At 38.6% G+C, this 55,467-nt stretch overlaps 1 long non-coding RNA gene across 2 annotated transcripts; it reads right to left on the reverse strand.

Annotated features, from left to right (window-relative positions):
• Positions 1-22,084: 22,084 nt before the first annotated feature.
• Positions 22,085-33,894, reverse strand: LOC146404782 (uncharacterized). Of its 2 annotated transcripts, XR_014839747.1 has the most exons (3): positions 26,137-26,824; positions 24,355-24,413; positions 22,701-22,906 (listed from the first exon to the last, which is right to left on the reverse strand). It is a non-coding gene; the product is annotated as an uncharacterized LOC146404782 (long non-coding RNA). The 2 variants fall into 2 exon arrangements; XR_014839748.1 differs by lacking the exon at positions 24,355-24,413 and having other exon boundaries at positions 22,085-22,906; positions 26,137-33,894.
• Between the last annotated feature and the right edge of the window lie 21,573 nt (positions 33,895-55,467).

Genomic DNA, 55,467 nt, shown 5'->3' on the forward strand with positions numbered 1-55,467 from the left:
CCAAAGATCTGCTTTTTGTTTGTTTAGGAGGCATTTAGGTTGGTAGGATTCAACCCCCAAAATCCTATCTCTTGGGTTACAGGTCAAATCTCAGTTTGGTTCTTTAATATTTTGCTATACTTTATTCTTTCCATATGTGTTTCAGAGTAAAGCCAGAAATTTGGGCAGAATTTCTTTGTCTCCCTTCTTTCCAAGAAGGACTCCTACTTCCCAGTCGCTGCATTTGCCTAAAACTCTTTCCTCTGTCCCTTTATGTCAGAAAGCCTGTAGGTCTTCTATCAGAGTTTTAAGTACCTTACTCAGTGCAGCTGTGGATTGCCCCTACTCTAAAAGCCATCAAAATTTTGGCAAATCAGCCTGCCTTTTGCTTTTCATAATGTATTTCCCTCTAGTATCCACCTGCTCTGTTCAATCTCCAGTCATTAACTCATTGTCGATTTTGTCCTTAGTTTATAGATGTTATCTGTGAGAGGGTCAACCAGTAAAAGTTTATTCAGCCATATCAGAAATGTAAACAAGTCTGAACTTTTGACTACAAGAAAAGGGTAACCCACTTATTGGAGAATAAGTAGTAGCCTCTGCCCACGATGGCCTTCCCTATGTTTGTGCTTCTCTTATAGGATGCACTTTACTTTTGTATGATACTCAATTTTCCAAAGAAATTTAGCATTGAGTACTTTATGATGAGACAGAAGGCTTGATTTGTCATGTATGTGTTTCCTAAATTTGGAAATTAATTATTTTTAAATAAAATTTTTAAGAGTTTTATCATGCATATTGCAGTAGGGTAGCCTAGGAAATGCAGTTTCTTTCTATATCACAATGGTTTAACTGTTCAGATTGAATTTACTAGTTGGTATTCAGTCTCAAAGCCAACCTTAAGCATAACCAGAGATTAATGACCAAGATTCTTGATGTTGTTAACATTGAAGTGAATAAACAGGCTAGGAGCAAATATTAGCTCTTCCACTTAATGGTTTATTGTTAATGGTAGTACATCAAACAAATCAGCCATACAGCACTAACTGCCTACCATGTATTGAGTTCTGTGTTATGTAGGATCTAAACGTCTATGTTACTATGTGGTAATTCAGAAAGAATCTACATTCTTTAAGAAATTGACAATATGTTTCCATTTTTAACTTGCAACCACAGAGAGACTATGTTATTATAAATTTCAATTTTCAGGACCAAAACCAAGTACAATCTAGTACTTGCTATGATACTTATATATACCAAAGAATTAATTCTTACCTCCCTCCCTCTCTCCCTTCCTTCAACCCTCTTCCTCCCTTCCTTCTTTCTTTCCTTCCTTCCTTCCTTTTCTTTGATACAGGAGTTGCAGGAGGTAGGCAGGTGGAAGTATAAAGCTTATTTTCATGAGAGCTATGACTATGAGAGATAAAAATAATATAAACTGCTTCCTGGTTTAATGTTTTTATTTTACTATAGATTTATGATCCCCATCTCTTTCTTGGTGGAACCGTTCCAAAGTATGGAAAATTGAAGTGAAAATCACTAATGTTATGTCAGAGAAAAATAGCAGCATACCATGAGAGAATAAATGCTAAAACACAGGTATTATTAAAATGTAGAATGAATAATACATCTATGTTTTTTAAATGCTTTTAATCCAATGATAATCTAATGTTAGGAACTGGAAGGATGTATGGTACTATACAGTACTCAGAAATCTATAAGCTCAGTAAGAAATGCATGAATAACTAAATGTATAAGTGGGAGTGTGAAAACCTTAAATGGTAAAAACAGTATCCATTTTCAGAGAGAAATAGGATCTACTGCACTCAACTATAGACTTTTTGGGGCCTTAGTCAAGAAATAAGGTATTCTACTTAGGATTTTAAAACAGATTTTTCAAAGAAGTTTTAAAAATAAGTAGCATGTAACAAAAAAAAGAGAGATTTATTATGTATTCATGATTTGAAAATACATCTTGACTTTGTAACATCAGTGATCACAATCCTAAGTCTAGACAGCAGAGTGGTTAAGAACCAGGATATTAGATTTTCTTCTGCCAATTATGAGCTCTGTTATTTGGGGAAAATTACTTACAAACTTAGTGCCTTAGGGTTTTTTCCTCTGTAAAATGGGTTTAATAAGTCCATTACATTGCGTTGCTATAAGAAGTAAATTATTTAATAAATATAAAGAAGTGAGAACATATTTAGACATAATGAAGGCTGTTTCAATGTTAACAACTATTACTATTCCAATAAATGATACTGAAGCTGGGCATTTGGGATATTTTTATTTTAATATCCTGAAACCATTTTAAAACCTTCTTTCACTAATGTCAGTTAATATATGTAGTATGTGCTTTATGTACAGCAGATTATAGGCCATTTATCTGCTAGAAGCATCAGTTCTAATTTTCTCTCCATCATTGATTGGCTATATTCTGTGGACAAGACCCTTTTCATCACATGAGGCATATCAGTTTTCTCATTTGAAAAATATTGAACTTATATTACTAACATGTAGGGTTTATGTTTTGTTCGCCAGGTCTAGCACTGTGCCTGAAATATAGTGGTAGTTGAAGTCAAGAATAAGAACATTTTACCTGCATGACTCTGAGACAACGAAATACTCTCTTGAGAGTCCTTACAATTTCAAGATTTGTGACTACTTAGCAGACATTTCTAATGAATAGAAATTAAATTTTACTGTTTCATTTTAAATAATGATGGTTTTCAAAACATAATGTGTTAGCCTTATCGACCAACCATCAGTTGATGATGAGCATTAAATTATTTTCTGGTACAAGAGATGAGTCTCAAATGATATACAATCTCTTTTCTGGTCCTCTTTGTTTCAAAGAGCATGTCTAGATATAAAGGTGTATTTTCTGGTCAAGAAATAGGGCCTTTTCTTTTGAAGATCTAATAAGTCCATGTAAGATTTTAATGCCATCTCATGTTTAATCTTCTGAGCATGACATGCTGGTCCCTGGCATAGGAATACTGACCTTTTAGCCATTACTGACTATCAAAAAGAAATAGTTCTCCTGTGCTTAGGTCAAGTATGAACTCCATGTAGGAAGTGCTGAAGTCAGTCTGGATGATGTGGATGACCTGTGAACATGTGTGTGTGCAAACACATCCATGCATTGCTAGTCAATGTGTAAAAAGAAGTGCAAGAGGATTCACTCTCCTACCTAGAAAAAATATAAAATTATTTATTCTCAAAAACTGATGATCCTTTAAATGATACTGGGACCTGAGAGAAACCTGAGAGGCAGCAATATAGCTACTCTTTATACAATAAGATGCTTTAAATTCTATAGTTTTTATCCTTTGGCACCCCACTAGGTCATGTTGATGATTGGAAGCCTTAAGGGTCTGAGGAGCAACTTTACCTCCAAACACATGAAGGGGAGTTGGGGAGGTGAAGGATAAAGAGTAACTTGTAGCAGTTTTCTTGCTGATATGACCAAACATTTGTTTATCATTTATTTATATATTCAGTACTTCATGATTTACTCAACATTCTGCCCATCCATTGCCTCAAAATATGAGGTGGATATAGCATTACTCTTTCCTCAGGCTTTTAAGAATTTTCCATAATATTAGGAAAGTGAAGCTGGATGATGTTTGTGTGATTTTCTTGAAGTTTCAGTGAGTACTTTTAGCTAAAGCCTAGATGTTTGTTCTGTGTAGCCATTCAAAAGTATGATCTCTCTTAAACACTGGAAAGATATTATTAACACACAGTAAATAAAATATATGTAATAGTCAATTTTCTATATGGTTACAGGACATATTTTTTCTTAAAAATTTTTAGGAAATACTTTGCTCATCTGTGTTTTGACAATTAATAATTTTAAACAATACCTTAATTTTAAAAGTAATTTCCATTCAAGACAGAGCTGTAATTTCATGCTTCAACATATAGCCTCTAATTTAAGTGCATTAATTAATTAATTAATTAATAATAAGTAAGAAAATCTTAAACTTCCCAGAAAGATAAGACATGTTACCCAAAAGAGATGACAGCTTTTTGACAGCAAGTTTTTATCAGCCAGAATATAGAGGCCAGAATATAGTGAATTATTATATTTCATTGAGTTTATAGAATTCAACTGTTAACTTCAAAATTTTATGCCTAGCTATAGTATCTTTCAAAAATAAGGGCAAAATAAATACATTCTTAGACATGAAAACTAAACGTGAAGAGCACAGAGGCTGATTGAAGTTACAAGATAATTTAAGTCTATATCAATTGCTTTCTTAAATGCTCATTTTTATGTTAATATAAGTAAAATTAGGACTCTAGGCAATAAAATTAAGAAAAGTGCAATGCTTAATGGGCAGCTAAATTGTACTAAAATTATTTCAGTATTGAGAACAAAAATTTTTAAATTGAGTTGGTATAGATATATTTTTAAAATTACAGTCATGAAAGTATGTTTAAAAATTAATGGCACTCATTAAGTGAACTGAAAGGCAATGAGTATATTCCAGACCACCATAGGAAAAAAAGTGCGTGGTGAGGATTGGAGAAGAGTATAAAGTACTTCTTTAATCTGAAAGAAGGTTAAAATGAAGAAAAGGAAAACGATGGTAAATAGTAAGCACAATATATAATGGTATAAATAACCCAAAGCATACAATAGTCACAGTAATACAAATGGTATGTGCAAACACATAGTAAGTACCTAAACTCCTACATTGTGAGCTAGAGATTCTCAGAGTAGGTTAAACAGGTGAAATTATATGTTCCTTGAAAGAGATCTTCCAAACCAGCTACAATAAAAGGTTAAAGCCAAAAGGGAGGGGGAAAAAGATACACAGTGTAAATAGTAACCAAAGAAGGGTGGTAGCAATATTATCTGACAAAATAAAATTTAAGGGAGAAAAGCCCTATTGGGTTTAAGAAGACTACCTATTAAAAATGAGCAGTCCACCCAAAATATACAACTATGCAGCCTATTCACCTAACAACAAAGCTAAGAGGTCTGCAAAAGAAAAAAATACCAAAGTTGCAGACACAGAACATTGTCTTTTGTCCTGCCAGGCTCATGGCCAGTGCTGGGTGATCCCAGCTTGCAGCCGCCTTCAACCTGTGGCTGGATATTGAGGTTGGAAGGAGAGAAAATATTTTCAGCCTGATTCTTATGGGTAAAATCTATTCTCTAATATAGGTTAGGGATGGGGTGAAACAGTGGAAAGGAAGAGAGAAAGAGGAAAAAGAGTGGAGGGAGGGCAGAGGAAAGGGGAGGCAGGTCATGCAAACAGATGAAAATAAACTTTTCACCAAGCTTCTCAAACATGCTGCTAAAACCCCAAGCTAATGTGTCCTGCTATAAAGATGAATTTATCCCTGCTGAAGAGAACAGCTGATAGCTAGGTGATATCTGGCTTGGGAAAGCATGAAATATTTAATCAGGACATGCTTAGTACTGGATACAACTCATGGCACTCTTGGCCTGGCCAGATGTTCATTTTCCTCCCCTTGCCCTTCTCTCCATCTGAGCCGCACTCAGTTAAAGGTGTCTTTGGAATGCAGGCTCTGAGGCATTGGCTACAGGCTGTCATTTTTGGTGAAATACATGCAGAATGTATGATTGGCTTCTTCCATTGAAGTTCAAGGCCCCTGCTAAAACAACACTACTCAGACCAATTTCAGAGTCCCTTCAAGTTTGCTTTATAAACTATCACATCAAAGAAAAATGGACAACTCAGATGAAAAAGAAATCAAAGCTGGCCTGGAACATAGATATGGACTTAGAAGGTCAAGTTGATATTAAGCCAGCAGATGAGGTTGGTTTCCAGAGAGCAGAGGTGGGTATCACTGTGTTTTGGGAATTGAGTATATGTATTCAGAATACACAGCTCTTTTCTCCCAACTATCTTGACATGTCCAGACATGCACATATATGCTGTGGGAAACCCCAAACACATTCAGAAGATACTGGAGTAATACCACTGTGGAGAAATGGAGCCCACAAACATTTGGAAGGGCCTGGCCTGACCACTTCAGGGAGGAAAATAATTTTAGCTGATGGTTCACTTAATAGATAAGGAAACAGAACCAAGAAACGTTCAGTGACTTGTTCAAAAATGCTCAAGCTGGTTGGTTAGTAATAGACCTAGGACTAGGCTGAGAGCTGATGGCATCTCCTAACAGGAGTGGCCAATGGGGGAGAAATCATTATAATGCAGCTTTGCTAATTTTCCTGATCCTCAGAAAGACATTCAGGACATTTAGGTAATGATTGGACTAGACTCATTTGATGCACACACTCGTTCACATTCTTGCCTTGCGTGCCTGGTGACAAAGCAAGGAGGGAGTGCAGGCTGGGGTTAAGCGCTCCATCTGAATGTGATTCATTATGTCAATAAGGCAGTTGGCTAATGGTTTTCATTTTGAAATGAAGTCTTTGGAGTTTTACAGCCAGCTTCAGCGACTGATTCAAAAGACCCTTGATAGTGTTTAAGAGTTAAACCATACTTCAAAAGTCCTTAATGTTCAACTGGAAATACAGCACAGGCATGGGGACATTCTGATTCTGGGTTGGGTTCCTTGGGAAAAGGGAGATGTTTAGCAAGAAAGTCCTTAAATGCTTATAGGCTTTGCATTCACTATTGAAATGCAAGCCAGACATAGAGCCAAGTCAGCAAAATAATGATTACTGCAAATGGGTGTGCTAAGTTGGGTTGTTAGCAATTTATCCAAATTAAGAGTTGGGGCTTTATCATAATCACTTGAGAAGTATGCCATTCACAACATCATTTATTTTCACATGTGATGCTCATCCTAATTTCTAAGTTTACTACCATCCCCTTTCAAAATATAAACATATAGTCTACTCAGAGCTCCCTTAAAAGAGTTCCCTCAAGTTAGAAGGTAAATCTTAGGCGCATTTTTTTCTTTCAGGAAGCCCTCCAAATTTTGAGTTTTTATTGAGATTTTAAGAGTCTTAAGGCATTTGTTCCTTCCCATTATTTTGTTATTATACTTGGTGTCCATTAAAGTCAGTGACAGCACACTCAAAAAGGATAATTCAAGTAAATTTAATAAAGAGACAATTAAATTCAAGGATATGGGAAATCTAAAGATTATGTAATACTTTGGGGCTGACAGTGGTTGAGATTAATTACTAGTCCTAAGCCTAAATGGACAAAGGAAGGAAGTGGTGATGGAACCCTGGGAGGCTGGCCACGGCTGGGGAGAAGGCTGTCAAATAGGAGCTGTGGTCTCTAGTAGTGAAACACAGTCAATAACACAGTCATCTCATGGCAACCCAGGAGAAAGGGAGCTGAAGAATCAAATACCCACCCAACTCCTGTCTTGCCTTTAGATCTCTGGCTGGCACTTCCCCCTAGCCAGAAGCATCTATAAGCTTGAGAGAAAGGAGTATGGGAACTAGTCCATTATATTTCCCAGAGCAACATGGAGAAGGATAGAGAATATCAAGGCAGGGCTGGAGAGTAGGGGCAAGGGTTTGGAATGGGAAATACATAAATGCTGATTTTTTGGTGTGGGATGCTGATAATGGAGGCAGCTGTGTATATGTGAGGCAGGGGGTCTATGGGAACTTCCTATACCTTCCTCTCAATTTCGCTATGAAGGTAAAACTGCTGTGAAAATAAAGGTTATTAACTTTTAAAAAGAAATTTGATTTCAGTAGAGCCAGGACAACTCTTCTTTACCAGAATCCCTTTCCCAAAAGATACACAGATCCAGCAATGCTAAATAAGAGTAGTAAAGTCAAAATAAACTGCCCCTCTTTTGAGAGGTTCCTCTAGGAATTTCAGGGAACTGGTTCAAAGTCACTTATGTATTACTGTGTGGATACTTCTGCTTTCCAAAAGGAGAGTGAGTCATGGTTGATGGTACAAGAAGTGTTCCTTCTGAAGTGTTTTCTAAGGATTTGACCTGAATAATCAGTTCTATATTATGAGAGAAAGGCTGTGAAATAAGAAGAAAAAAGTATTCTCCTGAGTTTTAGGTGAAGAAATTTGCTATGGGCTGGAGGAAGAAAGCCCAACTCTGGAAGTTCCTGGTTTATCAGGTTAAGGACCCGACTTTGTGAAGATACAGGTTTAATCCCTGGCCTCACTCAGTGTCTTAAGGAATTGGTGTTGCTGCAAGGTTTGGCATTGGTTGCAGATGTGGCTCAGATCCAGTGTTGTAGTGGCTGGCTGTGGTATAGGCTGGCAGCTGTGGCTTCTATTCAACCCCTAGCCCAGAAACTTCCATATGCCACAGGTGTAGTCATAAAAAAATTTAGAAAAAAGTCCAAGTCAACTGGGGCAACAGTATTGCATGTAATGGAATAAACATAGAATTTTTGTCAGAGAAAATTCTTTTGGTCAGCTTCAAAGCTGGAGGTCAGGAGTCAATTTATAAAGAAAAATATTTGAAAAGAAGGCATTTGTAAGAATAGTTCTTTTGATGTTATTTGGGTAAATATGAGTGAGGTAAATATACTTTCAAATCCCAAGTCCACCATTTCCCAGCTCTGTAAACTTGGCCAAATTGCTTAAAATTTTAAAAATTCAGATTTCTCAGCTCTAAAGTGAGGGCAAAAATACCTAACTTAGATCACTTTTTGAGAAATGAATGAAAAATGTTTGCCAGCTCTTCAGCTGGTAGGTTGATTGGTAAATCATAATTTACCAATTATTATTATTATATTTATAATTATAAAATCCATATTATAGCACTTAATGATGATAATGATATTGTTTTTTTATTATTATCATGGTAAAAAATTATCTAACCCCAATCTTTTAAATCAACAAGTGTGTATTAAAATCCTACCATGCACTTAATGCTTTCATACCAACTTGATAGAACAAGTCTAAGATTGGGTCCATCCATGAGGAAATTGTGATTTAGTCGGGGAGATTAGATGCACAGGCAGGAACCAGAACAGAAACTGTGAGACAACATAATTAGGCCAATCATGCAGTCCCTTCCATAAATGCTAAAGAGGTTCAGAGAAGAATAATATCAAAAGCACTGAAGTTTCAGTATTCATTTCGTGGAGGAAGGACCCTCAAGTTAGGTGCAGTTTAGTAAGGCTAAGGGGGGCGGGGGGGATAGTCCCTGTGGTAACATCAACTGCAAGACAGGCACCGAGGTAGGTAAGCACAACTCTTAAACATAAGTCTGCCCAAGGGAGCTGTGGAAGGTATGCTAGGGAGGTAGGGTGGGGCAGCAGTACCTACATAAAGAAAGGAAGTGGGTTTAGGCTTCATGGACTAGTGATTGGGTGGCTATTGGAAGTTATTTAGCAGCTGAGTGACTTAAGTTTAACACTTAAGAAAGGTCAGTCTAACTAACCAAGTACATGGTGGAAAGTACAAGGGCTAACGTTCAGAAGATCAACTGAGGAGTTCTGTTACCCCCCAGTTTTTTTTATTTTGGAACTTTTTGTAAATTTGAAATTTTAAAAGGTAAACATGTATTGTTTCTTTTTTTAGGAAAATTACTTTTAAAGGCAACAAACTATTGAAAGAAGAGTAGAGTATTAGTAAATACGTTTGTCTCGTAAAAAATGTTGAATTAATCAGATAAAGCAGTATATTTTAGTTTCTCTTTTTACCCTAACTTTAGGATCCTCAAAATTATTTTAATGCAAATCTAGTGACTTTCTTAAAAATAGAGACTTTCGATGTTGTGCTTCCTCTTAGTAGCTCCAAGCAAGATAAAGGGAAAACCATAAAATCTCTTGGCTAGCACCCTGCTACTCACAGCTTCCATCGCAGTACCTGGAAATTTACTTTTACCTCCAGGAAATAAGCTATTAACCAAAAAGAATACAGTCACTCCTGTGTCTCCCAGAATGAGCTACTATGTGACTGAGGTCACAAACAAAGCTAAAGGAAGGCTACACTGTTTAGGGGAGTGGTAGGTCAACCTTTGTCTGAAACCAAAGAAGTATTCCAGAGAGAAATGTTGGCAGAGCCCACTTAAGCAGAGGGAAAGAATCAACATATGATAATGCTACAATAACATCATAATATTACCAACTTTTTAGTGTTTACCATGAGCCAAACTCCATGCTAAGGGCTTTAATTGCATAATTCATTTAATCTTCAACCCAAGAAGATAGGCATGATTATTACTCCCACTGTAATGCTCAGAGAAACAGGGGCTTAAAGATTTGAAGAGCCATGTTAAAAGTTGTGTAGCTGGTAAACCTGCAAAGCCAAGGCAATATGGCTTAGCAGCAGTTTATACTAGTGCTCCAGGGTCAGTCTGTGTGGATTGAGATCTCTGCTCTCCTATATGTAGGCTGCATGGCATTGGATGGGCAATTTGAACACTTGATAATTCTCAATCTACTAATCAGTACAGTGCAAATACTGATATTAGGATGGCATGAAATAATTTGTGTAATGGGTGGGGCATTCACAGACAGAGTGATTTTGGTCAAAAATGCAGAAAAGCAGGCATAGGTGATGGTGGAATTGCAGGTGTCACAGTAAATGTTTATATCATCTCCTAATTCTCTTTTATCTGATTCCATGGTTAACAATCAATCTTCTAACAACGCAGCTTCTTTTCTGATAGAAGATGCTGGCAAGACCCTGCCTCTGCCCCATTTGCCTGATAGATTGTTTGCTAGAGAGTTATATTAATAAATCAGCCTTCTAATTTTATTTAGCACTCACTGACCTTTATTAGCACAAATGGACACCCCTGAGTCAGATACCATCAAGGTCTGCTTTCTGAGCCTCAAAGTCTAAAGATGAGACCATGGCAATAGGGTAATTCACCAAAGGAAACCTGCTTTGAGGGGTTGTATGAAGACTGCAGCCAGGCCTTCTTTGGGAGGGCCCCTCTCTCTTACTGTGAGATTCCTTTAAACATCCACAAAAGGCTACAGTATTACAGGTGGACAGAACACCTGTATTTATCAGGATACTACAGGAGTATGGAAAACTAAGTCCTGTGTCACAAAACCAATTTCTTTCTATATAGCAGGACCAAGGTGACCCCGTCAGAACCCCCTTTGGATGTCCAGAGCCAATGCCAAGCTGAGTGTCTGTTCTCCTCAGCATTCACTCCATTCAGAGAAGAGCTGGGGTAGCCCAGCGTTCAATAATTGGGACATGTGGGGATTCCAGCTCCCTAGCCTAATTTCACATATTAAAACAACCGTTTTTCCTTTTTAAAAAATTCCCCTGTTTGCGGCTTCTCTCCTCCCTCCAGTCCTTTATTTATTCATTTTTTAATTGTCTAAGGCTACCAAAGAGTCCTGAGCCCTCTGCAGTAAGATCTGAATTTTCTAACTGATGCATATAAAGTCTTAGGTTCTGGGATTCTGTGCCACACTGCACACTGTGGGGATCAGGAAACAAAGGGGTGAAGGACAGTGGCTGCCTGGTGTCTTAATAAGATGCAGATCAGCCGAAGAGCATCAGACCATCAAATCCAGGGTCTGCAGCAACCACACACCTTTCGTCAGGCTTGGAATGGGCCGAGATGGATTCAGGGCTTTATTGAAAGATCATACAGGATGACTGCAAAATCCCATTACTTGTTGATTAAGTATTGATTGCCTCAGTATTAACAAGCCAGCTAATATGAAGTGACCTCTGAGGCCAGTGGTGTGGGGGGGAGGGGAAGACAATTTACTAAAACAGGCAGGCAGATGAATAAGAGGGCTAGATTTGCTCTTGGCTTTTAGCTTCGGTTAAAATGTCACACTCGATAGTGCAGATCAATGCCCACTTTATTTCCTCACAGCCGTCTTATTACCATCATGAGGCTGCCTCCTTTGATGCTTTCTAATGACCCTCTGAACCGCCTGCTCAGCTCACCCTCTGCTTTCAAGTGAAAGGAGAGCCCTCTCTGCCCCCTTGCTGCTGATGGAGCGGCCATGGATATGAGGCTGGGCCACGAGGACCAGCAGAGCCTTGTCCAGGGTCAGCAGTGCTACACTCACTGCGCTTTTCCCCTTGTCCTTTGCTTTCCTTTGAGCATCTTCAACATCAAAGCTTGTCTCCTCTTTCCACAATTCCGAATAAAGTCCGAGGCAGTGAAACAAGAGGCTGTGCTCCAAACTCCCACCCAAGGCCACCATCTGGGTCAGGGGCTGTATGACTTCATTCTCTAGGAAGGAAACTCTTGTCTAGTATTCAAAAAGTCTCTCTCCCATTCAGAAATGGATGTCTTTCTTAATGGCAAAAATAAGTAAGTAAATAAATAACTCCCTAAACCAAAATTCTCCTTAACTCCCCACAAGCAAATTGTGATTTAAGAAGACTCATTGCGTGTGCCAGCCAAAGGAAGAATAAGAAGCAATTCTCTGCTATAGAAATCATAGTTTACTGCTGAGTTTATAAAGAGGAGCTTTTGTGAACATGCTCTGTTCTTTTAGCGAGGTGTTTGGCTTCTACACTGCAAAATACTCTGCTGACTACTTAGTCTGGCTTTCTCTGAGTATAAATATTTCATGTGCTGGCCAGGGTAGGGATTTGCCAAGGCCCTCCTATTGGCCAGAGGTCTGGCTCCAACTTTCTGCGTCAGAAAGAAAATAGAGAAGTAAATCTAGTGAAAAACTTTCTCCTTGGCAAACATGCTCAATTGGTCTCTGAAATAAAAAGATTTCTAACACTGGATGGCTAGAGGGAGGAACGGGAGTACAGAGAGGAAACTTCAAACTCTCTAAGGCTGGTATTCAAAGCCAATGTCGACCTGAAGATGAAAACCATAATCATTTCTCTGGGGCTTTAAGAAACTGCCTCAGTAAGTTTTGTTGCTGAAAAATTCATAATTTAAAGCCTCTTCCCATCTATTCCAGCCTAAATTGGGTGAATAAAGATCATTTCTCCCTTTATTTAACTATATCAATCTTTTTTCCTAGGGTCTTATCAGGGTTCCATATAAAGTCCTATAATGCAGAACCACTCAAAGTCCACCACAATCAAAATCATTTCGCTTTCCCCTTTTCCCCTGTCTATTATTTTCTGCTCTTATAGGAAAATCCACTAATCCCTCCCCCACTTCCTCTGCTTCTCAACTGCAATCACTAAATATTTATTTAATGCAAAACATGTGTATATTTACAGCATTAAGTTGGCATTCAAAGGTTTGTTGAATGAATAAACTCATTGTTTTGAATTGTTTTTCATTGAATTCATGAATTTTCTGTGTGGTTCTGTGATGTATAGAGACTAATTCTCTCTACTCTATAAAAATTTAGGAATCATAATGAAAAACCTGGCCTGCATTCTTTCCTCAATCTCATGACCCCCAATGAATTTGCTTGAAAACCTCTACAATATTGAGCTCTATGATGAAAGAAACTTTTGGAAGAAAACATAAAAATCTCAGCAGAGAACATTCCATATTTTCTATATCCAGGAACCCCTGCATGGAATGATATTCTATTTAATATTTCTGCAAAACTATTCTTGCCTCAGAAAAATGTTTTAGCTTATAAAAGATCTTAACCTAAGATATAGTATAGGGATAAACAATTACTAGTCTTAGGAAAACTTTACATAAAGTTATGAAAAATGGAGGCTTTAAATTATGATTTTCTCATATGAGCAGTTTTTGGCTGCTCCTATGGCATGTGGAAGTTCCTGGCCCAGGGTTTGAACCCACATCACAGTGGTGACACGGGCTGCTGCAGTGACAATATCTGATCTTTAACCCTCTGAGCTACCATGGAACTCTAAAAACACTCTTGAGTTTCTGAGTTTAGTGTCATATTATGCTTTCATACCCAACCCTGCACCTTCATATAACCCACTTACTGGACTGGAGACAGAATGCTGGATTGGGTAAATTTTAGACTCTTTCTCAGGGTGGCAGTTCTTATGGTTTAGCCATTTCCTAGAAAGCTGAGTAACTAGGATACTGCAGAAGATGCACAGTACTTATCACAATAAGATCGGGGTTTCAACCCTCTATACAATCTCCTGTTGTGAAGGACAAGGATTCTCTTTTGTCCTTATTAATTTTGACCTTGGGTGTTCCAGGCTGTGTGGCTTTCTCAGCCCCTTTCTGTTAAGTTTATGTATACAAAAGTTCCTAACATTCTGATGGGCAGTTGATATATCCCAGTTGCAAGACAACCTAGTCATTAGCAAGTGATGGTATAAAACACTAGGAACACAAGCTTGGACTTCTGCTCAGTACAGGTTAGCAAATGGGTTTCATCCCCTTCCAACATCAGTGGATGGATGGGGCTTCTTGGATCATGATGTCAAACAAACAAACACCAAAAAAACAGGTAGCCTTGGAGCACAGAGAGAATAATGCAGTGGTTATATTAGCTACATATTTTGTATATCGAATTACCTCAAATTTTTAAGATATGAAAACAAGGAACATCTATCTCAGAGTTTCTGTGGGTTAGGAATTTGGAAATAGCTTAGTTGAGTGATTCTAGCTCACAAGGTTGCAGGCAAGATGTTAGCCAAAGGCTGCAGTCATCTGAAGCTTGACTAGGGATGAAGGATCCACATGTATGGTGGCTCACTCTGCATGGCTGTTAGCAGCTAGTTCCTTGCCAGGCCTGTTGGACAAAACTTTATTTCCTTTCCATGTGGGCTTCTCCTTACGGATGCCAGTTGGCTTTCCCTCTTCTTATGTTCAAAGATATCAGTATAAGTATAGGTGTAGGAATAGGCATATGGCTATCTGTCTATCTATCTACTACCTATCTGGAATGATAACTCTGAAAACCTGGTCTCAGAAGCGATTTGCCATCACTTCCGCTATATTCTCTTGTTCTCACAGGCCAACCATGATGAGAGCCAGCTGGAAGGCTGCCTTCTATAGAGCTCAACTAGCTACATTTTCAGTGGATGAAAAAGCTACAGAATAATTGCATACCTTGTTGCTGAGTGTCCTAGAGGTCAGCATGGTTACTTGATGCATAGTTTCTAGAATTTCATGCAAACATTAAATCTTCACTTTGTTCTATTGACAATAAATTTGGAGAATAATTTCTCTGAAAAAAATATTAAGAATGTATACTGTGGCTCCCTATTAATTCAGATACACTTTATTCATCTCTTTAGGAAATATTTATTAAACGATGACTGCTTAACACCAAGTCCTCTATTGGGCACTTTAAAAACATACCTGAACAGATGCATGGAACGTGAGCTGAGGAGCTACATCTAAAAGAAACTAAAAGAATCATAGGAACATAGTCATATAACTTATCTAAAGATAATTAAGACTCTAAAAATTAATGACCAAATGATTCTATTCTGAGTGCTGTATAAATTCAACTGGTGTCTCTTCTTTAACTGAATATTTAATATTCATTAATTAGATTTACTCTGAAACCAAAGGTGGCATCATGAACTTTCATGACTCAGTGACCAATGAGGCAAGAGTCAAAGAGGCATTTTTTTTTTGGTATAACTTGGATGAATTTTAGGTATTTCAGTTGCCACCATATATTAATAGTATCTGTGCATATCTACAAGTTTATTTTCATGGCCTCAAATAATTTAGGGACCAAGGCTTTGAATTATATTTTTTCTCAGAATGTTGATTTATAAAAATCTTTATTATCTACCTGATCTTCCTCAGCAATCTCATTTGATTTACTCCCATAGCTCCCCATCCCTACCACATGCTTGGAAAACACTGAAACACTGGGTCCTTTTCTCCAACCCTGCCCCAATCCTTTGTTTCCCATTTCCTTGTGCCTCTTCACACACTGTTCTCATGCCTGGGGTATATTTCTCCCTCTTTCCTTCCCAAAAATAATCTCATCTATAAATATTCACTCCCCCCCTCCCCGAAAGAATGTATTCATTAAAAAAAAAAAGCCTTTATATTTGAATATCATGTTTTCTAGATAATCTGCTAGGTATAAAATTGAATAAAAAATCATCCCAGGCTTAAGGACTCACACAGGAAAGAAAATATGTAAACAAATGATTATGATACAATGTGATAATAAACATAACAGAATACATGAAAGGTTACTATTAGTACAAAAGAGGTAGTGCTTCTTTCTGGAAGGACATTTAAATACAAGATATAACACAGGATGAGTAGAGTTTAAAAATTTAAAGTGGAGTGGCATTTGGACTAGAGGAAATAGGGAACAGCAGAGAAACGTGGAATTGTCTGGTGTCCTGAACCTACTTTCATTGTCTTTATCATGTCTCATTTTTACTCCCAATTTAACTGTCTCTTCCTGCTTGACAGTTAACTGCACAAAATCAGGTCCTAGTCCTCATTATCTCATTGTCTCTTAGTACTCAAAATACTTTTGAATGAATGATTTCATAAAATTCCCTCCAGTGTTTCACAATATATCACTGAAAAGATAAGCATTTTTTTTAATTCTTTTTTTTGTCTTTTTGTCTTTTTGCTATTTCTTTGGGCCGTTCCCGCGGCATATGGAGGTTCCCAGGCTAGGGATCGAATCGGAGCTGTAGCCACCAGCCTATGCCAGAGCCACAGCAACGCGGGATCCGAGCCACGTCTGCAACCTACACCACAGCTCACGGCAACGCCGGATGGTTAACCCACTGAGCAAGGGCAGGGACCAAACCCGCAACCTCATGGTTCCTAGTCGGATTCGTTAACCACTGCGCCACGACAGGAACTCCAAGATAAGCATTTTTATATTTTAAAAGCTCCTCAGTATCAATCAGGTGTGCAGCACAAGAAGACACACCTAAAATGAAATTTAAATAGGTCACATACCTCTCCTTCAACAAGTGTACCATATATACTAAAGGTCTGTAGTTGGGCATATATGTAGCAATAGTGGGGGTGGGATGGGTGGGTTTGATATGGTTGGTGATGTGTTAGAATTGGAAACCAGCATTTGGACTTTTAAATTAAAAGCCACAGTTTGTCACTGGCATCAGCACATGGCCTGGATGAAGCAGGTCAGTGGTATGAGGAGAAAGGCAGAACAGGCTCAGTGGGGTGGTAGAGAACTAAGGAGATGGTTATGGAAGGGAAAAAAAAAAAAAAAAAAAAAAAAAAAACAGGAGTGAACCATGTTCTCCAACAATAATCTTATGTAAAGGGTCATTCCTTTGTGGCAGTGAAATTCAGGGTCTGGCTATGTTAGAAGGTGGCTGAAAGGGAATTAGGGGAAGAAAAGTTGAGGTGATTTGTGTTTGTAAGGTCAAAGAATATTACCTTTTCAAATACAGAGTGGCTTTAAAGAATTAAACTGGAAACAGAAAATATGAGAACAAGTTTTTTTGCATGGCATTCCCAGGAAGGAATAATACTCTTGTTATGCATTACAGTCTGTGCTCAAAATGCTATTTCAGCATTCTGGGTATTAAAAAAGGAACCTTATGTGGTCTTGTGGTGAACGACTGTGAAGGATTATTTAAAGTAAACTGTAGGGAAATATAAAACAAACCCAGCTAATTTATCACAACAGTGAAGATGCATAAATAAGATGTTTATGAATAACAAGGACAGCTTACCTATTATTTCAAAAAAATCATTTTTTTGTAGAAAATATGCCACATTTTATTTAAAGGAGAATGACCCCTGTTTTTTTTTTTTTTTTTTCCCCATAGCTCTATAGCCTCTGGTAGAATCTTATTATTACTATGACTGTAACATGATGACTGTTTTGGAAAAGTTTTAATTACATGATGAGAGCCTGTGGGAATCTTGGCTTGAGAGCTATATATCTTCACACTCAAGACCAATATTGCCTTGAGCCTGGGAGCTCAAGAACTCAGCAAATGTGTTGCCAATCAATGGCCAATTAAAGAGACAACAGATGATCAGAGTGAAGATATGCCTGTGTACCTTGTGATTCTTTCATTAATATCATAGTACCATGTGGAAGGAAACCTCATTGTATCTCTCTGACCAAGTGGTTTGATGTGTAACATTGGAAACACTTTTTCATAGAAGGCACCATGGATAGGCTTGGATTTTTAGCTGAGTCCTTGATTTTTCCATTCTAGTTCTGAAATTGGCATGCCAGTTCACTAGTACTGATTGCCAGTTGTCCAACAAATACTTTCTTCTTTCCGTCTGGTCACACAATCAGACTGCCTTTCTCAGCCTTGCCGTTAGAGATGTAACCATCATTATGAACCGATCTCTAGTAAATCCTCAGCTCATAAACACTCTCCAAGTGATCCTCATCCCGCCTCTTTCCCTATGTCAGTTGAATAGATCTCCAGGGTTGTAGAAGGTGGTGGGGCCACAATGTGGAAGGAACCTGGATCCTGAATGAATACAAAGAACTTTTCACCTTTACATTTTCAAAAGCCATATCTATTGTGTAAAGTTGCTCAAATTTGAGGTCGTCTCTTATAGTGGTTAGCCTGTAATTCAATCAAATATAAAATATTGGAGTTCCTGCCATGGTGCAGTGGGTTGAGAATTCCACTGTGGTGGCTTGGGTCGCTGCAGATAGAAGTGTTCAATCCCTGCCCAGCACAGTGTGTTAAAAGATCCAGCGTCGCTGCAGCTGGGGCTCTGGTCACAGCTGTGGTTTGAATTTAATCCCTGGCCTGGGAACTTCCATATGCCACAGGTGCAACCTTAAAAAAATAAATAAAATAAAATATTCCCCGTGTCTTTTTCACAAGTTTCTGTTTCTTAACCAGATTTCAACCAAATATATGCTAGGCAAAAATAAATGTTTTAATTTTTGAGAAATTTAAGACAAGATGAGTAGCTAAATCACATGAACACCCTTTCAAGGACAGTATTAAATATAACCAAATCATAAATGCCTTCATCATGTTTAGAAAAGAATAGTTGAGAAAAAATAACATATTAAACAACTCACATTTGAAAAAGCAAAACTTCTGATATGCTCAAACATACTTCAGGTATAAAAATGTGCCACACGTGACCTCCATTATGGAGCATGAATCCATGTCTCCTTGTGCCAAGCAAGAGACAACCAAGATTATTATTATTATTATTATTTTTTTTTTTGCTTTTTAGAGCTGTACCCATGGCATATGGAGGTTCCCAGGCTATGAGCTGCATCAGAGCTACAGCTGCTGGCCTATACCACAGCCACAGCAATGGAGGATCCCAGCCACTTCTGCGACTAACACCACAGCTCACAGCAGTGCCAGATCCTTAACCCCCTGAGTGAGGCCAGGGATCAAATCCACAACCTTATGGTTCCTAGTCAGATTCATTTCCGCTGAGCCACAATGAGAACACCAACCAAGATTTTTTAAACTCTCTTTGGAAACTCTTGTCATCATGAAAACAGGTTCATGCTTCTTGGAGCAGGTTTGTTTATCCTAGCTGTACCATCTTGAAAACTCCAGGTAGGTTTTGGGTACTTGGAAACATTGAGTCTTTTAGAAATTTGAGATGCCAACACACTCCAAGGATCTCTCAAGTAAATGCCACAGTGGTGCAGAATTAGATGTGGCAGAAAAAAAGACGTTTGTTGAGTACTCTCATTAGTCACCTTCTACTGGAAAGTCACATATATGAAAACCCTACACCTCATTCCCCAACACATCTATTAAAAATCTATCAGGTTACGGAAGAGAAACTTCACCAGTTAAAGAGACTGCACGTGAAAATTCATAGAAAGGACAGATTTCAATACATTGTCTTCAAGAAGTGATACTCTCAGAGGTTTGCACCACTGCTCTTTTACAAAATCTTTGATTTGCTTTTGATATGCATTTTCACCCTTTCAGATACAACCAGATCTCAGTACATATCACATTTTTAATGAGAAGAAACAAACAGGTGTTGATGTGTTATATACAACTGCTACAGTTCCAACTACATTTGTCTAATGGGTATGAATATCACTTTTCAACAATACACTAAGGAAAATGAAAAGAATAGAAACCCATTCCTGTATTTGGCTTCTACAGAGGACACATTTTAGTGGCTGCTTTCATATATTTTGGGAGACCATTGAAAATTAACAACACTTAGGGATTACTGAGAAGATACAAATGTGAATCAAGCTCACATTATTAATAATTTTCATATTACTTAATAACCCATATTTATGTCCTGAAAACATCTGAGTATGAAATATTTATTCCCTGACATACATCACGGGTTGGCACCTCTGTTACTGAAGTACGTACTATCAAAGTGATGAGTCTTTACCACTGATGCTTCAATAGCCATTCCGATCGAAACATCCTTAATTAAACTATATGTACTTTTAAACCATGGAGGGGATGATATACAATGTGGTTGTAGTCTTTGCTCACAATGATCTAAAATTCTAACTTGTATGATGCTATTGGCTGTAACAAATTACATCAACACTGCCATCATAAACAACAAAGCGTTTATTAAGTATGCAGCACCTATAAATACAATGTTTGGGAATAGAGGTACAGGAGTTGTGTAATGTGATCCATACATGCAAAGAAATTACAGATTATTGGAAAATATAAGAAATTAACATGAGGGTAATAACCACTAGTATAGGGAGTTTTAAAAATAATTAGTGCCATAGATTTACTAACTAGAGTTCATTGACACCAAGTCTGAGTGGACCAGATAAAGTCATTCCTCACACAAGAATGGGGCCCACACTGGGAAAGTGCACATATCAGGCAACAGAAAATGATCAAAGAAGATAAGTTACTGGCTCTATGAAAGTCTGGGTGTTTGCAAATAGGACCTAGTCATGTAGGTTTTTTGAAATGTGCCCTTTCTTAGTTTGAGGAAATTCCTTTCTATTCCTAGTTTGCTCACTATATCATGAATGGATGTTGAATTTTTTAACTTTTTCTGTATCTGTTATGATTATCACTCACACACACATATTACACATAAACAGCAATAACTTAGCTTGTTCCTTCTGGAAGTATGGTAATTTTGTATTGATTGGTGAATGTTCAAGTAGCCTGCACTTTGGGAAGAAAGCCCACGTGGTCATCATGTATATATACACATTTGATATAACTGCTGGATTTGATTTGCTAACATTTTGCTCGGTTTTGCATCTATGCTCTTGAGGGATATTCCTCTATACATTTTTTTCCTACAATGTCTTTGTCTAGTTTTGGTGTTATGGTAATAATGGCTTCATAAATTGTGCTGGAAAATGTTCTCTCCTCTAATATCTGAAAGAGTTTGTGTAGAATTGGTATCATTTTTTCTTAAATGATTGACATAATACAGCAGTGAAGCTATCTGGGCTAGGGATTTTTATTTTTGGAACATTTAAAAATTACCAATTCAATTTGTTTAACACATATATTGCTATTTATATTTTCTATTTATTCTAGTGTCTGTTTCAGTAATTTCTGTCAAACAACTTATTTCACTTAAGATGTCAACTTTATTGGGTTAGTGTTTTTTATGATATTGTCTTAATATACACTTAATGAATTCAGGGTTTTCGGTGATTTTCAAATCACCTCTTTGTTTCCTGATGCTGGCTTTCACTCCAGTCTGGCTGGTGCAAAGGTGCATGTCTTCCAGCCTTGTGAACTCTGGGAGTTGTGCAGCTTGCCACAACCCAAAGTTTCTTTTTTGCTGAGCCTTATGGAGTTGCCCTGTGCGATTTCCAACCAGATACTCGTGACGAACCCTGAGTACTCTTTTTTTGTGTTGCTCTTCTAGACTGCTCCAGCCACCTCATCTTCCCTGTTTCCTCATAGCAGTGGTGTGACTCTCCATCTTTGATTTCCCTCCTTTGGTGCATTATTTGCCTCCAGGCTAAAAGCCAAGGTGATTGTAAGGCTTACCTCTCTGGTTCCCCTTTTCAAGGGGATCGATCTTGCACAGCCTGTTGTCCAACATCTGAAAACAGTTATTTCATATATTTCATTCAGCATACCAGTTGTTTGGAGTTATAGTAAGTCTGGTATCAGTTAATCTTCCATGGCCAGAAACATTAGTGTTTTAAGGTGGGAGATGCAGATATTTATCTTTTTCAGTGTATACACAACTAATGCATATTATTAAAGCCCCCAGCTATACATTTTCCACTCTGTCAGGCTGCCTCTCACCTTATTCAGCAGATGTTCATGGGACACGCAGATAGAATTTTGCTAGATTTAAGAGAATCCCTCAAAGTTATCTAATTGGAATAAAATGATATATTCACATGAAACAATGTAAAACAGTGAATTATACAATCTGTGCTAGCAAAGTTTAAAGAAGATGGGAGACAATATGTTCTGCAAAGTTGTTTTAATAGAGGAAAATTATTACATGTAATAGAAGTACAAGTAAAACAAAGACAATATAATACTGAGAAAATGTCATCCAATTCAATGGTTGACATTGGTGAGAACTTTCTGATTTTAATACATCTTGATGTCAACCATACTGGTCTCATTGGGGCCAAGAAAATCATTTTTATCTTTTTTATCTTCTCTGAGACCCCTTAAAAGAAGTCTATTTGACAATGATTTAATATCTCCATTATAAGGCAGAGATCCTAAAAGCTCATTTATTTTAATCAGATTAGAGGCCTTAATAGCAAAAAATAAAATAAAATAAAATAAACACGTTTTAGCTTTAGTGTATGACTTAAAAAGTTTTAAAGTAACAGATTCCACAGAAAACAATTAATAAGAGCAACTAAAAATTTCTATGTAATTGAATTAGTTATTTAAGATTTGGTTTACTTAAGGATTTATTTCATAACTTAAGATATCTGTATATAAGGAATAGATTTATTAAAACAGCCAGAAAACAGACAAATCACAATAGAGTTTACCTATGAGATTTATTATTGCTATGTACACCTCATTGTACAAGCAAATGACATGCCTGTTACACAGCAGAGTTCCATGAGTTTGAGGCTTTCACATAAATATTAACATCCCATATATTGGTGATTGCAGTGAAATACACAGAAGTGGGAGCTTCTTGGCTATTTCTCAGGTCTGTTTCACATTTCCTGAATTAACAGATGTAGTAGGTGTTACATGTAGACTTTTTTTCCCAGCTCTCTAGTTGTTGCTAGGTGTTGGTAGTCACTTGATTGTAACTAAAAAAAGAAAGTACTTTGTTGATCTTCAGGCACACAGACACACAGAATTATTGATGACTTCTTAGGATTATTATGCACATAGGATGAGAAAGAATTCCAGAGTGAGAGCAGACAGAAGTAAGTAAAATTAGTACTTAAAAATGGTTGCACGAACAGATATGTTGAGCACGTTTTTGCCTCTAAGCCTAAATGTTTGAAAAAGCGTCTCTCACTGAATCATAATCTCTACATTAAAATTAGAGAAAAACTGTTGTGGGTCACCTCCATCCTGACCCATATGATAGTGTGTGATGCCTTATGGTTCATTGCTATCACTTTTCCCGAAAGTGCTAATTAAGCATCTTGATATGTAGAGAGAAAAACAGACACTCTGGTCCTGATGGTCCAGGGTGGACGGTCACCAGCACACACAGAAATCAGACACATGTTTTCAAATGCCTATGACTAGAGTTGAATAAAAATTCTGCTCTGTATATGTATAGTTCAGGATTCTCCTGATGGCAACCTGGAAGAATGCCTCACTTGAAATTTACTCCACATAAAGGGCACTTTTGGCTTAGGTGGCTGGGGAGGTCCAGAGGTTAACTCACAGTATTGTGTGTCTCAGGGGCCAGCATTAGAATAGTTTCTTTACTTCCTTCTTCTGTCTGCCAGGACTTGGGAATTTGAATGACCTAAAATTGGATTCTTCAAACTCAGTACTGTTCACATTTTGGGCCAGATCATTCTTTCTTCTGGGGAGCTGTTCTGTGTATTGTAAGGCGTTTAGTCCTTAGCCTCTACCCTAAAGGTACAAGTATTGCCTCCTGCCCAAATTCTGACAACCACAGATGTCTCAAGTTTTTGCCAATTGAGAACCATGAATCTAGAAACAAAAAAACCTAAATTGCATAGATTCAAATTCTGTCTCTAGCTGTGTAAACCTGGGCAAATTACTTCATCTCTCTGTGCCTGCACATCCTTTTCTTTCTAATGATGATTACAGCATTACCTACAAGATAAGGGTGTTCTTAGGATTAAGAGAGATCAAAAAATAAAATTCTTATAACACAGTTTTTGCACCTAGTCAGCCTTCAAATGGTGATAGCTCTTAATACTAACAGCAAAGTTACCTTCATTAGGTAAAGAAATGGCTTCTGGAAGCACCAGAATAAACAGAACTAGCTTAATGACCTCAAAGAAATCAAAAGCTTTTTTTTCTCCCAGTATATCAACTGGCCAAGTTTGGGTCATACAACTATGTTTTGGACCAAGCACAGCAGTCAAGGGGATGGGGTACTGTGAATAGCCAGGCTTGGGTCAAACACTAATCTTATAACTAAAAAGAAGAAACTTTACTCAAAGAAGTGAGGTAGAAAAGTGTAATAGATGTGCAAAATCATAAGCCACCAGAGTCCACTTCAGAGTATTAAAAAAAAAAAAATGGTGCAAAGTAGGTTTCCTACCTTAGCAGCTGATTCACAGGTCGTGAAAATGCAACTCTAGTCACATTTTGGTGAATCATCTGCAGCAAAAGGATCAGCAAATTATCAGACCAGACAGTGTCAAGATGTGCCAAGAAAATGACCATCTGAGAAGGTTATCAGATACAGATCTGCTATTTGAAAACTATAGACAGAGCGAGCCCACTTGCAGAAGAAAAAATGGACATCGCTGTTCTCTGCCAGCTTTGTAATGAGAAAGAAAAACCTGGAAGAGTACTGATCAAAGCTGCCATTTATTGAGTTCTTCCCAGGTGATAGATGCTATATTGTGTTCTCAAGTAATACAACATCTCTGCATGGTCATTGACATGATTCCCATTTTTAAAGTGAGGAGACTGAGCATTTTTTAGAAAGGATGGCTACATTTGGCTAAGGTTCACAACCACCAAGGAATGGAGCCAGAATTCAAGCCAAAGCTTGTCTGACTTCACAGCTCCTACTCTTTATCCCCATACTGACATCCCAGAGTCCAGCCAAGATGCACAGGAAAGCTAAGCTGCCAGATTTTTTGGTGGGGTGGGTGGGGGGTGGTTCATACTAACTGAAGAAGACAGGGCATCAGTTAGGGCTTTTCTGTCTTTTTTATTATTATTATTACTATTTCTTGGGCCGCTCCCGCGGCATATGGAGGTTCCCAGGCTAGGGGTTGAATCGGAGCTGTAGCTGACAGCCTGCACCAGAGCCACAGCAATGCTGGATCCGAGCCGTGTCTGCAACCTACACCACAGCTCACGGCAACACCGGATCCTTAACCCACTGAGCAAGGCCAGGGATCAAACCCGCAACCTCATGGTTCCTAGTCAGATTCGTTAACCGCTGCGCTACAATAGGAACTCCCCAGTTAGGGCTTTTCTGATTGGCAGATGAACGCAGCAAGCCCTGCTGTGTGAACTCCCCAAATTTCATGACAGGATGAGTCCTCCCTGCCTCATAGCTGTCTTGAGTATTTGCACTTTCAGAAGTTGCTTTTTGTTTAACACCTCGTTCAATTCAGCTTCTATCCAAGGCTAGACTGAGATAAGTGGTCACCATGGATAAACAAAGCATTTCAAATGATAAAATTTGCACACTTTTTTTTTTTGTACATTCATTACATAAGTTGCATGTGACATAACATTTCACTTTCTTTGGAATTCCTTTTCACATCATAGTTTCCTCCGTGTTTGTGATGGGATAGCACTATTTACTCCTACTTGGTAAAGTCTTGATCCAGGTCAATTGCATATTGACCCGTATTGTAACAGTGCAGTTAACGTGGGACTGCAGATATCTCTATGAGGTCCTGATTTCAATCCCCTTAGATATCTATGCAGAAGTGGGATTGCTGAATCATATGATATTGAACAAGTTTCTTAATTTCACTGGTCTTTAGCTTCCTCATCTGTAAAGAGGGTTAATAGAAATACCTTCCTACTAGGATCCTGAGGCTCTTATAAAATGATTTTGTAAATAAGGCTTGACCACACTCAGTGTACATGAGTTTTCTTTCCTTTCCCACCTCTTGCTGTGAGATCTTCCTATATTCTCTAGACCAAGTAAAGTAGAATAGTTAACTGAATAGGCTATTGGAATTATGTGCTATCACTTAACTGCCCTGGGACCTGGACAAGTTACTTTATCTTATCTTTAAAATGTGAATTAATAATTGAACCCAATTCACAGGGTTATAAAATGAATGAAATGAGGTAATTATACAAAATGCTTATCCCGAGACTTTTTCAAATAATGTCTGAAAGTACTCACATTCTTGCCATACCATGCCTTTGCCATCTGTGGCCTTCTCCAGCCTGACCTGAGCAGGGCAGGGATGTTTCCCATGGACAGGCTCCATCTCCTAACCAGTTCCAGAGCCAGTCTGGATCAAAACAAAAAGAGTATTATCAGCCTCATGCCACAAGCTGTGTGATCTAGAATTAGCCTGTGATAGGATTTTTGTAGCTAGCACTTTGCATTTTAATTCTCCCCTTAAAAATGTGTTTCCTTTTTACAGTCTTTTTTCCTTCTAGACTGTGCCCTGTGGGGCAGTGCCCCAAGGCAGGAAATTGAGACTTCTTGACCCTTTAGCAAGATATAATATTGAAAGAACTAGACCTAATGGTTTAAGTTAAGGAAACCATAGAGAAAGGAAGAGGCCAGCACTGGGGTCAGGGAGCCCACCTTTTCTTTTCCTGGATAATGGTGGAAATACAAAAATTGAAATGTATGGAAAAAGCAAGCTGCTAGATGTCCTGGGTCTTGATACCCCTCTTTGGGTTGCAGTTTGGATGTGATAGAGAAGTATAGGAATAAATGTAAGGAAAGGGGAATTCTGACCATATTCCAACTAGAACTCTAGAAAATCTTTGGCTATTCTCTTCCATCCACATCCTTCTCTTTTAACCAAGGTCTACCTTACCAACCTCTAATGCATTTATATGACAGTAAGTTTGGCTTCCCAGCCTGGTTAGGCAGAAAGAAATCCTTCAATTTCTCATTCATAGGCCGGTCTCATTATCCTGGGTGGCATGGAAGAAGGGATATAGAAGACAGTTGACTTGATATTTAGTAGAATTGCAATAGCACAACTTGTGCCAATAGACAGGGTAGCCTTCAGCAGAGGCTGGGGTAAGGTAATCTGGTCTTGGGTGGATGGAAGGTGTATCAGATCAAAGGTAAAGTTAGGCCAACAGGAAGAGCTGCAAGATGCTGATAAAGCCAAGAGAAGGCAGGTCATGAGTAACCCTGGACATAGATGTCATCTATAACCACCAAGGGCAAGAAGTGTTTCTGTATATCCCCATCCCCACCACCATGTGATTTTAATTTTTAAGAAAGTTGTAAGATAGGGCTAGCCTACATTCAGAATAGGCTGGGGCCCTACAGTTAGGACTGAAACTGTTTGCCTAATGAAGATGAAAAGGTACAGGAAATCAACCCTGTCATCCAATTTATGATAGCCACAACCACTCACTGTTGGCTAGACTTAGGGAATTTGAGCTGGCTGCCCTTTGCATGTCAGTCAGAAGAGCTGGCCAAAAGAGGGCATGGATAGTACAATGACCAAGCCCATAGCCTGGACTCGCGCATAGCCCTAGCAAATTGGCCGAGGGACATCAGCAATTGAGGCAGCTTAATCTGATTTATGGGAATTTTATTTCCCTCAAAAAATAACAAAAACAAAAAAGAGAGAGCCACTGCAAATATCCTCCCTTATACCCATTCATGCCTTGAGGCTAAATTTCAGCTCTGTGCTGATATGAGCATTCTTAGTTTCTTTTTAGTTGTGCTGTAAAAATGTATTTGCATATTGCAAAATACTCCACAGGCATAAACTTAAGTTCTGGTCCTTATACATAAAATATCCAAAATAAATTATGTCAAAAAATGAAACTGACAAATATTTACAGTTAGTTAGGCACCGTGAGAAACAGAAATAAGGAAAGGCATGAAGCTGACAATCAAGTGACAGTGACAGACATTAAGCATGAGAATCTCACAGCTGCCCATGGCAAGAAGAGCTAGATTCACACTGAACACAGTCAATGACCAAGAAACAGAGAAGGAAGAGAGCACCTAAGCTTATGTTGGTTGGTGGGCTTGACCCTGGAGGCAAAGCCAGATAAAGATGGTACTGGGCAGTTATGGGGGCAGGTCAATTTACAAAGGATGCTTAAATCAGAAATACAGTGCAATTTAGCCCAGGCTAATACTCCTTGCATAATTTTCACACTGTAAAGTGGCCCAGTGACCACCAAAGCAGCCAGCACTGTAGTGGAGAAAGTGACAAACCCACCTCCCTGGCATTACTGGCTTAGGAGATTTTTCCAAGTTGGGAGGTACAACCTAGGACAGCCTCCAATCCAAGGAGCAGCTTGATGTTGTCATTTGATATCATAGTACTTGGAAGCTGAAATTCTGTAGTTACTCACAATAGCCAAGATATGGAAACAACCAAAGTGTTCGTCAATGTATGAATGCAAAAAGATGATGTGGTACACACACACACACACACAAATATTATTCAGCTATGACAAAAAAGAAAATCCTACTGTTTGTGATAACAGATGGATCTTTTTTTTTTTTTTTGGTTTTTTTTTAAGGAAGTTAGATGAATCTTGAGAGTATTATGCTAAGTGAAATAAGTCAGGTAGAAAAAGATAAATACTGTATGGTCTCATTTATATGTTGAATCTAAGAAAAGACAAACCGAAAGAAACAGAGAGTAGAAGGATGGTTACCATGAATTAGAGACTAAGGTAAATGCGGAAATGTTGATCAAACTTCCATTTATAATAAGACTAACATAATTGGACGTCTGATGTACAGCATGGTGATTATAGCTAAAAATGTTGTATCATAATCTTAAATGTTGCTAAGAGAGTAGATCTTAAATATTCTCCCTACAAAGCAAAGAAATGGTAACTATGTGACAGGATAGAGGTGGTAGCCAAGGCTGTTGTGGTAATGATTTTGCAGCATATAAATGCATCAAATCAACACTTTTTACTTCTTAAACTAACACAATGTTATGTGTCAATTATATCTCAATAAAACTGGAAATGTGTGAAAAACAGAAACTTAAGGTCATACAACTAGAAACAGTAGAAGTGGTTTTGAACTTTCACTATTTGCAGAAAATCTAGACTTTCCATACTAGAGAGCCTTTTGAGGACAAACATTGAACCAACCTGCATTGCTATATGGGGTATAAACATATGCTCCGTGTACAGAGTAGTGTATAGCACCTTTTATTCCATCAAAAGAATGATTTGATAAAGCAATGAAAATAAGCTCTGCAAGGTCTCCTAACTTGAGAGTTCTTAGTTTTGTTTGCTATAATCTTGGTTTTCCTAAATCTCTCCAAAAATGTATATAATGTGTCAAAAACACATGTGGCCTGTGACTCCTGGCTAAAAGTCCAGAAAAATCAGGATTTCCATGTTGAATAGAAGAAGCATCCAAATGTATTTTCTGAATGCATACTATAAAACAGAGAAGAAAGAACAAAGAAGTGGCCACTCCCTTCTTTTGTGCAAGCAGCACCCATTGTAAAGAGTTTGGGCTTCACAAAGAGGACTGGAAATTGTAATTCATTAGGTGCCCAGGCAGAGAGGGCTGAGAACATGAGGAAATGGAAGGTCAAGTCTGGGTGGGGGTGCCACAGGCAGAGTAAAAATTGCCGTTCCATTTGTGTATGTTGGCCTGGCTGTGCAGAAAAGAGAGCTCCTTCCAATTCCCGTGGGACAGATGTCAACAAGCCCCACATGATAGATGGAGTTGGGATTTATCCTTCGCCTGTTCTGAGAAAACAGTTCCAGCGTATGTGTGAATGTTGGTACCGTAGAAACACAATAAGTATCTTGAGAACAGAGACTGTCTTCTTCCTCTTCATTCCCAGAAAATGACTTTGCTTATTTTCCCCTGCTTTGCCTTATTGCCTCCTAAACCAGGGGATGTCGATTTGGGTTCTCATCTCACCTGCTTATAGGTTTTTCAGTAGGGCCCTTTAAAGCCTGTAGATACTTCTCTGTACTCTCGCTTTGGCATTTTTTTCCCAGTGTGTATGTGTGCCAGTGGCGTGTGGAAGTTCCCAGGCCAGAATTCAAATTCACACCCTAGCAGTGACCCACGCCACTGCAGTAACAACAACCAGATCCTTAACCTGCTCTGCCATAACGGAACTCCTCAGTATATTTTGACTTGACAAAACCAAATGGTCCTGATATATCCATATGCACCACTCTCTGCCACACAGGAGTGAGGAAATGGAGAAGGAAGATAGAAAAAGAATGATGGCAAAAGAAGGTGGGAAAATAAGAGTAAACAGTCAAAGAAATCTTAAATGATTAAATCTTAAAATCTCTGAGAAATACAGACATTACTAAAACCTTCCAGAAAATAAAGTATTCTAACCCTTAAAATGATGGACAGAATGTGGGAGAGTATTGCAGTTTATGAAAACCCAAAGAAATTAAGTACAACACCCGGAAGTTAGGGTGGGGAGAGACGAAAAAAAATCAAATAGTGGAAGAGTATTCTTTCAAAAGAGAAAAGGAAAATTAGCATGATATGATCAGGGAGAATAGATTAAGCTTGAAGATGATGGGGTTGAGCCTGAGTTGCTGAGAGATGAAAATAGTTTAGAAGAAAAAGACCCAGTCCCTCTGAAGCTGCTGTTTCCTGACTGGGACATTTCCCTTCCCATGACTCAGACCCACTGAAACACCAGTTCTCAGTGATAGAATTGGGGTTCAACTTTGGGAGCTGTCATCACTGTATCCTAGAAGGTGTGCTTAGAGTGCCCTGATTATGCAGTGCTTAATCAGACTAGCCTTTGACATTTTAGGATTGAGGTCAAAGATACATATATCATAGATCTAAATAGCAAATTACATCAAGCTAACAACCATTTTAAAAAATATTCTACCTCCCTACCTTGGTGAATAAACATTTATAATAACCTGGAAAATCAACTTCTAAAATTTAAACTTTTGGAGACCTTGGGATATTGTACTGGAAGTTGGAGGTACAGAGAAAGAGGGTCTCCGGTCCCCAGTCTTGCACTTCCCAGACCTAGCACCCTCATTTCCCACACAGGCTTCTCTTGTACCACATATATATGGACAACCTCACCTCCATATCCGAATCCAAATTTTCTCACATCTTATCCCGGCAGACAGCCACTCTTTGGCTTACCTTGACTGTTCCTGAGGCCTACACCTGAAATTCCAGCAGTGTAGACCTCTGACAGGAAGGTGGAGGTCGGGGTGTGTGTGGGGAGGGTGGTTGCACTGGCCTGCGAGGTAGGCTTGGGTCATGTAGAGCACAGTCTAGAAGTGAGGGCTTTGTCTCTGCTTGGGATCATTCCCACAAGCCTGTATACTCTTCGCCTTGTGGGGAGAACAGTCAGAGGAGGACCAGAGAGAAGCCTTCAAAAGCCTGATGCACAAGACCTGTCTTGGAGCACAGCCCTCTTGTCATTAGTTGGTGCTTCCTGGGTATTAACCTGTGTGAATCACTAAACCACGCTGAAAAATGTGGATAGCAGTGAAAGGGGAGACAGTTAAAGGGATAAACAATAAGAATAGTTAAAAGGTCATATAAAAAAAAGTAGCTAATCAACTCCATACCTCACAAAACTCTACCAGCTTCCTGGTCTCAATAAATGGCTTTACCACATCCAACCACAACCCCCGGAAACCTGGACTCATTCCTGAATTTATTCTACTCCCCTGCCACCATATTATGCTTCATCCATTCCATTCGCCACATGCCTTCACACAGTTCGCTGAGTGCAAGGCCAGTAGCTGATATACCTTGTGCAGGCTGATGTGGTGATGGGGCAGGGGACTGGGGTTGCTGACCGCCACATTAAGCCCCTTATTAGGAACTTCTTAAGTGACTGGTTCTTAAAAAACAGATTCATGTTGGCTAATAGAGGTAAGGCCATTCTGAACTAGTGTGACCTTGTGCTGGAACCTATAACAGGAAAAAAGGAATCAGGTTTTCATTTCTTTTATTTTTAGGACAGTTCATCCCTAAAATTAAAGACCCACTCTTCAATAGCAACATACTGGTATGCTTTTGTAAGGGCAGAGAAAAGCTGCTTTTTATTTCTGCCTTTGTACTTTCTCGTTTCACCTGTCCAAATCCTTGACTGTTTGGCCAGTTGGATTATCTTTGAGAATCTTTCACCTTCCAGGAACTCTTATGAATACCATATGCAGCTGTGCCTATAGTCCAGAACACACACAGCTCTGCACAAGCTTGGAGGAGCAGGCTTCTATCTTTGCTGAACAGAAGTGTGAGAACCTGAGAGTAATGTCAGTCTACCACATGGACAATTTTAAGTCAGCCCCAATGAGTACTCAACTAGCCAGCTCTAAGTGAAGTCTTGTGGACAACATGGAACCTCAGATGCTTTATAATCATCCTCCCAAACTTCCAAGCATTTGGTCCAGATGAGCCAATGAAATATGACACACACACACACACACACACACACACACACACACATAAATTTTATGTTCCTCATGTCCATGCAATTGGAATAAACTGTAAATTAGGTGTTATAGTGCTGTAGTTTGGTTAGATGCAGTGGTTTAGAAATGTAGCTTTAGTTTGTTATGAGATAATAGCTGCTTTGCTTTGTTGTGACAGTAGCCATAAAGTAAAGTTACTACAATGTAAAATGTGGTAACCAACCCAAACTACTGAAACAAAACCACAAATCAGAGGCAGCCCAACTCTGAGAACTTTATGTGCAGAAGTTGCAATGGGATCCCATCTCTGAACAAGTAGCATAGGAAACCCTGTCATAGCTATCATATGGGTCATATTTGCTATGGGTCAAATTATATTCCCCCAAACTATGGAGTAAAATTCTATTGGGGTATAGAAGTATTTCATGCCATTCACATCACATAGAAGGGATACATCATTGAGCCTGGTATTCAGATGTGCCTGGACCAGGATGAAGAACTGGCATATTGTTCAAAGTTTCAGGGAATCAATTTCCTGAGATAATTGGCTGGGAAAATGCTCTTTTGCACAGATGCCTGGGAGAAAGCCTGAGTTGGAGAGGAAAGTATGGTATTTATGTTAGATATAGGTTCTTATTTTTACACATGCATGCCAGTACCTTGTGGAGGACACTATAGCCAAAAGTTGAGGGTTTTTTGTTTGTTTTGTTTTTTAAGGAACTGTAAGCCAAGGGGCTACCACCTTAACTGTTTTAACGTCCTGGTGTTAAAATGTACCATGGAGTAAGAGGAAAGACACATTTTCACTGAGGGCTTCTAAGTAGTGAGGACTGTAGGGGGCTTGTTGACAATTTTGGATGCAGCAGGAGGAAAGCAGGCCCTTGGCACTGGCCTCAACTTTCTTATCAATCTTGGCTGCAGCTATAGTGGCAAAGCACCACCATCAGGGGCTGTATGTTGAGCCAACATCAACAAGAAAAAGTAAGAGACAATTCATGAGCTCATGTGAAACAGGCCAGCAATGCCAATAAGTGTTGGTGGGGGCTGGGTGGAAAGGGACATAAGTGTGCCTCTTGCAAAGTTCCCAGAGGTTAGGCAAATGCCAGCAAAATTTGGGCCATTACTGTGATTATGACCCTGTTTGTACCGGAAGATGCAAAGCTACAATGACATGGGTTACAAGTGGTAAAGTCTTTGGTGTGATACTAATAGCTAGTATTTATTGAGAATTTACCACATGCTAGAGGTTGTTTTATGCACTGTTCATGTATTATTTCATTTTTGCCGTAACCCTATAAAACAGCTCCCATTGTTAGCTCCATTTCTCAGATGAAAGATTTGTAGCATATTAGTCTTACCCATAAATACTGTCTCGCCAGAACTGAACTCAGAGTCTGACTCTCCAGCTGTCCTGACCATTATGTGATTTCCCCCTTATTCACACTATTCTGGGAACTACTTTTTGTATAGCATTTCAGAGTGATGTTTCTCTACCAGGTGCTTTCCCTGGGCCCTAAAATATCCAGGAACACGTCTGTATCATTAAATTCATATAGATATGGAATACCATGCAAAATATACAGCAACGTGAACCTCTTCAAACATACACACATCATAGGAAAACAATTTCCTTAGCCTATAATAGACTCAAATTTCTGTTAATTTGGTGGAAAGGGACAAACATTCTAAGAAACACCAACTAGAACCCAGAGGAAAAAAAGGTTACATTTTCTGCATAGTGACTCATTGTGAAGCCACCCAGTTTTCTTAGAATTCCATTTTAACTCAGGCCAAATGGGGCCTCCTGTATGGCTCTGGAAATAACTTTCGGATGTTCAGATACTTTACGTGTGAAAGGCGTGCAACCAGATACATAAAATTCATGGGCCTGGAGGAGAGGGCTCCACTTTGTTTATAGACTTTCTGATTTTTTTTTTTTTTTTTGGTTGGTTAAAAAGCTGACAGACTGTATTACAGCTAACATTCCCATATTGATTATACCATTTCTGAGGCTGGCCTCTCTGTGACAGGAGCAGCATAATTAGTTTTTTCCTTGTTAAATATTTGTAAATCATTCGTACTTTTATGGGGTACATAACCTGGCTGTTACCCTTCAGATAATCTTCTTGTTACTTGTTTAAACAAGAAATATCTCCTAGAGTGCAGTGTCACTTTTATCCTTAAATGAGGCTACAATATAAGGACTTCTCTTGCTTGTGAAATACAAAAGGGCATCCATGCCACAGTTACATAAAATAGGTCTGGAAGAGGACCTTTCCAAACAGACTCAAAAACATCCACTGCTGCATCTTGCTCTGCTTATACCACTGGGAAGCAGCGAGACTGGGAAAAATGTTTTATTTTTATTTTTTGCTTTTTGTTCATATATATTTGTTTTTAAACTATTAGGAGCCACCCTTGTCAATCTCAAACATTAAAAAGCTCTGATTTGGGGTTAACAGTGAAAAAACTCTTCATACCACCTATAGTTACATCATCATAGGGTGATCATAAAGCATGCGTTTCAAGATACAACTCTGAAGTGTGACTTTTTCTTAATTGTGTCCATTGAGAGTTACTACCTCCAAAATAGGCAGCCTAGGAGGCCACTCAAATGTTCCAACAATGCTGCAGTTACTAAAAGGCTCTGGGAAATCCTCTTTGGATGTGGACTTTCCAGTTTAATAGCATAGCCCTTTGAATAGTGTTAATGATCTTAAATCCTTGCCTTTTCTGTTAAAAACTGGAGGGAATGTGATTCTGATTAAAGAACAAAAGTCACTATAATATAAGTCTGATAAATAAATTCATTTAAAAATATGTCTATTGATACAGCAGTCTTATAATAGCAAGATATAAATCTAAAGTGAGAAGGATTGTGTCTGGTGACTGGTAAACAAGCCAAAGGTCTGTGCAAGAGCAGTGTCCCTGGAACAGGCACACACCTGAGCATGAGCTCCATGTTTGTAGGTGGCAGAAACCCACACAGACCAGTTTAAGTAAAAATTATAAGACTGTACAATAGTTCACAAAACCCTAGGTCAGGCAGTAATATTGGGCCCCACGAGAGAAGAGAATCATAAATGAGAAAGCCATGAGAAAGGAAGAGAACTTGTTAAATCTTCCTGAGACCCCTGGATCCCATCACTGCATGGCATGTGCTTCTTCAGTCTATCTCTGCAGAAGTGTTGGCTCCTTCCACAGGAACTCAATTCAAAGAGCTAGTCAAAGCTGAGCTAAGACTAGCACAACTAAGCAAGAAAGAGAAACCACTGGCTTCGTCAGGGCATGCTACAGGCTGGAGGTGGTGGGGTGTGGGATGCAGGCAGACACAGTGCAGTAGAGAGCAAAGAAAGCTAGGTGTTTGTGCCTGTTCCAAGGGGAACTGGATGACCTAAGACCATAGTTTGGTTACTTGTAAATACTGAAGAAGGCTTGCTTTAGAACCAGAATCTAGTGTTTAAATGTCCTTGAAGGAAAGACCATTTGGACCATATATTGAATGCTTTGCATCCAGATGATGGCTGCAGAGAAGCCAGTTCATCCATGTGTCTGCCCGATAGTTAAAGAAAGACTTCAGATAAGCAATGACTCCTTTGCTTGCTATGAGTCTGTAGTTCATTTTTTTTTTTAATGTAAAGGTCAAATTTTAAACTTCGCAATGGAAAAAAATGAACAATTTTAAAAGCTGGTTTATGCCATCCAGTCCCCTCAGTTTTTTTTGTATCCCAGGCAAATCAATGTGGCATTAGGCCGTATCAATTATTATTACAACTGCACCAACTGCTTTTCCTATGTGTAAACATACACACACATATTAGGACAATAAAAAGCTTACATTTGCATACATTTGGTAGTATTCCAAAATGCTTAAAAAAATTTATTTCATGCACTAGCAGTATAAGACAGAGTAGTATTTCGAACCATATAAAACTGTCATTTTTTTGTTGGTCAAAAGCAGGCAAATATTCACAGTTTCATACATTTCGACCTAATATTAGTATAACCATTTAATACATGAAGCAACTAACTTACAGAGATGTTGAGCCACCAGTTTGAGCTTTTCTGATACCTACGTGCTTGAGATGCAACCAAAATCCCTGTCTTCTGAACCTTATTTCCATGTCCTTTCCACCACAGTATTATGTATAAGGAAAAAGCATATCTATGTATAATACAAACCCCACTGAAATATAATGTCTATGTTTTGTGATAAATTTACTATAGATACAGATAATGAGAAAAACTTCAAGAAATCTACTTTAAATGCTCTTCATTAATTTTTTGCAACCTTGTGCATTTTTTCCAAATTAGTGAAGTGCAAAGAATCAAGTCATTTGTGCTGTGAAAAAATTACATATTTAGTTTTTCAAATTAGTTAGCTATGAGTAAATTATTTTTTACCTCTGCTGTTTAGGGTTCAGAGAGTTAAAGAAAAGGAAAACGAATTATGTCTGATTAAATGAAAAAAAATAGAATTATTATGTCATGAAAAGTTATTTATTTATTTATTTTTTGGAAAGAAATGATCCAAAGTTTCTCTATTTTGAGAAAGAAGCCTATCTTTTGTTTCTGACATAGTCTTCCTAAATAATATCTGAGTTGGAATTCAAATCAATAACCCAATCCCTCTTCTGATTATACTAATGTTTCTTTAAAATACAGATGTGTTTTGAATGAGTAAATCATATATAACTGGTTAGACTTTTTTTTTAATGCTACAGGGGATTCAAGCTTATTATTATACATGCAATGTTTTCCCAAGATTTAGCAAATGACTATCAAACATGAAAATACAGTTTAACAACTTAAACTAAAAGAAATGTACATCATTAATTTAAATTCAATTAGCTGGCTGCATCCCAACAAAGGCACTAGTTAAGTGCCTCGAGTGTGTGATATGGGAATTCCACCAGTCCAGTGAGCCCCTGCTTTCTGTGAGCAGCGTAGCAGTTGTTTTGTTGCCCTGAAAGATAGATCCTTTCTCCCTATGCTGCACTCACAGCTTCTCAGGGCAAGGGGAAGATGGCACCGATTTGTTTACCCATGAATGCTTTTTTGAGAGGAGAGAGGCCTCTGTGCTTCAATATGTTCCCCTTGGAAAGAAACTTGGGCCAAGGGGGGTGGAGGGGTACTCCTGTGTCATTTTACTGTTTTTATCTATCTAGCTATTTGAGAAGATTCTATTTCTACCTGCTAAGCTTAAATTCTAACCAAATAAAAAAAGAACTTTTTTTTGCACTATTACTCATTATTATTTCCAGACAATAACAGGTTATTTAAAAAAAAAAATCAGGATGGAAAGAAATCTCCAGAAATGTCCTCTGATTACAGGTATATTTTACCTGATACCCAGTGGATTCAGTCAGTAGAGGAGGCTCTATGGGAAAGAGTCAGTCAGAAAAATAGCTCCCTGTATATGTTCTTCTGTACCACTGAAATTCCCCCTACCCCCCCGACACAATTTTGTATTATTGCTCTGTGACTGTACAAAATTGTCCATGTTGAGTGAAAACAATACACCTACAATAATCCTTTGTTAACACATATATTCTTGGTATGATACCCTTCATTGATTATCTTTTTTATGTGTATGATTCAATTTTCTCTTTCAATAAAGTCACTATTTAGCCTTGATTTCATGGACGAGAAATGGAATATAAAAAAGCCACAAATTAGTAGTTATGTCAGTGGCAATTACTGTATTGTAGTAATAGCTTAAAGCTACCAGAACCCCTAAACTCAATGTCTTAAAACATAAAGCACTTGTTTTTGCTCACAAATCTGCAGGTCAGCTGGGAAGTTCTGGCCTCTTCTGGGCTTATCAGTGGTGGGTAGGATGGTCAGCACTGCTGGTCAGTGGTTAGCTGAGGGTTGGCTGGTCTATTTCACTATTCACTATTTCACTCTTTTCTCTGATGGCTGGCTGATTTTTGACTGGGACAGCAGGGATGACTGGTCCATCACCAGCACCCAGCAGACTAGCCCAAGCTTATTCACATGATGATCACAGGGGTCCAAGAGAATAAATGTAAGTTCAAAGGTCTCTTGAGGTTTAGCCAAGATCTGGCACACTGTCACCTCCTCTGAAATCAATTAGCAGAAGCAGCTCACAGCATTAGACTGATTCAAGGGTAGGGTAAAAACTTCACCTTTCAATGGGAGAAATCACAGAACCACATTACCAAGGGTGTGGATACAGGGAGATGTGAGCATTTGTGGCCATATAAAAAATCATTCTATCATAACAGTTAATAGAGAGTTTCCAAATGTGCTCTACAGAACACTAGTTTCATATGCTATTAACTGGTGGTTTGCAAAACAGGATACATAACATGTATAAAAAAGGGGCAGGGGGCATTTACATGGCCAAATGCCACTGGAAATCTCCATTTATCTGTGCTGCCTAGAAATGAGCTGGAGGGACAGTGGCTCTAACTCTCTCCGCAGGGGCAGTTGCAACTCCCTGTAAGTTCAGAAGCTACTTCTACTCCCAGCAGCAGGAATTGCACCAAGACCCAATTTCCCAAAGGCTTCTCAAGTCTCCAGATACCAGGCAACTAGAGTTTCCCCCAAATGGCTGGCATCCAAGTTCAGATTGCTAGATGTCTGAGCCCAGTTCTCCTCATTGAAGACGGTTCTCATGCAAAGGGAAAACAGTGGGGGTGGCAGATTCCTTTACAGGAAATCAGCTCCTCAGTCTATCCAGCTGTGTCCTGCCGCAGCATACCCACATCCTCACAGACTCAGAGAGAACAAGGGCCCGCACACCTGCTGAGATCTAGCACCAAATGACATTTGCTAGTGTGTGCACGCAGGCTGCTGCATGAGAGGATCAAACACAAATTTTCAGGATTCTATAAAACTCTTAGAGGAAAACATAGGCCAAACACTCTCTGACATAAATGACAGCCACATCTTCTCAGGTCCACCTCTTAGAGTACTGACAATAAAAAGAAAAATAAACAAATGGGACCTAATCAAACTGAAAAGGAAACCCTAAACAACATGAGAAGACAACCCACAGAATGGGAGAAAATATTTACAAGTGAATCAACGGACAAGGGATTAATCTCCAAAATTTATAAACAACTTCTGCAGCTCCATACCAAAAAACCAAACAAACCTATTAAAAAATGGGCAGAAGGGAGTTCCCGTTGTGGCGCAATGGTTAACGAATCCAACTAGGAACCATGAGGTTGTGGGTTCAGTCCCTGCCCTTGCTCAGTGGGTTAACGATCCGGCGTGGCCGTGAGCTGCAGTGTAGGTTGTAGACACGGATTGGATCCCGCATTGCTATGGCTCTGGCGTATGCCGGTGGCTATGGCTCTGATTGGACCCCTAGCCTAGGAACCTCCATATGCTGCGGGAGTGGCCCAAGAAATAGCAAAAAGGCAAAAAAAAAAAAAAAAGGGGGCAGAAGATCTAAACAGACAATTCTTCAAAGAAGACATACAGATGGCCAAGAAACACATGAAAAGATGTTCAACATCACTCATTATTAGAGAAATGCAAATCAAAACCACTCTGAGGTACCACCTTACACCAGCCAGAATGGCCACATCCAAAAGTCTACAAACAATAAGTGCTGGAGAGGGTGTGGAGAAAAAGGAACCCTAGTACACTGTTGGTGGGATTGTAAATTGGTGCAACCACTGTGGAAAGCAGTGTGGAGATTCCTCAGAAAACTAAACATAGAACTACCATTTGATCCAGCAATCCCACTCCTGGGCATCTATCCAGAGAAAACCATGACTCACAAAGACACATGTACTCCAATGTTCATTGCAGCACTATTTACAATAACCAAGACATGGAAACAACCTAAATGTCCATCGACAGAGGAGTGGATCCAGAAGATGTGGTACATATACACAATGGAATATTACTTAGCCATTAAAAAGAATGAAATACCAGCATTTTTTGCAACATGGATGGACCTAGAAACTATCATGCTAAGTGAAGTCAGCCATACAATGAGACACCAACATCAAATGCTTTCACTGACATGTGGAATCTGAAAAAAGGACAGACTGAACTTCTTTGCAGAACAGATGCTGACTCACAGACATTGAAAAACTTATGGTCTCCAGAGGAGACAGTTTGGGGGGTGGGGGGATGTGCCTGGGCTGTGAAATCAGATTGTTATGATCATTATACAACTACAGATGTGATAAATTCATTTGAGTAATTTAAATAAATAAAAAAATTTTTTTCAGGATTCTTTGATTCTTGTTTTGGGATTTTTTGTTGTTATTGTTGTTGCTATTTTAGGGTTGCACCCACAGCATATGGAAATAGGGGTTGAATCAGAGCTGTAGCCACCAGCCTATACCACAGCCACAGCAATGTGGGATCCTAGCTGCATCTGTGAGCTACACCAAGCTCATGGCAACGCTGGATCCTTAACCCACTGAGTGAGGCCAAGGATTGAACCCGCATCCTCATGGATGCTAGTCAGTTTAGTTAACCACTGAGCCACAAAGGGAACTCCAGGATTCTTTGATTCTTTATGGTAGAACATGGTGCCTTTGGTGATTGACTTTCCAATAAGAATATACAGTTCCCCAAGCTGTTTTGACAAAGGAACCATTTTTTAAAGACCATCTTGCAGAATTGGTATGATATAGAATACACTTTAGGGAATCATGTCTCACTTAAAGGATATATTTCAGTAAAATCAGTACATCAAAAATTCAAATTCATAAAAATGCCCATTGTTTATTTTCTCACATACGCTTATTCTACTTTCAGTCCTGTCTGAGGAATTTCTGACAGCCAAAATAAGCAACTACACAGAAGCCACTAGAAAAGAATAAATAAGTTGAAGTTAAAAAAGGACAAGGCCAAGAAGGAAAACAGTTACAGCTGTTAGGTAAGATATCCCAGTGCCTGTTACATTTTCAGCATCCTGCAAAAAGGGCGTTGAAGAAAAATTTAATTTGAATGAGTAAACAAAAAAAAGTAATCATGTATTATTCATTCATTGAATCTTAGTTATGACTCTACTATGTATCAGTTTCCTGGGTTACTGGGAATACACAATTAAGAAAACAGAACTCTTGTCCTTAAAAAGCTTATAGCCTAGATCAAGGGTCATAAAAGTAGGGCCCACCAGCTAAATCCTGCTCACCACCCGTTTCGACTAATAAAGTGTATCCTGTACCTGAGCACAGCCACACTCATTTGTTTCTGCATTGCCAATGCTGCTTTATTGCTACAAAGGCAGAATAGTGTACTTGCTACAGTGACTGCATGGTTTGCAAGGCTAATCTATTTACTGTCTAACCTTTTACACACAAAAAAAAATTGCTGACTGTTCCTAGACCCTTGGTCCATCTTTAACTGCCCCTATTTTGGTATTCTTTCTCTTAGAAAATGCTTTTCTTTCCCTTATTGTTTCAATTACTTCTACAGCAATGACTCTGTAATCTCTATACCTAGTCATGGGCACTGGACATATTTCTAGAATTTCTCAACCCATCCTATGAAAGCAATTACCTGCTGTGCCTACTCCCCTTGTTATTCCTCTGTCAAGGTCAGAGTTGACACACAGATTAGAGAGAAACACGAAATGTGACCATTCCTATTTGAGGTGCATATAAAAGACTTCAGTATTGCTCTAATAATATCTTGATTTACTTTAGAAATTCTCAAAGTGCTTCACCATAAGTAGTTTCTTTACTTTAGTGTGTCAGGGAAATTTTTTTAAACAACCATTGATATTCTCACTGCCCAGTTGTGAAAGCAGATACAAGGAAGTTCAGGGATTCACAAAACGACTTAATCCCATGACAGTGAAAGTGACTCCCAAATTTGAGCAACAGGGCTCCTTCTTCATTGTTCCTTATGCAAGATCTAGACTTCCATACAACTAGATTTCCAGGAATTTTCTCCTCCAGGCCCTAATTTCTTTTATTTTATTTTTTGTTGTCATTGCCATTTTCTGTTAATGATTTTATTTTTTAAATACATTTACTAGAATATAGTTGATGTACAAAGCTATGTTAATTTAGGATATACAGCAAAGTCAATTAGTTATACATATGCATATATCCATTCTTTCTCAGGTTCTTTTCCCATGTAGGTTATCACACAGTTCTAAGTAAATTTCCCTCTGCTATACAGTAGGTTCCCATTTCTCGGTTATTCTATATATAGCAGTGTGTCTATATCAATCCCAACCCCCTAATTTATCCCTCTCTCCACTCTATGTTTCCCCTTTGGGAAACATAAGTTTGGTTTCAAAATCTTTGAATCTTTTTCCATTCTGTAAATTCTATTGTATCCTTTTCTATTAGATTCTACATATTAGTGATCTTACATAATATTTGTCGTTGTCTGACTTACTTCACTTAATTTGAAAATTTCTGGGGCTATCCATGTTGCTGCAAATGACATTATTTCGTGCTTTTTTATGGCTAATATTCAATTGTATAATATTCAGTTGTACCACATCTTCTTAATCCAATCCTCTGTTGATAGACCATTTGGTTGATTCCATGTCTTGGCTATTGGAAACAGTGCTGCAATGAACATTGGGGTGCATTGTCTTTTTGAATTATAGTTTTATCTGGATAGATGCCCAGGAGTGGGATTGTTGGATCATATGGTGGTTCTATATTTAGCTTTTAAAGGAACTTCCATACTGCTCTTCATAGTAGTTGCACCAGTTTACATTCCCACCAATAGTGTAGGAGGGTTCCCTTTTCTCCACACCCTCTCCAGCATGTATTGTTTGTGGACTTTTTGATGATGGTCATGGTGTGAGGTGATGCCTCATTGTAGATTTGATTTGCTTTTCTCTAATAATTAGTGATATTGAGCATCTTTTCCTGTGCTTTTTGTCCAGGCGATAATTTCAATTTAACTACTCCCCACCCCTGGATGGTGCATGGCAAGAGGCACAGCTAATGCTCAGCACCATTATTATTAGGTGGAGAAATAATGGTGCAAAAGTCACTGTTATTTTTTACCCTAAGATTTCCCAGGGAGAGTATCTGCCAATGTGCTTCTCTAAGCCTCCATTGTGGTTTGCTTCCTTCCTCCTTCTGTTCCCACTGGTGAGGTGGTTTCTGTCCCTATGCAAAGGTGACAATGGTAAATGCAGTTGGCTCTGGATAAGTGAAAATCTCTAGGTCTTCCCTTTTTCTTAAACAAAAGCACTTATTAAAGGAAAAGGTGACTTCTCTCTGCTAATTCTGAAAAGCAAATTTCCAGGGATGTAGAGACTTTGGAAGTCTAAGATATTTTCATAAGAGAAATAGAAGCATGAATGTTTTTCCCCTAGGACTGCTGGGGCTCAGCTGCTATGTAGCTCTGAAACTCCACTCACTCACTCTGTCCTCCATGTATTGTATTTCAATAAAAACTTAATAAACAGAATATTAAAGATTTGAAGAATTATACAAAGTATTCAATTTCTAACCCTGCCATTTATTTTATTTTTATGAGATATCAGGACCAGTTTAATAAGTATAATAAACATAAACTCTGACATTTATAACACTATTCACCAGATTAATACTAGATAATATTTTCTAGAAGTGCCATTTTAATAGGAATAAATGGATAAACAGATATGTCTTAGACTTATTCTACCAAGATTGCAGGAGCTCAATTTTTGAAAGCAAATTAACAACCAAAATCAATATTTTCCCCATTAATTCCATTCACTGAAAGAGTTTTACTAGTAGAATATAGCAAAAGATATGTTCATATTGGACCAGCCAATGCTGCCTTTGATGAGTATTAAAAAGAGAGAGAGAGAGTTCTTCCACTCTTTGAGTTTTAAATGAAGGCTCCAGGCTTGTTCCTGTAGGTCTCTTTAGAAATACCCTTGCACATGCACACGAGCGGAGATGATGGTTAACAGTATCAGATTCATCTGGGGCACGGGGTAGTATGATGTATTTTATTATTAGTATTTTTTTTCTCTTCTTTTCTTTTCCTTTCTTTTCTTTTTTTTTTTTTTTGTCTTTTGTCTTTTTAGGGCCGCAGGTGCGGCATACAGAAGTTCCCAGGTTCGGGGTCTAATCAGAGCTGTTGCTGCCGGCCTATGCCAGATCCACAGCAATGCCAGATCCGAGCTGCATCTGCGACCTACACTACAGCTCACAGCAGTGCTGGATCCTTAACCCACTGAGCGAGGCCAGGGATCAAATGCAACCTCATGGTTCCTAGTCAGATTTGTTTCCACTGCACCATGACAGGAACTCCAATAGTTCTAATTTATCATTCCCCATGGCCCTCTTTCTTCCTGTCTCCTGATTAAGATCTTCTAAGACATTCATGGCTTCAAAGAAGACCCAAAGACATAAAAAAAGAATATTTAGAGAAACAGATCCCCCTTAGGCCCTAAAGGAAGAGTAAACAAGTATTCAGGAAATTGAACCACTTTAGATAATAGCCACGTGTTGACACACTGCAGAGAAGGTGCAGTTTAGTACTTTATAAGTTACTCAGAACCTAAATGTTTTTTAAAACGTTCCAAACCCTAATATAATCAACAAATAACCCCAAACCATAGTCAGCTATAGTATTCACACATAAAACTGCCAAAAAAAAAAAAAAAACCCACAAAACAACACTTTGATCAATATCAAGTGTTGGTGAGTGTGTGTAGAAGTGGGTATTCTTCTACACTTCTGGTAGGAGTTAAAATTGTTATGGAAGCTTTTGAGATCAATTTTGCAGCATTGGTTACAATTTAAAGTACACATGTGCTGCAGCACAAAAAATTCATTTTCTCCATTTGATTTAGAGGAATTTTCATACATGACTACAAAGAGTGCCTCTAGTACTGCTATGAACATAGGGTGCATGTATCTTTTTGGATTATAGTTGAAGACATAGAAACAACCTAAATCTGGAGTTCCTGTCATGGTGCAGCGGAAACGAATCTGACTAGGAACCATGAGGCTGCAGGTTTGATCTGAACCATGAGGTTACGGGTTTGATTCCCTGACCTCACTCAGTGGGTTGGGGATCTGGCGTTGCCATGAGCTGTGGTATAGATCGTAGACACGGCTCAGATCTGGCATTGCTGTGGCTGTGGTGTAGGCCAGCGGCTACGGCTCCAATTAGACCCCTGGCCTGGGAACCTCCATGTGCCGTGGGTGTGGCTCTAAAAAGAAAAAAAAAAAGAAAAAAAAGAAACCTAAATGTCCACTGACCAAGGGATAGATTAAGAAGATGTGGTGCATATATACAAATGGAATACTACTTAGCCATTAAAAAGAATGAAACAATGCCATTTGCAGCAAATGGATGCAACTAGAGAGTCTCATACTAAGTAAAGTAAATCAGAAAGAAAAACAAATACCATGTGATATCACTTATATGTGGAATCTAAAATGTGATACAAATGAACCTATTTACAAAACAGAGACAGACTCATGGACACAGAGAACAGACTTGTAGTTGCCAAGGGGGACTGGGGAGGGACTGGGATGGACTGGGAGTTTGGGGTTAGCAGATGCAAACTAATACATTTAGAAAGGATAAGCAATAAGTCCTACTGTATAGCACAGAAAATTATATCCAATCTCCTGGGATATGCCATGATGGAAAATAATATATATTAAAAAAATGTGTGTATGTGTGTACATATATATATATGGCTGATTTCCTTTGCTGTACAGCAGAAATTGCCACAATATTGTATATCAACTATATTTTAATGCAAAATAAAAAAATTTTAAAAAATACAGTGTTCCTAGGACCTGAGAATGGGCAACAAGGACAAGGAAAATGGGGATCCCAATCCCAGTCTAACAAACTCAAAGAAACAAGCCTGTTTTTTTTTTTTTTTTCGGTCATACAAGATAACTCACAGGATCTAGAGAATAAGACATAGATGTCTGGGTGGGAGTACATTTTAACCGACCACAAGTGCTTATTGAATATTGACACTGTACAAGAAGGTAGACTATCATCTATATCCTAACTGAAGCACAATCTTTGTGGGGTTTGTAGAAAATTAAAGAAATGGAGGTGTAAAGTATGCTCTGAAAATAGGTATGAATTTAAAGGCCAGAACAGTGTAGAGAGAAATTGCTCACTAATGGAAGATTTGGATGGAAGCTGTAGAAGGGGATAAGCTTGGCAGGTAGACTCTGGCACTGGGTTAGACCTTGGGTTCTAAAACTAGATTCCTGGGTTTCAATCCTCATTTTCCCTTTTTCCAGCTGTGTGTCTTTGATCTCTTGGGTACATCAAAATTTTCATTTTTATAACATATACACAAACATGTAACTCAAGAGGGGTTTGATTTTGTCACATTGTTTAAGGTACTTAGAACCATATTTATATGTAGTAATATATAAGTTCTATTGTCACCTCTAAATGTCTAATATTTCCTTTTTGCTATGCTTAATTGATTGTTTGCCTTGAACCCCTTCAAAAAGAACTAGAAGTACAGGTTTTACATGAGTTATGGAAAGAAGCTAATGTTTCTCAAATGAGTGATTTTCTTTACTATTTGCAGTCAATCCATGTCCTGTAGAGCCCTAAGATAAAACTGTAATGATGATACTCTACTATGGTATTTTTAACTGTAGACTTCAAGTAAGGAGGGGTAAGCTTTGCAGATATGTTTAAGTTAAGGGCTTTTATAAGGCAGGGGAGAGAGAGATTATCCTGAATTTTCCAGGAGAATCCTAAAGGCAGTCACATGTATCTATGTAGGAAGGAGGCAGAAGGAGATTACAGACACACACACACACACGTCAGTGGAATAATGGAGGCAGAAATTCAAGTGATGCAGCCTCAAGCCAAGGAACCCCGGCAACCACAAGAAGCTGAAAGAAATAAACAAATTTTTTTTCCCCTAGAGCCTGCAGAGGGAGCATAACCATGCTGACATCTTGATTTAGGTCCACTAACATAGATTTTGGACTTTTGGCCTCCAGAACTATGAGACAATAAATTTATGTTGCTTAATCCATTTGGACTTTGCTAATTGGTTTAAGCAGCCACAGGAAACTAATACAGCATTATTCATTGAATATTTTTAAAATAACATATTCAAATAAATTAAATATTTATTTTTCACTTTTAAATTGGATCTTTGGGCACATGATCCTACATAATGAAACAATGTTATACAAAGAAAATTCTATGCTATGCACTTAGCTAACTGTAGCAAAAAGTTAATCATAGGATATTATGAAAGGAAAAAAATCTATGAGCATATGTATTATTAGTTCAACTCTCTGCAATTAAGGAACATGTTGATATAAGCTATTAAAATAAAGTAGAAACAAAAATTTCAAACAAAACAAAAATTTTAGCTTCTAAAGCTGCTTCCAATAAATGGGTATATGAGCTTGCTTCAAGTTTAGGGGATCGGTTTCATTTCTCACCAAAAATATCTCTATTGTTTATTTCTTTGGGTAGAAAAATAAAATGAACAATTATATAAACCCCAAAGGTATCCACCCCAAAATATTACATAAAAAAGACTATCACTTTCAGAGAAAGACTGATGCTCTTTATTCTCATGTACTAAGATTTATTTTAGAGGACTTCTAGTATTTATTAAGTCCGTAATAACTGAAATATCTTCAACTATTTTCTAAGTTAAATGTAAGATCCCCGTAGCTTAAAAAGAAGAAAGTCATTTTATGAGACTTTGATCAATACAAAATTAATATTGCAGGTACAATGAAACACTGGAGTGAGTTTATAATAAAAAACTTCAATACACCCTGTAAGCGCTGCCAAAATAAGCAGGAAGTTACTTTTCGTTTGAGCAGTCAGATATTTCTTCTGTCTGCAAACAGATCAAAATTCAGGACATTTCACTACTGGAGAATCTCTAATGAGTGGGTAGTAAAATACCCACCTTTCTGACTGCCACTGGATATCAAAAAATTACTCACTTCTGACTCAGTAATTACCCACCAAAAATTTAGATCAAGTGGTCGTCACGTCACCCAAATTAGTACCTGACAAAGAAAGCTTTTGGCAAGGTTGGCAGCTGAGAAACAGGAAGTGAGTTGCAAAACATTATTAAAACTTGAAAATAACAGCCTTAAAGGTGTGTGATACTCACAAAACTACTACAGGGAGAAAAATCACGCCTGAGCAGAAGGGACACTCAGGAGCCAGTGGAGGAGATGAAGTAGAGGAACTATCACCCAATCTTCCCTCATCCAAAGGGCCACAGCCAGTTCTCTGCTGGGTCATTATTATTATTACCACTGTCTTTTCAAATGTGCCAAGGTCTTATAACATATTTGGAAGGAAGTAGAAGTTCTAGATGTTTGAAAAAAACTGATCTGGAGAGCCACCACTGTGCTCCGAAAATTCTTGCCCACGGTTGGATTTCTTCTGAAGCTGGATACAGTCCAGGGTTTAGATTCCTTCAGAGCCAACACGAATGGCAGCGACATCACCTTAGGATCTGGCCAGGCACCTCACATGACTCAAATCTTCATGTTTGAGGAAACCTGCCATGGATTGTCTGAATCAGCTTGTCTTTGCCTCTCTTCTTGGTGTCATCTGGAAATGGATGCAGTACTCTCAGGAGAATTGAGTAATTTCTTGGATATTTTGACTTTAAATTAGTCTCACTGGGTCACTGAAATTCAGTTTTTTGGTAGAATCATTGCAGTATTCACTCACCGCTCAATCCATATTCCTATAATTTAGCTTGAGCATTGCAAATATAGGCATGAATTCTGTTATATTGTCATTCATTTTTCGCTGATCCATATATAGTATGTGTGATCAAAAACACTAATGGCATTATTCATTAAGGACTTCCCTTGCCGTTCATAAGACTTCAGCCAGATGATCTTTTGTTAGAAGATTTTTAAAAAGTAGAAGCATTGAACCAGATCAGAAGTCACCAAACTGTGGTCCACGTGTTAATCCAGCCTAGTCCATTTGCTTACATATTGTTTGTGGCTGCTTTTCCTTGTTATAATGGCTGCTGTGTTGAGTAAATACAACAGAGATAGCAAAGCAGAAAATATTTACTATCTCATGCTTTACAAAAACAAAATTGCCAACTGGACAAATTGCACTAGATCACAGCATAGATATTATGTGGATTGAAGTCTTTACCACAGGTCCATTCTCTGGTCTCTATATCATTATTTTCTGAGACTGTTTTGACCATATTCAGGATCCTTTATGACCCGGAGATTTCTCCTGTTACACTAACGCTAATGTCCAGTCCTAGCCTGTACTGTTCCCCCACCAAGCTAGACACGTTTCCTCTTGAATATTGTTGCTGGGCACCAGAGATACAAAGTCTATTAAGATTTCGTCCCTACCTGTAAAGCATGTGCTATCTAGCAGAAGCTAATTACCTGGAAAGAAGGGTGCCCATGTCAGCACAAGTATCATCTACATGTGTACCTTACAGGTAGTTGAAATGAACTGAACTGAACTGAACCAAAATGTATAAAGAGAAGTGTTGAAATAAGTATAAATTATGCTCCTATCCTGGTATCACCTCCAAACCAGGTGTTCTTTGTACTACAGGCTTGCAAAAGAAACTCCCTGATAAGTCCTGGAGAAGCTAACTTAACAGCATTTTCTAAGTTCAAGTTACACAGCAGCATTAATCTACATTAATTGAAACATTTTAATAAGTTAATTTTTCTATACAGGTCTTGAAAAAATTTTCTTTCTTTCTGAAGTGGGGGGAGAGGTTTGGAGGGGGAGAGGGAGAGAGAAATATAGGACTGATATTCTGAACATTTAAGACTGCTTTATTTTGGTTATGGATAATTATTTGTGCCATGTCAGAGATTCCATTATGATATTTCTTGATATAGTAACATTATTGGTGCTGCATTTTTCTCCCGAGGTGATACTTGGGGGTCCACTTATGAAATTGTGTTTAAATGAAGACTAATTAATTGTAAAAGGACCTCTTGGCAAAGATTGCTCAAATTAAATGATAATTACCAAATATCCTCTTCAGTTTTGCTATGTAGACTCAGCCTCTAAGTTTCACCAAGCTCTTAACAAGTCAGTCCTGGTTGGTAATTACTCAATAATCTCCTTCTTCAGTGGTATAAACCCCTCAGGTTTTCATTGCTTTAAGAAAAATTAAAAAAGAATTTCACCTTTGATTTCCATCCAGGCATGTATAACCTAAGAACTGAAGGTATTTTTAGTTCAACAACTCATCTGAAATACTCCAACACTAACTGCATGAAGAAAATCATTGGTGTTGCTCTCAGGTATCCAAAAGATATTATTACTGTAAGTTTGGTTTCACACTAGAATCCTAGACCTTTCTGGCACTGAGACTTGAATCCGTTTAACACTGTGGCTGTTATGGAATGTTAAAGGAATAAATGTGCCCGCTAAGTATTAGGTAGTAAGGGGGAATTTCCAGTGACTTTTTATGAAAAGGTACATCTTACTTTGGTATGTCCTAGAAGCAAAGTCCTTGTCCTTGGACAAGTGTCATCATCACTTAGCAAGTTTTCACCTAGTCTGACTGTACCTGGGTGCAAAGTAGTTGGCCTGCCTTCATGACAAACGTGTGCAGTTTACATCTAACTTGTCTAAGTGTGAAGGGCAGATACAATTTGGAGAGTTACATGATTTCCTAAACTCTTAGAAAAAAACAGAGCCAACTCTAAGAACTCATTAAAATATACTTAACATGAAGTTTATTTTATTTTCTCTTTTGTCCTTTTTTAGGGCTGCACCCGCGGCATATGGAGGTTCCCAGGCTAGGGGTCTAATCGGAGCTGCAGCCACCAGCCTACGCCAGAGCCACAGCAACGCCAGATCCGAGTAGCATCTGCAACATACACCACAGCTCACGGCAATGCCGGATCGTTAACCCACTGAGTGAGGCTAGGGCTCGAACCCCCAACCTCAAGGTTCCTAGTCAGATTTGCTTCTGCTGCACCATGATGGGAACTCCAACATGAAGTTTATAAATAAAAGTTTGGTAAGCAAAGCAGTGGGAGGCGAGGTGGTGGTGGTATAAGCAATGAATATCCAGCTGTATAAATAATTATTAGATTTAGATGGGTCATGAATAGAGTCCTAATGATGAAATCAGTGTCTTTATAAGAAGAGACATCCCAAGAGTTGGCTCTCTCTCACACCCTCTCTTGACCACGTGAGGACACAGCAAAAAGGTGGCCATCTACAAACCAGGAAGAGAGCCCACACCAGATCATGACCATTCTGGCAGTCTGATCTCAGACTTTCAGCCTCCAGAACTTGAAGAAATAAATTTCTGTTGGAGTTCCTGCTGTGGCACAGTGAGTTAAGAATCTGACTGCAGCAGATTTTGATACGTGTTTGATCCCAGCCTAGTGGAGTGGGTTAAAGGATCCAGTATTGTCACAGCTGTGGTGTAGGTCACAACTATGGCTCAGATTCGATCCCTGGCCTGGGAGATTCCACATTCCACGGGTGTGGTCATAATGTTTAAAAATTAAAAAAAAAAAATTCTGTTGTTTAATCTATGGTATTTTGTGATGGCAGCTTGAGCTAACATGCCTGGTATCCAGAATTTTTCTATTTTTTAGTAAAGGATATATCTGAATGAGCGGTCTGAGTCTGATGCCTTGATTAATACATAAACAGACTCTGAGTGGCTCTTCTATTTATCGCCAAGATACAATCTGGCACAACAGTTTTGTTTGATAGACAGTATTGGCCCATGCTTGTCAACTAACCAATGTGAAATAACATTATTACTGTATAATGTCGAGTTAGGCTGCATAATATTTCCATTGTATGACATGCATGATGAAGAGATTTCAGAGTTCTCAACTGTTTACATAATTAGTATTACATATTTGTAAAATTAAGGTACCACGATCACCGTTATTACCATATTTCCTTCCTTCCAGGGTGCTGAGACATTATGTGTGTTATAAAAGTCACATTTGAGAATGATCAGAGGAAATGCCTCCACCTCTAAAGGCTCTCCGTGCCCCCGCAGTCCCTGTGGAAGGTATGCAAAACCCCCCACTTCATCCTGTGACCTTGCCCAAAATAAAATAACCAAGGCCAACTTGAGGAATGAGAGAAGAGAACAAGAGGGAACCAGCCTAAAAGCCCTGGCTCTGAGTGTAGTTTATCGCTTCACTGCTGGTTTGAAAGGATTATGTAGCCATAGGCTATCTCCAGATAGAAAGATGGTTCAGTGACATCCCTTTGGTAAATAAGTAGCTATCCCTCCTCCCTCTAAACGTCACATTGAAGTAGGCTGTGTTTTCTGATTAATTCATTTTGAATACCGCTGACTGTCTGTCACTGTAGTCATATGTCACTGGTGGCAGCTCAGAGTCTAACCTTCTCTAACATCAGTGCACACAATTCATTTTAAAATGTGGTCTAATAGTTACCGAATACCTACAAGGTAAAGGGAAGATGGGATGCATTTTCCCTCAAAATAGCCTGCAACCAAATTTATGAAAGCAAACTCTGTAGGCACAGTAGTGTTCTTTGCAATGCAAAGGCTGTAAGCCACTTGGAAATCTCCCCAAAGAATTGTCTTCATCTTTTACCAGAGCCTGACCAAGCCCTTGGTACTCAGACATGTAGGAAGATAAGGTACTTCCTTAAGTTTTCTTCAGTGTAATTAGAGAGGGACTAAATACTGTGACCCCTTGTCTTTGAGTGGTCTGACAGCATAACCCAAGGTTTTCAGCAAGCACTTAGAGGCAAGCTCTGCTCAGTGCACCTCACTGAAGGCAGCTTGGTGGAGACCCTGCTTTGGATTCAGAAGTTGATTCACATCAGCTCTTGCTGATAATGAGCTTCTAGATATGAAGAAAGGTAAGCTCCCAGACTCTCCTGATCCTCAGTTCTTCATCACAAAAACGCACTAGTAGCATCACTTCATGATGTTGCCATGATGAGCCACTAAGTCCTGGCACGGGAACCTCAAACACCTTGTCCCTTGTTCTTTGAACGCACAATATCAAATCCTGCCACTGTAATATGTGCCTTGCTTTTATGCACGGCCACGTGCAAAAGTGACAAGGCTTCGACCTAATCTTGCCCCAGGCTTTGGCCTCCACCTTTGACGATAAATACACACTCCTCTGTTTACAACTCCATAAACAGGGACATGTGTTTCTGTTAACAATGCATGCTCTGGGCTGTCTCTGTGATCAATTACTTTATATCATTTTCAAATTGCCCCATGTTTACATCTTTTCAAAGAGCTGTCCCCTGAACGAAAAAGGGCCTGCCTGACTCTGGCATGGTCAGAGGGCTTCCCTTCAACTTATCACATCTCAAAATGCCACAGACTGAAATGCTTCCGGGCTATTTGCTAAGAAAACTAGCATAAGCTGCTTATCAGAAAATATTATGTATTCCCTGAAAGGTGAGATGTTTTGTCAGTTGTTTGGGCTGTGTGAAGTTCCTTTTTTGTCATGATAGGTCACTGCACAGACGCTAACAGTAGCCTGTCATCTCCCTGGTGGATGCCAGGGCCCTGGGCAAAATCCTGAAAAGCTAGCCTTTACTTTTTGGACAGTAGGTTATGGTTGGAATCCAAGCCCTTTATATAACAATTGTAAGTAGTATTTGTATTGTGGCAATTGTGCAATGTTTTAAAATATTTTTAAAAATTTTAAACTTTAACAATTTAATTTTTTAAAAATTAAAGCCAAAAAATTTTTCAGTCAATTTACCTTGTGAAGTCACTGCCTATATAAAGCATGTTGTTCTCCAGTTTCCTGCGATGGCTGGATAATTTGGTAGAAAATATCCCATTCTCTTTTTGAAACATTTCAGCTTAAGATTCAAGTTCCAAAATTTCAGTCCCTAAATCACTACTACGAGAAGCTGAAAGCTCGTGTTTCAGATACTGTTCTATCAGTGATTGGTGGCATTGGGCAGATCATTCCAAATTATTGAAATTCAGTTTCCATGTTTGTAAAATGTCAACAGAAGTATCATTTGTCTCTTGGGCTAATTATGAGGCTCATGGGAAAATTCTGAAGTAAAAATTCTGGTGCACTGCAGAGGCCAGGACAAATGTAAGGCAAAGAAATTATGATGGTAATCGAACACCTTGCCCAGTTCCACACAATCACAGTGCAAGAGGCTAACACTTTTGCCTTTTGGTTTTATGCTCAGTGTCTTGGGCCCAGCCAATCAATGCAGTATTTTTATGCTAGGTAGATAATGACACAGGAGGATTGGATTCTGCCTGGTTTATAGTCTGGACTATACACATTTGCATTTTGACCAGAGATCTGAGAGAATTTACTGTGCTTCATGAAGTTTTACACTTGAGTCTATTAAGGATAATAATATTAATAATAACAATAATAATAATTGAATGCTCAAAGAGATTAAATGGCTTTCTCTGGGATATAACAGCTAGTAAATGATCAAGATTTAATTTACACCTAACTCTGTCTGGGTCCAGACAGCATAATTCAGAGGCACAAGGCTTCATAGACTCTGTACCCTAATAAATCTGAAGAAGGCGATGACCTGAAGTCATGTAACCTTAAGCTCCTTCTTTTCATTCTCAAGAGCAACTAGAAGTAGTTTACATGTAATTCTTGTGGATGTAAACACAAAGGACCCATTCTCAAGTTTGGAACAGACTTGTGAAAAAATAGAGAATATTTAAATCACATTTACCTTTCCCTCTCTTTCATTAAAAGACTCAGTCCTCTCTCTTCTCTCTCTCTCTCAATTTCTTTCTCCTTCTTTTCCTCCCTCCTCTTCTACTCATTTCTCTCTCTCTCTCTTTTTCTCTCTCCTTCTTCCTATCTCTACCCCTACCTCTTTGTCTCCTTCTCTATAGAAGAAAGTTTGGCCCAGGAATAGCAAAATATTTGAGGCATCAGAAACAGGACAGTATTTGAAAAGCAGCTCTACCACCTCATAGCCGTGAGCTTGGACATTGACTTAGCTGCTCAGACCTTAGTGCCCTTGAATGCGAAATAAACTCACATCCCACTTCTCTATGTAAGGCTTTGGTGCTATGGTACAGGCCACAGAAAGAAGCATAGACAAGGTGCCTAATAGGATGCTTACCATTTAGGAATGGACATTCTTTTCTCTAATCTACACATAATATCTGAACAACTGGTATAAAAGTAGCAAACTCAGATTACTCAGATTCTATCACCTGCTAAATATAAAG

This window comes from Sus scrofa, chromosome 3 (assembly GCF_054392235.1).
Source record: "Sus scrofa isolate SSC_HxYL_T2T_F1_AM1 chromosome 3, Sscrofa_HxYL_maternal_Yorkshire_Landrace_v2.0, whole genome shotgun sequence".
NCBI classification, from domain to species: Eukaryota; Metazoa; Chordata; class Mammalia; order Artiodactyla; family Suidae; genus Sus; species Sus scrofa.